The sequence below is a fragment of the Triticum urartu genome, chromosome 3 (genome assembly GCF_003073215.2).
Source record: "Triticum urartu cultivar G1812 chromosome 3, Tu2.1, whole genome shotgun sequence".
Taxonomy (NCBI): Eukaryota; Viridiplantae; Streptophyta; class Magnoliopsida; order Poales; family Poaceae; genus Triticum; species Triticum urartu.
The window spans coordinates 41515725-41587813 of record NC_053024.1 but is presented as its reverse complement, the minus strand read 5'-3'; the positions used below and the strand labels follow the sequence as shown (position 1 = coordinate 41587813).

The 72089-nt window shown below is 44.9% G+C and overlaps 1 protein-coding gene across 4 annotated transcripts; it reads right to left on the bottom strand.

Moving 5' to 3' along the window:
- Positions 1 to 60375: 60375 nt before the first annotated feature.
- Positions 60376 to 71724, bottom strand: LOC125542650 (E3 ubiquitin-protein ligase PRT6-like). Of its 4 annotated transcripts, none has more exons than XM_048705770.1 (19): positions 71246 to 71724; positions 69749 to 70846; positions 67998 to 69232; positions 67780 to 67920; positions 66944 to 67187; positions 66097 to 66858; positions 65769 to 65963; positions 64982 to 65607; positions 64633 to 64684; positions 63928 to 64555; positions 63460 to 63668; positions 62843 to 63378; positions 62630 to 62734; positions 62470 to 62536; positions 62282 to 62359; positions 61510 to 61578; positions 61316 to 61420; positions 60670 to 60772; positions 60376 to 60582 (listed from the first exon to the last, which is right to left on the bottom strand). In XM_048705770.1, exons 1-17 carry the CDS (start codon positions 71321 to 71323, stop codon positions 61346 to 61348), a joined length of 6198 nt encoding a protein of 2065 aa, XP_048561727.1. In that variant the 5' UTR covers positions 71324 to 71724; the 3' UTR covers positions 60376 to 60582; positions 60670 to 60772; positions 61316 to 61345. The 4 variants fall into 4 exon arrangements, with proteins under 4 accessions (XP_048561727.1, XP_048561729.1, XP_048561726.1 ...); XM_048705772.1 differs by having other exon boundaries at positions 60376 to 60573; XM_048705769.1 differs by having other exon boundaries at positions 60670 to 60757.
- Between the last annotated feature and the right edge of the window lie 365 nt (positions 71725 to 72089).

The following is a 72089-nucleotide window of genomic DNA, read 5'->3' as shown; positions in this document are numbered from 1 at the left end:
GGTGACGAAAAAGAGGTGACTGGATTGCAAACATGCATCCAGTCCCTGGTGAACAAGCCAGTCCGGCTTGTTAATGTAATCCAGGTTATGCTCGTCCGCCGGATCCTCCCGTGCCAACAACGGGATTTTAATCTGTGGGAGTTCGACCCGGCGCAGCATCAAACCCTTAGCAGGCTCTTTGACACGACGTACGAAGACGCCTGGAAGATGCTTTTCAAGGGCGCCAAGGCTCCCGCATCCGCTTCCGAGGACCGCGGATACAGCTCACAGCGTCATGCTAGCGAGGCAAGCCATCTATACCTTTTACAGGATGTTAAGCTTTTTTCATAGTTTGACTCTATGCGAGATCTGAACTCCCTTACCTTTGACAGGCTTGGCGGGCGATATCCGGACCAATTAACTGTCCGGCTCCGCTGCCCGAAGATCCAGCCCCAGCTCTACTAGTGAAGCTGCTGGTTCCGGCGCCTTATGTGGTGCCGGAGAAGAAGGCCAAGAAGAAGAAGGCCACGGGGACTCAAAAGAGTTCCCGTAATATGGTGGTGTCGGACTCGTCATCCGACGAGTCCGAGACGCTCTCCTCCCGTGAAAACGAGGAGGAGGAAGAAGAAACCTCTTGTTGGGGAACGTAGTAGAAATTCAAAATTTTCCTACATGTCACCAAGATCTATCTATGGAGAAACCAGCAATGAGGGGAAGGAGAGTGCATCTACATACCCTTGTAGATCGCTAAGCGGAAGCGTTCAAGAGAACGGGGTTGAAGGAGTCGTACTCGTCGTGATCCAAATCACCGGAGATCCTAGTGCCGAACGGACAGCACCTCCGTGTTCAACACACGTACATCCCGGTGACGTCTCCCATGCCTTGATCCAGCAAGGAGAGAGGGAGAGGTTGAGGAAGACTCCATCCAGCAGCAGCACAACTGCATGGTGGTGGTGGATGAGCGTGGTGATCCAGCAGGGCTTCGCCAAGCACTGCGAGATATGAGGAGAAAGAGAGGGGTAGGGCTGCGCCAAGAAGGAGAGGAACTCGTGTGTCTTGGGCAGCCCAAACCTCAAGTATATATAGGGGGAGGGGAGGGGCTGCGCCCCCACCTAGGGTTCCCTCCCTAGGGGTGGCGGCAGCCCCTAGATCCCATCTGGGTGGCGGCCAGGTGGAGGGGAGAGGGAGGCGCACCAGGCATGGGCCATAAGGCCCATCTGCCCTTAGGGTTTGCCCCCCTCCTCCCCTTAGGCACCTTGGGCCCTTGTGGGGGGCGCACCAGCCCACCTGGGGCTGGTCCCCTCCCACACTTGGCTCATGCAGCCCTACGGGGCTTGTAGCCCCACTTGGTGGACCCCCGGAACCCTCCCGGTGGTCCCGGTACATTACCGATAAAACCTGAAACTTTTCCGGTGACCAAAACAGGACTTCCCATATATAAATCTTTACCTCCGGACCATTCCGGAACTCCTCGTGACGTCCGGGATCTCATCCGGGACTCCGAACAACATTCGGTAACCATGTATATCTATTCCCTATAACCCTAGCGTCATCGAACCTTAAGTGTGTAGACCCTACGGGTTCGGGAACCATGCAGACATGACCGAGACGTTCTCCGGTCAATAACCAACAGCGGGATCTGGATACCCATGTTGGCTCCCACATGCTCCACGATGATCTCATGTCAAGGACTTAATCAATCCCGTATACAATTCCCTTTGTCTAGCAGTACGATACTTGCCCGAGATTCGATCGTCGGTATCCCGATACCTTGTTCAATCTCGTTACCGGCAAGTCTCTTTACTCGTTCCGTAACACATCATCCCGTGATCAACTCCTTGATCACATTGTGCACATTATGATGATGTCCTACTGAGTGGGCCCAGAGATACCTCTCCGTTTACACGGAGTGACAAATCCCAGTCTCGATTCGTGCCAACCCAACAGACACTTTCAGAGATACCTGTAGTGTACCTTTATAGCCACCCAGTTACGTTGTGATGTTTGGCACACCCAAAGCACTCCTACGGTATCCGGGAGTTGCACAATCTCATGGTCTAAGGAAATGATACTTGACATTAGAAAAGCTTTAGCATACGAACTACATGATCTTGTGCTAGGCTTAGGATTGGGTCTTGTCCATCACATCATTCTCCTAATGATGTGATCCCGTTATCAACGACATCCAATTTCCATGCTCAGGAAACCGTAACCATCTATTGATCAACGAGCTAGTCAACTAGAGGCTTACTAGGGACATGGTGTTGTCTATGTATCCACACATGTATCTGAGTTTCCTATCAATACAATTCTAGCATGGATAATAAACGATTACCGTGAACAAGGAAATATAATAATAAACAATTTATTATTGCCTCTAGGGCATATTTCCAACACCTCTCCCCCTCCAGCGGGGGAAGGAAAGAAAAGGAAGGCCGCCCCAACGGGGGAGGCCGAAGGGTCCAGGAAGAGGAAGACCCCTCCGCTGGACTACTCCCCCGACGCCAAAGAGGACGAAGAGGAGTGGCCAGATAGGGCCAAGCGTCCGGAGAAATCGTAAGTTCGGATATCAGAGTAACTCATGACGTTCCTTTGTTGCACAGCTTTCCCTAATGTCGAATGTAATTATGCAGCCCGCCCCAGGCCGGACTCGACGAGTCATCGAGCGGCTCCCTGAATTCATCGGACGTGAACTCAGTTCCGCCTGCTGCCTCCCCCCGCACCGTGGACGACGCCGAAGTGGCGTCGCGACGAGCTCCGGGGCAGGAGGAGGTGGTCCTGAAGGAGCCGCAAGGCGATCTCCCGGACCCCAGGAGTAAAGGGGACAAGACCCCCTAGGGCTCCAAGTCCGGCTTTGAGCCGGACACCGCACCGGAATTTACAACAGTTCCGGACCGCGGTAGGAGAACTCCTTCCACGAGGAGTAAGCCTTCTGAGCCGGCAGTCTCCGTCCAACCGGAGGTGCCGGACAATCTGCTGGAGGTGCTTGACGGCGCCTCCATCGACGAGGAGCACCGTACTATTATGAGTATGGTGATCCAGAAGGTTCAGTCCGCCAAGAGCAGACTGAGTGAAGCTTGCGCTAGCCTTCTAATAGGCTTCGAGGTAAGTAAAAAATATGTAAAAATATTACCGCATAGACAGTAGCCCGTGATGCTCTGTTTGGCGTTCGGAAAGAAAAGCCGAATAGAGGATCTATTAAATTTCGCAGGAGTCTAACAACAAAGAGTCAATATGCGTATGCAGGCTTCGCTGCTAGCCACCGTCACACTGACTGCAGAGGTGGGTGCCCTGAAACAGGGCCTCGAGCGGAACGAGCAAGAGCTCGGCCTTGCCAAATGGCAGCTCGAGGAGAAAGAAGGTAAGAAATACCTTACAGAAAAAGTGCCTATAAAAAGACGTGATTGCAAAAAATAACAGGATTGTACTGCTTATTGTAGGGGCCACGACTGAGGTGGCGACCCTCAAGCAGGCACTGTCCGAGGACGAAAAGAAAACGGCCGCGGAGTGCACCGAGCGAGAGAAACTTGAGGCCCAGGTCGGCGAGGTGCAGCAGGAGCTTCAGGCTCTCATGAAAAAACATGAGAGTTTGGAGCTTGAGTCCAAGACGCAAGCATCCGAGCTCGCAGCAGCCCTTGAGACTGCCAGGTCTGCCAAGGCCGAAGCCCAAAAGGCCCTCCAAGAGTTGGAGGAGATGAAAAAGATAGCGGCGGGTAAGGCTTTCTTTATGAAAAGAAGAAGTATAAAAGTAAAGTACTTGTTACTTACCCGAATCCGGAGCTCTCCAGGGGCATTCGCAGATCTTCCCCGCAGCATATCCGACGCCGCCGCATTCTACCGAGCCGAAGAGGGCAGCTCGACGGAGAAGGTGTTCTGGTCTCAGTATGCTGAGGCCGGACACCCTGTGCCCTTGAGCGACCAGCTGAAACAGCTGGTCGAGCTCCACAAGGCGGCCGAACAGGCCATGAAGGGCTTCATAGTTCAGCTGTGGCCCGGAGAGGCCCTGCCTGGGAGCTATTTCGGGCTGGTGCGGCGACTGGTGGAGGCCTGTCCAAGGCTCGAGGTCATCAAGCGCTCCTTCTGCATCGAAGGTGCCCGTAGGGCCCTTGCCCGTGCAAAGGTGCACTGGGGTAAGCTGGACGGTGAGAAGCTTGTGAGGGACGGGCCGCCGCCGGGGAAGGAGCATCGCAAGCCCGAGAACTACTATAAGGATGTTCTTGCGGGTGCCCGCCTTGTGGCGGATGAATGTACCAAGGATGTAATTTTTGAATGAACTCGCTCGTGTTTATCCTGTGCGCTGAAAACTTGTTCATATGCGCCAAGCAATGCTTATTGAATTTAAAATATTACTTTCTGTGCGGCCGTTTATCAAAAATTGAGAGATGGCCAGTCGTCGGCTTCTGCCCCCATGCCACTAGTGCTGGGGTGTTCGGGATAAACCTGAGCGCTCTTTTTCCCATAGTTGGGTCCTTCGAGGGAGGCGCTCAGCACAACGAACCAGGCAATCGGACTATAATGCTTGAACACTCTCACTTAGCCATAGAACTCTATAATTTTAAATTTCGGCGAAGCCCCTAGTTCGGAAGACCGAGTTCGGGGCGCTATCCACGCCTTGGCCGGACAAAGCCAGCTCCTCGCTCGAAGCGGCATAAGCCTTTAGGGACTCGAAAAACCTCTCGAACAGCGACCGGTCTCTCGCCACATCATGACAGTCAGTTTTAGCTTTCTCCACTGAGGTGCTTAACCCAGCTCAACCGGGGCACAATCGCAGTGGTTCTCCTAGTGCTACCTTAGCCGACATAGCGGAACGTAAGGCACCAAAACATAGGAGCCGGGCAAACCCAACTATTGACCCAAATCATGATTCGGAACCGATGCATATAGTGCTATAAGTTCGGGGTGCCACACTTGTGAAAGTGTACAGACTTCTCACGCCATATTTATGGGTACTAAAACCCTGGCGTATTTTGCCGTACCATAGTGTACGGGTGCAACATGTCATAAACATATATATGAAAAGATGATAATGCAAAAAATAGACAGAAAGCTATGCATTGTTTATAGAAAGGCTGTTTATCAAAGCCGAACGATACAAATAGTGCGGTAAGCAAAAGATATTGGACTATTTAGTATGTCCTGACCAGGGGCAGGCCGTGGAATTGTATTTAAAACAGGTATACCGCTCGTAATAGAGACCACCTGGGAGTTCCATAATGCGGCATGGCTTGTCTGCCTCCCTGGATCTTGCATCGTTTGTGCGGCAGTCGAATTGCCGAACAGGTCGTCCGAAGTATGGTGTCCTGAAAGTAAGAAAAAAATAAAAAAAGAATCCGGCAGCCCCTAGTACGTTTTAAGCCGTATTTTGGGCATGCCGTTATTGTGCCCCTTCCCCTGTGCCCATGGTATTTCAAGGGCGTAGTTATGTATGCGAGGTACTGGTTTCGCTATGTCGCGAGAGCTCGGGTTGGGGCCGCATTGCTACGCTTGCTCAGAGTGTGCCAGGCGGTCTTGCTGTGGGTTACTCCGGGCGCGCTTTGCAGTGTCTGGCTTTTTAATGGCCGGACTGGAGAATTGCCTGAGAAGGCTACTTTGTACCTCCGCTGCGAGGGCCGCCGTGTGCTCCTCCGTACGGAGGGAGCGTTCGGTGTTTCCGTTGACCGTGATTACTCCTCGAGGGCCTGGCATCTTGAGCTTGAGATATGCGTAGTGCGGCACCGCATTGAACTTTGCAAATGCGGTTCGTCCGAGCAGGGCGTGATAGCCACTGCGAAACGGGACTATATCAAAGATTAACTATTCGCTTCGGAAATTGTCCGGGGATCCGAAGACCACGTCAAGTGTTACTGAGCCTGTACAATTGGCTTGTACACCTGGTATAACGCCTTTAAAGGTCATTTTTGTGGGCTTAATCCTTGAGGGAGCTATGCCCATTTTCCGCACTGTATCCTGATAAAGCAGGTTCAGGCTACTGCCGCCGTCCATGAGGACTCTTCTGAGATGAAATCCGTCGATGATTGGGTCGAGAACCAATGCGGCGAAGCCGCCATGACGGATGCTAGTGGGATGGTCCCTTCGATCAAAAGTGAACGGGCAGGAGGACCATGGGTTGAACTTTGGGGCGACTGGCTCCATCGCGTATACGTCTCGTAGCGCACGCTTCCACTCCCTCTTGGGAATGTGGGTTGTGTATATCATGTTCACTGTCCGCACTTGTGGGGGAAAGCCCTTATGTCCATTGTTGTTCGGTGGCTTGGGCTCCTCCTCGTCGTCGCTGTGCAGCCCCTTGTCTTTGTTTTCGGCTCTTAACTTGCCTGCCTGCTTGAACACCCAACAATCTCTGTTAGTGTGATTGGCTGGCCTTTCGGGGGTGCCATGTATCTGGCACAAGCGGTCGAGTATTCGGTCCAAACTGGACGGGCCCTGAGTATTCTTTTTGAATGGCTTTTTCCGCTGACCGGATTTATAGCCTTTGAATCCGGCATTGACTGCCGTGTCTTCATTGCTGTCGCTGCTAACGCGGCGTTTTTGCTTATTCCGACGTGTCCTGCCACTTTTGTCCTTGGTATCCGAATTACCAGGGTTCTTTGATGAGTTGTTACTGCGAGCTAGCCAGCTGTCTTCTCCCGCGCAAAAGCGGGTCATGAGTGTCGTAAGGGCTGCCATAGATTTTGGCTTTTCCTGTCCCAGGTGCCGGGCAAGCCATTCGTCGCGGATGTTATGCTTGAAGGCTGCTAGGGCCTCTGCGTCCGGACAGTCGACTATCTGGTTTTTCTTTGTTAGGAACCATGTCCAGAATTGTCTGGCCGATTCTTCTGGCTGCTGAATTATGTGGCTTAAGTCGTCGGCATCCGGTGGTTGCACGTAAGTGCCCTGGAAGTTGTCGAGGAATGCGGCTTCCAGGTCCTCCCAAGAACCGATTGAGTCTGCTGGCAAGCTGTTCAGCCAATGCCGGGCCGGTCCTTTAAGTTTGAGCGGGAGGTATTTGATGGCGTGTAGATCATCGCCGCGTGCCATGTGGATGTGAAGGAGATAATCCTCGATCCATACCGCCGGATCTGTTGTGCCATCGTATGATTTGATGTTTACGGGTTTGAAACCCTCTGGGATTTTATGATCCATTACTTCATTCGTGAAGCATAGCGGGTGTGCGGCGCCTCTGTACTGGGCTATATCACGGCGTAGCTCGGAAGAGCTATGTCTGTTGTGTTCGGCCCGGCCGGATTTGTTGTATCCGGAGTGAAGATCATTGTCACGTGCTGTAGGGCGCCTGCGCGATCCGTAGATCGATCTTGTTTGTCTTGCCTTATCCTCCAGTATGTCTCGCAGGTCTGGCGCATTTTCCCGTTCCTTAGTTGAGCGGCGTCGGGGCATGGCTTGGGTGGAGGACCGAGAGGCCTCTCTGTCGCGGCCGCGAGGTGGCCGGTCTGCCATGTCGTGCGCTGGTGATGTAGGTGCTTCCTCCTCTGATCGGGGTAGCGGCCTGCGCTTTGTGTAACTCTTGGAGGGGCGTTCGAGTTCATACTCTTCGGCCGCAAGGACTTCAGTCCATCTGTCAGCTAGCAAATCTTGGGCAGCTCTAAGCTGCTGCTGCTTTTTCTTGAGGCTGCTTGCCGTGGCTAAAAGCCTGCGTCTAAAACGCTCTTGTTCGGCGGGGTCTGATGGTATGACGAATTCGTCGTCATCGAGGCTTGCCTCGTCTTCGGAGGGAGGCATATAGTTATCATCCTCGACCTCTCGGTCTGCCGCTCTCTCATGAGGGCTGGCTTCTCCATCTTCCTATGCCGAATCTTGCTGAGGTGGGTGTTCTTCGGCGCTATCCGGGGTAGTATTATCTCCCATGCCGGAATCACCGTTTTTGCTTTGGCGGGATTTAGAGCGGCGCCGCTGACGCCGGCGCTTTGGCTGTTTCTTGGGGGTGTCATCCCCCACTGTTCCATCGCCATCTCCATCTTTTGGAGTATCCACCATATATATGTCATATGACGAGGTGGCCTTCCAGCGCCCTACAGGTGCTGGTTCCTGTTCGTCTCCTACATCGTCGTCCATACCGTCGATGTCTTCGGAGCCGAAGTCAAGCATGTCGGTTAAATAGTCGACAATGGCTACAAAGTGGGTGGTGGGTGGGCTTTGAATTTCTTCATCGTCTGTATCCCATCCTCGCTGACCATAATCCGGTCAGGGCTCTCCTGATAAAGAGAGAGACTTAAGAGAATTCAGGATGACGCCAAAAGGCGAGTGCTGAAAGATGTCTGCGGCGGTGAACTCCATTATCGGCGCCCAATCGGATTCGATCGGCAGGGGCGCGGGGGGTTCGGAGTCCGGGGAGGAGTCCGGATCCTTGGAGTCACGGGTCATGCAGAGTGCGGGGCTAACGTTCGGCTCGATCACCTTTGAGATCGAAACCCCTGAGGTGACGTCCAACCGCTCATCCTCGATTGGCGCAATAGGCTCCGAGTTAGGGGTCGGAACCGATGCGTGTACGGCCTCCAGGACACTATCCGGAGGCAGAGCTAGATCATGCCCCTCGAGATAGTGCGGCGCGCTTGGCCGTGGCTCGAACCCATCAAAGATCAAGTCTCCACGGATGTCAGTCGTGTAGTTTAAGCTTCCAAACCTGACTTGATGGCCAGGGGCGTAGCTTTCGATCTGCTCCAGGTGGCCAAGCGAATTGGCCCGCAGAGCGAAGCCGCCGAAGACGAAGATCTGTCTGGTGAGAAAAGTCTCACCCTGGACCACATCGTTGTTGTTGATCAAAGGAGCCATCGGGCCTAAAGGCGACGACACAGAGGAACTCTCAATGAAAGCACCAATGTCGGTGTCAAAACCGGTGGATCTCGGGTAGGGGGTCCCGAACTGTGCGTCTAGGCCGGATGGTAACAGGAGGCAGGGAACACGATGTTTTACCCAGGTTCGGGCCCTCTCGATGGAGGTAAAACCCTACGTCCTGCTTGATTAATATTGATGATATGGGTAGTACAAGAGTAGATCTACCACGAGATCAAGGAGGCTAAACCCTAGAAGCTAGCCTATGGTATGATTGTCGTATATGGAGTTGATGATGTTGTCCTACGAACTAAAACCCTCCGGTTTATATAGACACCAGATAGGGTTAGGGTTACATAGAGTCGGTTACAATGGTAGGAGATCTTGAATATCCGCATCGCCAAGCTTGCCTTCCACGCCAAGGAAAGTCCCATTTGGACACGAGACGAAGTCTTCAATCTTGTATCTTCATAGTCCAGGAGTCCGGCTGAAGGTATAGTCCGGCTACCCGAACACCCCCTAATCCAGGACTCCCTCAATCTTCGTAGAATCTGTAGGAGCCAATATGAGCATCCAGGTTCCGCTATTGGTTATTGACCGGAGACGTGTCTCGGTCATGTCTACATTGTTCTCGAACCCGTAGGGTCCGCATGCTTAACGTTACGACGACAGTTTCATTATGAGTTTATATATTTTGATATACTGAAGGTTGTTCGGAGTCCCGGATGTGATCACGGACTTGACGAGGAGTCTCGAAATGGTCGAGACATAAAGATCGATATATTGGACGACTATATTTGGACACCGGAAAGGTTCCGGGTAAGATTGGGACAATACCGGATCATCGGGAGGTTATCGGAACCCCCCGGGAGGTATATGGGCCTTATTGGGCCTTAGTGGAAAGGAGGGGAAAGGAGCAAGGGAGGGGGCGGCCCCCCAAGCCCAATCCAAATTGGGAGGGGGGCCGCCCCCCCCCCCTTTCCTTCCTCCCTCCTTCCTCTTCCTTCCCTCTCCTACTCCTAATAGGAAAAAGGGGAGTCCTACTCCCGGTGGGAGTTGGACTCCCCCCCTTGGGCGCGCCACCCTCCTTGCCCGGCCCCCTCCTCCACTCCTTTAAATACGGGGGCAGGGGGCACCCCAGAGACACAACAATTGATCATTGATCTCTTAGCCGTGTGCGGTGCCCTCCTCCACCATAATCCTCGATAATATTGTAGCGGTGCTTAGGCAAAGCCCTGAGACAGTAGAACATCAAGATCGTCACCACGCCGTCGTGCTGATGGAACTCATCCCCGACACTTTGCTGGATCGGAGTCCGGGGATCGTCATCGAGTTGAACATGTGCAAAAACTCGGAGGTGTCGTAGTTTCGGTGCTTGATCGGTCGGGCCGTGAAGACGTACGACTACATCAACTGCGTTGTTATAACGCTTCCGCTTCCGGTCTACGAGGGTACGTAGACAACACTCTCCCCTCTCGTTGCTGTGCATCACCATGATCTTGCATGTGCGTAGGAATTTTTTTGAAATTACTACGTTCCCCAATAGATGGCACATGCAAATTTGCTTAGAACGGCAAAAGAATACCGCATATAGGTAGATATAGTGGAATCATGTGGCAAAACTAGTTTAAAGGTTTTTGGATGCACAAGTATTGATCATACTTAGTGCAAAATGAAGGCTAGCAAAAGATTGGGAAGCGACCAACCAAGAAACGAATAATCTTGTAAGCGAGCATTAAGCATAACTAACACCGAATAATGCACCATAAGTAGGATATAATTTCATTGCATAATTATTGACTTTCGTGCTTGCATAGGGAATCACAAACATTAACACCAATATTCTTACTAAAGCATAATTAATCATCAAGATGACTCACATATCACATCATCATATCTCAAAACTATTACTAAGAATCAAGTTTATTTTGTCCAATGATCTTCATGAAATTTTTTATTATATCCTTCTTGGATATATATCACTTTGGGACTAATTTTCATGTGTTGCTTTTGACAAGCTCAAAAAAATATAAGTGAAGATCATGAGCATAATATTTCTTTCTCTCAAATTAATTTAAGTGAAGGAAGAGAGAACTTCTTGAAAATTTTACTAACTCTCAAATAAATCTAGGTGAAGCAAGAGAGCATTTCTTCAAAAATACTAAAGCACACCATGCTCAAAAAGATATAAGTGAGGCACTAGAGCAAGTCCATAGCTCATAAAAAATTTAAGTGAAGCATAGAGAGCAATTCTAACAAGTCATGACATAATTTTGGCTCTCTCAAATAGGTGTGTCCAGCAAGGGATCAAGACTTAAAACACAAAATAAAACAAGCAAAGAATCATATCATACAAAACTCTCCAAGAAAAACACATAGTATGTGATGAATAAAAATATAGTTTCGAGTAAAATACCGATGGTCGTTAGAAGAAAGAGGGGATGCCACTCGAGGGCATCCCCAAGCTTAGTTGGTTGGTCATTTTTGGATAAAATCTTGGGATGCCGGGGCATCCCCAATCTTAGGCTCTTCTACTCTTTATTCATTCATCCATACTAAGATAACCCAAAACTTGAAAACTTCAATCACACAAAACTCAACAAAACCTTCATGAGATCCGTTAGTATAAGAATAATAAACCAGTACTATAAGTGTTGTATCAAACCAATTCATATTGTGTTCTTGTATTATATCTACTGTATTCCAACTTTTCTATGGAAAAAACTCATCGAAGAAAACCATAGAGCCATCAAAATAAGCACACAACACAAAGAAAACAGAATCTGTCAAAACAGAACAGTCTGTAGCAATCTGACTATTTAGAATACTTCTATAACTCCAAAAATTCTGAGAAAATAGGACGACCTGAGAAATTTCTATATAGATCTACTGCAAGTGGAATGGTTATTTTGTCGCTCTCTGGTAAAAAATGATAATTACTTTGGTGAGCGCAAAAGTTTCTATTTTTTCAGCAAGATCAAACAACTATCACCCAAGAAGATCCTAAAGGCTTTACTTGGCACAAACACTAATTTAAACATAAAAACACAATCATAACAGTAGCATAATTGTGATAACACTCTATAATAGGAAGCAAAAATAATTTTTTATTCATTGGGTTGTCTCCCAACAAGCGCTATAGTTTTACGCCCTTAGCTAGGCATAAAGTAAGGATCTAAGTTTTGTCATCTTTGTCCAACTCTTCAATCAAACACTTAGAATCCTTCAAAGATTTAGCATTAAGATCTTCAATAACAACACTTCTAGGAATAAATCCAAAGATTTCATTCTTGCAAAAAGGATCTCTTATCACGTCAACAAAATCTGGGTGAATACCAATCATCTTAAGATCTTCCTTATTATTATAACTAGAGGTTGCACCCTTGTTCTTGGAAGCTCTACCAATTTTAAAGGGAGTTTTTTCGATAGTTTTAGCGGAAGCGAAAGCCGAACTTAGATTACTAAAAATTTCTTCTAATTTATCAATCCGAGAAGGGCTTTCTTCTATTCCTTCATGAATTGTGGTACCCTTTTCCCTTAGCAACTTAAGAATATATCCCGCTTTTGACCTCATATTGGTGGCAAAATTATGTATCTTTTTATCTATAATTCCCATATGATCTTCAGTGAGCATTTTCTTTTCCATGGCATCTAGTCTTTCCATAACATGCTCCAGAGTTAAAGTTGTTTCATTAATCATAAGGGGTGGTGAGCCCACTAAATTTCCCATAGCATTAAAGGCATCAAGAGAAGGACACATCAAGAAATTTTCACCAGTAATCGTATCAAGGACGAATCTATACCAAGTGGTGATGCCGACATAAAAACGACGAAGAAGAAACAACAGTGGATTGCTTACGGGTTGATCTATTATGAGCATTGCAAATCCTATACCAAGCATCTTTTAAGTTTTCTCCTCCCCTTTGTTTTAAGTTGAGAACCTCGTTCTCGGGAGTGCAAGTAATAGAGGAGGAACTATCCATAATGATAATAACGGCAAACAAGGCAGCACATAAAAATATATCCGGCAAGAAAACGGGGAACAAAAAAAGAGAGGCAAATAAAATGGCAATTTTTGTGAAGTGGGGGAGAGGAAAACAAGAGGCAAATGGCAAATAATGTAAATTGCAAGGAGATGAGATTTGTGATTAGGAACCTGGTATATGTTGAAGATCCTCCCCGGCAACGGCGCCAGAAATTCTTTTTGATGTCGCTTGAAGCTACGTCGGTATTTCCCCAAAGAGAAAGGGATGATGCAGCACAGCGGCGGTGGGTATTTCCCTCAAATATGAAACCAAGGTTATCGAACCAGTAGGAGAACCAAGCAACACAACATAAACAGCCCCTGCACACAGATAACAAATCCTCGCAACCCGACGTGTTAAAGGGGTTGTCAATCCCTTTCGGGTAACGGTGCCAGAAATTGGTGCATGACGGGAAAAAGGTTGTAATAGATTGGATAAATAGATCACAAATAAAAGAATGTGCAGCAAAGTATTTTTGGCTTTTTGGATTAATAGATCTGAAAATAAATGCAAATAAAAGTAGATTGCAAAAGCAAATAATATGAGAAAGAGAACCAGGTGCCGTAGGTTTCACTAGTGGCTTCTCTCGAGAAAAATAGCAATGCGGTGGGTGAATAAATTACTGTTGGGCAATTGATAGAACTTCAAATACTCATGACGATATCTAGGAAATGATCATTATATAGGCATCACGTCCAAGATTAGTAGACGACTCCTGTCTGCATCTACTACTATTACTCCACACATCGACCGCTATCCAGCATGCATCTAGTGTATTAAGTTCATGGAGAAACGGAGTAATGCAATAAGAATGATGACATGATGTATACAATATCTATCTATGTAGAGATAGACCCCATCGTTTTATCCTTAGTAGCAACGATACATACGTGTCGGTTCCCTTTCTTTCACTGGGATCAGGCACCGTAAGATCGAACCCACTACAAAGCACCTCTTCCCATTGCAAGATAAATAGATCAAGTTGGCCAAATAGAACCCAAATATCGGAGAACAAATAAGAGGCTATAAGAGATCATGCATAAAAGAGATCAAAGAAACTCAAATACTTTCATGGATATAAAAAGATAGATCTGATCTTAAACTCAAAGTTCATCGATCCCAACAAACAGACCGCAAAAGAGTTACATCATATGGATCTCCAAGAGACCATTGTATTGATAATCAAGAGAGAGAGAGGAAGATGAAGCCATCTAGCTACTAACTACGGACCCGAAGGTCTACAAAGAACTACTCACGCATCATCGGAGAGGCACCAATGGAGGTGGTGAACCCCATCTGAGATGGTGTCTGGATTGGATCTGGTGGTTCTGGACTCTACGGCGGTTGGATCAATATTTGGTCGACTCCCCTAGGGTTTTGGGAATATTGGGGTATTTATAGAGCAAAGAGGCGGTCCGTGGGGGCACCCGAGGTGGGCACAACCCACCAGGGCGCGCCTGGGCCTCCTGGCGCGCCCTGGTGGGTTGTGCCACCCTTGGGGCACCCCCCCCCCCAGGCGCAGCCAGGGCCTGTTGTGTTCCTTCTGGCCCATAAAAATTCTCCGTAAAGTTTCATGGCATTTGGACTCCGTTTGATATTGATTTTCTGCGATGTAAAAAACATGGAAAAAAACAGCAACTGGCACTTGGCACTATGTCAATAGGTTAGTACCAAAAATGATGTAAAATGATTATAAAACATCCTAGATTGATAATATAGCAGCATGGAACAATCAAAAATTATAGATACGTTGGAGACGTATCAACCACCTTTAGTCCCGGTTGGTGGCTAGAACTGAGACGAAAGGATGTCCTTTAGTCCCGGTTTTAGCCACAAACTGGGACTAAAGAGTGGCCTATATATACCCCCACCCCTGCCCGCGAGCAGAGCCACTACTCTGTTTTTTGGCCGGCCGTGGAAGAGCATTATGGTGCTCTATCTCACCTCCTATACACATGAGATGTTCGATGAAATGCCCGAGCCACACTTAAGCTTTCTCCTCTCAAAGCTCCTTGTCCAAGCTCCATTTTCCTCAATATTTGTCTAGGTTTGATGGTCCATCATGTCCCGTCCCCGTCCTCACAGCCGTCGATCGCCCGCGCCGATATCGTCGCCAGCACCACCGTGGTGAGCCTCTTGTTCTTATCTTCTTTTTAAAAGAAAAGGTTCTTACTTGTATGATTTAGATAGATACTTGTGTAATTTTTTTACTTTTATTATTGTTTGTTATTATATAGTGCGATGGTTTTGGTATCCGCCTCCATCGGCCCTTGTCCTGTCTATGATTCGGATGTGGTATATATTATATTTTATAACTATTTGGTTCATTTAGTGTTTATGACAATTATGCCGACCAACGTGACATAGATGTTTTTATCTAGGAAGTATGTGAACTGGAAATTCCAACCGACCCTATTGTCGAGAGGTTAAATTTAGTTGAAGAAGAAAACAATTGCCTGAAGAAAAATTGGAAAGAATTGAGGAGGATAAGATGAGATTGGAGTTGCATGTTGCGTATGTTGTTGATGATCACAAGATCAAGATGGATGCAATGCGCTTGAAGTTTAGAAAGGTTAGAAAATATACCATTCATACCAAGGCTTGGTATCATCATGTCATTGGATCAATTGTTACCTTAGTTGCGATTATGATCGCATTTGTTGTTGCATTGAAATGTTTTACATAGTTTCAATGTATGGTTTAATTAGATGCTCTAGAGAGCTATATGTTGTTCAATGAGAACTATATATTTTTCAGTAATAACATTTGATCACTACTGTACTTTGGTTTTAATGTGATGATTAACTTCTATTAATTTGGTCACTTCTGTATTTATGATCTTCTGTAATGGTTTTTGACACACTTAATTATATATAATGCACGCAGATGAATTGACAATGGATGTACGGTAACAGACGCACCTCCGAGTACATTAAGGGCGTGCATAATTTTCTCGAAGTGGCTAAGGCAAACAAGCAGAATGGTTTTATGTGTTGTCCATGCCCTATATGTGGGAATACAAAGTCTTACTCTGACAGGAAAATCCTTCACACCCACCTTCTTCATAAGGGTTTCATGCCACACTATAATGTTTGGACCAAGCACGGAGAAAGAGGGGTTATGATGGAAGGCAATGAAGAAGAATAGGATGATGACAACTATGTGCCCCCTGAATACGGTGATGCTGCAACGGTGGAAGCTGAAGATCAAGAGGAACCAGACGATGTGCCCGATGATGATCTTCGCCAGGTCATTGTTGATGCAAAGAGACAATGCCAAAGTGAAAAGGAGAAGTTGAAGTTCGATCGCATATTCGCATGTTAGAGGATCACAAAAAAGGGTTGTACCCAAATTGTGAAGATGGCAACACAAAGCTCGATACCACACTAGAATTGCTGCAGTGGAAGGTAGACAATGGTGTATCGAACAACGGATTTGAGAAGCTACTGAAAATATTGAAGAAGAAGCTTCCAAAGGATAACGAATTGCCCGACAGTACGTACGGAGCAAAGAAGGTTCTATGCCCTCTAGGATTGGAGGTGTAGAAGATACATGCATGCCCTAATGACTGCATCCTCTACCACAGTGCGTATGAGGATTTGAACGCATGCCCGGTATGCGGTGCATTGCGGTATAAGATCGGACGAGATGACCCTGGTGATGTTGAGGGCGAGCGGCCCAGGAAGAGGGTTCCTTCCAAGGTGATGTGGTATACTCCTATAATACCACGGTTGAAACATCTATTCAGAAACAAAGAGCATGTCAAGTTTATGCAATGGCACAAAGAGGACCGTAAGAAAGACGGAAAGTTGAGAGCACCCGCTGATGGGTCGCAGTGGAGAAAAATCGAGAGGAAGTGGGGGGACTTTGCAGGTGACACAAGGAACGTATGGTTTGGTTTAACTGTGGATGGCATTAATCCTTTTAGGGAGCAGAGCAACAATCATAGCACCTGGCCCGTGACTATGTATCTATAACCTTCCTCCTTGTCTGTGCATGAAGCGGAAGTTCATTATGATGCCAGTTCTCATCCAAGGTCCTAAGCAACCCGGCAACGACATTGATGTGTAACTAAGGCCATTAGTTGAAGAACTTTTACGGTTGTGGAATGGAAAAGGTGTACGTGTGTGGGATGAGCAAGACCAGCAGGAATTTGACCTACATGCTTTGTTGTTTGTAACCATCAATGATTGGCCTTCTCTTAGTAACCTTTCAGGATAGACAAACAAAGGATACCTCGCATGCACGCACTGTTTAGATGACACCAAAAGTATATATTTGGACAAATGCAGGAAGAATGTGTACCTGGGGCATCATCGATTTCTTCCGACCAACCATCAATGTCGAAAGAAAGGCAAGCATTTCAAAGGTGAGGCAGATCACCGGAAGAAGCCCGCCATCCGTACTAGTGATCACATACTTGCTATGGTCAATGATTTACAAGTACTCTTTGGAAAGGGTCCCGGCGGACTATTTGTTCCGAATGACGCTGAGGGACGCGCACCCATGTGGAAGAAGACATCTATATTTTGGGAACTACCCTATTGGAAAGACCTAGAGGTCCGCTCTGCAATCGATGTGATGCACGTGATGAAGAATCTTTGTGTGAACCTGTTAGGCTTCTTGGGCATGTATGGGAAGAAAAAAGATACACCGGAAGCACGGGAGGACCAGCAACGTGTGCATGAAAAAGACGGCATGTCTCCAAAGCAGTATGAAGGTCCTGCCAGCTACGCTCTTACCAAAGAAGAGAAGGAAATCTTCTTTGAATGCGTGCTCAGTATGAAGGTCCGGTCTGGCTTCTCATCGAATATAAAGGAATAATAAATATGGTAGAGAAAAAGTTCGAGAACCTAAAGTCTCATGACTGCCACGTGATTATGACGCAACTGCTTCCGGTTGCATTGAGGGGGCTTCTACCGGAAAACGTTCAATTAGACATTGTAAAGTTATGTGCATTCCTCAATGCAATCTCTCAGAACATGATCGATCCAGAAATCCTACCAAGGTTAAGGAGTGATTTGGCGCAATGTCTTGTCAGTTTCGAGCTGGTGTTCCCACCATCCTTCTTCAATATCATGACGCACGTCCTAGTTCATCTAGTCGATGAGATTGTCATTCTGGGCTCTGTATTTCTACACAATATGTTCCCCTTTGAGAGGTTCATGGGAGTCTTAAAGAAATATGTTCGTAACCATGCTAGGCCAGAAGGAAGCATTCTCCATGGGCCATCAAACAGAGGAGGTCATTGAGTTTTGTGTTGACTTCATTCCTGACCTTAAGAAGATTGGTCTCCCTCAATCGCGGTATGAGGGGAGACTGACTGGAAAAGGCACGCTAGGAGCGGACTCAGTAATATGTAGGGGCGGGCATTCTTGGTCTCAAGCACACTACACAGTTCTACAGAATTCTACCTTGGTGACCACGTATGTCAATGAACACAAAAATATTCTGCGCTCCAAACACCCGGAGCAGTGTGATGACTGGATTACATGTGAACACATCAGGACTTTTGGCAGTTGGTTGCAAACACGTCTCATGGGTGACAACACTGTTTCTGATGAGCTGTACTCGTTGTCCAGGGGACCATCTTCGACTGTATTGACTTACAAAGGGTACGGGATAAATGGGAATACATTTTACACGATCGCCCAAGATCAAAAGGGCACCAACCAAAACAATGGTGTCTGCTTTGATGCAGCAACCAAGAGGGGAAAGGACACATATTATGGTTACATAGTGGACATATGGGAACTTGACTATGGACATGATTTTAAAGTCCCTTTGTTTCAGTGCAAATGGGTCAATCTTTCATGAGGCGGGGTACATGTAGCTAGACCCACAGTACGGAATGACAATAGTGGATCTGAACAATCTTGGGTACACGGACGAACCATTCGTCCTAGCCAATGATGTGGCGCAGGTTTTCTATGTGAAGGACATGTCTACCAAACCGAGAAAAAGAAAAGATAAGGAAGCAAACACATCATACGGTGAGCCAAAGCGCCACATAGTTCTTTTAGGGAAAAGGGACATCATGGGAGTGGAGGGCAAGACAGACATGTCTGAAGATTATGAAAAGTTTCATGAAATTCCTCCCTTCAAAGTCAAGGCTGACCCAAGCACTCTATTAAATGATGAAGATTATCCATGGTTACGGCGCAAAAAGCAAAGGACACAAGCGAAGAAAAAGTGAAGACTTTCTCTCCACAACTATTATGACGATGCCTTTGATCTAGAATATCACTGCAGTTACATGTGAAGAAATGAAATGCCTTTTGTAACAGATATGTTTTCGTATGGAACCCTGATACTTCGAAAGAGATTGTCCATTTTGTACACGAAGTGCATCCAGCTTTTGCCGTAACCCTCTCAACTTTTTATCACATGCTATGTGGGTGAAATGATGATACCATGCCAACTTTCAACCTTTTCAGAGTTCATTTGCAGTGCTTTTCAATTTCAGGGTCATTTAGCTTTTAAAAAATCAGTAAATGCATAAAGAAATACCCAATGAAGTCAGAAAGGGTTGAAAATTGATGATGTGGCTTTGAATGGTGCATTTTGAACACACAAAAAGTCTGGAGTTCAAATAAGTTCAAAAAAAATGAAATCCCTTTGTAACAAATGAGTTTTCGTCTGAAACCCTGATACTTCGAAAGAGATTGTCCGTTTTGTATACGAAGTGCATCCAGCTTTTGTCGTAACCCTCTCAACTTTTTTGCACATGCTATGTGGGTGAAATGATGATACCATGCCAACTTTCAACATTTTCAGAGTTCATTTGTAGTGCTTTTCAATTTCAGGGTAATTTAGCTCAAAAAATCAGTAAATGCATGAAAAATACCAAATGAAGTCAGAAAGGGTTGAAAATTGATGATGTGGCTTTGAATGGCGCATTTTGAACACACACAAAGTCCGGAGTTCAAATAAGTTCAACAATGAAATCCCTTTGTAACAGATGAGTTTTTGTTTGAAACCTTGATACTTCGAAAGAGATTGTCCATTTTGTACACGAAGTGTGTCCCGCTTTTGCCGTAACCCTCTCAACGTTTTAGCACATGCTATGTGGGTGAATGATGATACCATGCCAACTTTCAACCGTTTTAGAGTTCATTTGAAGTTTTTTTCAGTTTCAAGGTCATTTAGCTCAAAGAATGAACTAATAGCAAAAAGAATGAACTAAAAAATCATTAAAATATTATGTTATGATCAACTAAAACAAAACTATAATATTCTTCAATAGAAAAAAGAATCAACTAAAAAGCTTTTATAAAACACTAATAGCAAAAGGGATCAACTAAAAAGATTTTATAAACTTCTAATATTTTTTAAACTAAAATTATAAAAAAAATATGCAACTAAAATTATCAAAGTATTTTTTGTTCAAAACATTAATAGCAAAAAGAATTTTCATCAAGAATTTTTTTGTTATAAACTTTAATAGCAAACTAAAATAAAAAAATCTGTTTTTGAATATAATGATAAAACACAGTAATATTAAATAGCAAGAAAAAGAATCACTCAAAAATCTATTTTTATAGTAAAGTTATTCACAAACTAGTTATTTACACAAATTTCAAAGAATTCAAAATTAAACTATTCAAATTTGAAAACTAATGGCACTAACAGAAAGTTTATAATTTTTGTGACCTAACAGCAAAAGGAATTAAAAAATAAAGCAAAAAACAAAAGAAAGTAAATAATGCAAAATAGAAAACAAAAAAACTGGAAAAAAATAAAAAATGCCGCCTACTAGGCCACCACGGCCTGAATACGACTAGAAACCCAACCAGCCTGTTGGGCCAGGATTCAGGCCCGCGGAAGACTGAGTAGGCCCATAGGCAGATACAGAGTGGTTAGCCCCGTAAGCCTGCTTTAGAGTGGAGCTCGAAGGCTCAGGCGCACCGCGCCTTATAAACAAGTGCGACACTCTCTCAACTAGCGAGGTGGGACTAAGCTCCCACCATGCTGTTGTGCAAGGCCATTGGTCCCGGTTGGTGGCACGAACTGGGGCCAATGCTCCCATTTGGTCCTGGTTCCTGGCACCAACCAGGACCAATGCCACCCTTTGGTTCCGGTTCGTGCCATCAACCAGGACGAAAGGGTTGTGCTTCCCGCCCTTTCAGCTGGCCAAAACAGACCTTTGGTCCCGGTTGGTTTCACGAACCAGGACGAAAGGGGGGCATTGGTCCCAGTTCTAGCCACCAACCAGGACCAGTGCTCTGTCTATATAAGCGGCACTTAGCAGTTTTTGTCTCAGTTTCTTCGATCTCTCCTCCGACGATGCTGTTAGGCTGCCCCTGCCCCATCGTCGCCGTCGCTGCCCCCGACGCCGTCGTCACCCCTGCCCCATAGTTGGCGTCGCCGTCGCCACACCAGACGCTGTCGTCGTGCCCCTGCCCACGACGACTTCGTCGCGTCCCTGCCCCGAGTCCTCGCCGACGCGCCCGACGCCGTCGTCGCACCCCTGCCCCCTACGCCATCACCGCGCCCCTGCCTCGAGCCCACGCCGACGGTCCGTGCCACCCCGCGCTATGGTCCGACCGACCCCCTTTCCTCCCTGTCCTCCTCCCTTGTTCATATACATTTTTCATATGATTGTTAGATGATGTTGATGATAGATATGATGATGTTGATGATAGATGATGTATGCTTTTTTTGTTCATATAATTTTTTTGTTCGTATGATGATTTTTTTTGCATTTTTAGAAAAATGTATGTATGTATGTTCTCTGTATATGTTCATATATGCAAAAGTTACATTTTTAGAAAAGTTTTGCGTATGTATGTTCTCTGTATATGTTCATGTGCATTTTTAGAAAAAAAATGTGTATGTATGTTCACATATACAAAAGTTATATTTAAGAAAAAAAGAAAATGTATTTATGTTCATATGCAAAGAATATGCAAAAGTTAGATTTTTTTATGTGCATAGAATTTTTTTGGTGATATTGTAGAATATGAATATTTTGAATATAGATGGATGGATGGATGAACATTTTGAATATGGATGGATGGATGAAGATTATGTCCATGTATGTATGTATGGATATCGTTGTCGATCTACCCCCTCCTCGATATGGGGGGGAGACGTCGGACATGCATGAGGAGGGAGAAAGAGAGACGGATGTTAATAGAAAGTTTTCTCTCGAAACGTTACTAAGTTAAAATGTTACTAAGTTACTAAGTTTTCTCTCGAGACATTACTAAGTTACTAACTTACAATGATTTTAATAGAAAGTTTTCTCTCGAAACGTTAATAAGTTACTAAGTTAAAATGTTGATGTATTTGAAACATATCAAGTGTTGTATTTTCTCTCAAAACGTATCCCCGATAACTTCGACATGAGGGGGGACATCGATCAACCCCCTCTTGCTCGACCAACTCTCGAGGACACCCAAACCCTAGAAAAAAGCGTTGTCGATGTCCTACCCCCTCCCGCGCCTACCGGACAAACTCTCAAGGCCACCCAAACCCCTAACAGAAAACTTCGGTAACTTTGACATGAAGGGGGACGTCGATCAACCCCCTCTCGCCCGACCAACTCTCGAGTCCACCCAAACCCTAGAAAAAAGCGTTGTCGATCTCCTACCCCCTCCCGCCCCTACCCGACAAACTCTTGAGGCCACCCAAACCCCTAGAAGAAAACTCTGGTAACTTCGACATGAAGGGGGGCGTCGATCAACCCCCTCTCGCCCGACCAACTCTCGTGTCCACCCAAACTGGGACTGAAAAAGCGTTGTCTAGGCCACCCCAAACCCTAGAAGAGTTGTCGATCTAACCCCTCCCACCCCAACCCGTGAATTCTGCTAAGTCTGAATCTGTTATATTATGATGACATGTTTACTTGATGCTACCATCAAATCTATGCATGTTTTGAAGACCATGTTATGCTCTATCCATCCATGCCCTTGTTTGCAATTTTGGCCTACTGTAGTTTGTTATTTTCATGCTCTCAAATTGCTTAAAAATATATCTGTCAGCCTGTTAGTAGTAAGTTCAATTTTCCAAAGTGCATAGTTAGTGTTTTGTGCATCCTATGGCCATATTCTTGACATGAGTAGATGAACAAACATGCCATATTACTGTTGCTTGTATTTGCATGCCATGATATGTTGTGTGTTGAGTTAAAAAAGCATGCAAACATGCCTACTAAATTATGTTTCTGCCATGTGCAGTAAATTCCACTAAGTATGAGAACTTGTTATCATTTGCAATCTTGCCATGATGTTTTAAACATGTTCAAGTGGTTTATAGCAGTAGCTCAGTGATCATGTTTTGTAGTGCTTGACGTGTACTTCAATGCCATGCCCTTGGTTTTCATTTACCTTATCATCGTCATAACTTTCTTATCTATTTGCAGAAACTATGGATCAAAGAGACTTGCAACAACAATAGTTGTTGGGGGATATAATTCTCGGCGGAGGTGATCCCTTTTCGTTTCTCAACGACACCGATGGTCAGGAAGGAGAGGATGACAGCTCTGGTGATTGAACAATGGAGGAGGAAGGACATGATCATGACGGCTTCGGTGACCGAATGACGGAGGAAGAAGGAGACCATGATGATGGCTCCGGTGACCGAACGGAGGAGGGAGCTGTTGCAAAGTTCGGCGAGGTATATATGTATATTAATTAAGCATGTGCTGACTAATTGATGGATTAATTGTTTTGGTATGTGCATATATTAATGCTTCTTTCTTCTTTTATAGCCCTCTGGATCGAGCCAAACTTCCGTAACGAGACGTGGCCCAAAGAAAAGGTTGCGCCAGGATGAAAGGTTCACGATCACAGAACTCGCACACGATGGCCAACTGATTGAACCCAGGCGGACCAAGGGCGCATTTGTTACTCAGTGCAGAGCTATTGTTAGGCACGGCATCTCGATCAACATCCAGAAATGGAATAAGCCTAAGGATGACCCTGAAGTTTCTTATGTCACCGATGGACAGAAAGATGATCTTTGGACCTCGCTGAAGGCAAATTTCACCCTACTGCCAGAGGAGGATCCGAATAAGCCAGTTATAGAGCCAAAGGTCAAGGCGTGTACTCTTAAGAAGATGGCAGATCTATTCAGGAGGTGGAAGAAAGAGTTGAACGCAACGTTTGTCGACAAAGGGAAGACTCTAGAATTCACCGGACGATATGAGAAGATGAGAGATCACTGGCCTGCATTTGTGGCCTACAAGACATCAGAGAAGGGTAAGAAAATGTCAGAGACAAACAAGAAAAATGCTGCAAAGAAGCAGTATCACCATCACACGAGGTTGGGTGGCTACCTCAAAGCCCGGCCGTTGTGGGACAAAGCTGAGCAAGACCTTCTTGCTAAAGGGGTCCAACCAGCGACATTGAACTGGCCAGACCGTTCAAGGACTTGGTTCTTCGGGGTTGGGGGAACTTTGGACCCTAAAATAGGGGAGTGCCATTGGATGGATGAGCAACTTGCAATACCCATCAAGAAGCTTCAGGATTATATCACCGCAACGCAGGAAGGGGCGTTCATTCCCGATAGAGAGAAGGACGAGCCGACTGAGGCCCTCGGGAATCCTGAGCACCCTGGACGAACACGAGGCACACCAGGCTCCATTTCGTGGGTGGTTGGGTTTCCCGGTGCAGGCGGTTACAGAAGCCGAGAGAGAAAGAGGAAAGCAGAGCTGAGCGAAATGCAGAAGCTCAATGCAAGACTAGTAAAGCTAGAGGAACTTGCAGCTGCCGGCCAACCATCTCAGTGGCCAGAAGCTACCCCGCCATCTCAGCGGAGAAGCAGCGTGGCTTCCGCGGAGCTCGTTCAGCCTGATTTCACGGCTCCTAGCTACCCTGTGGATACTATCACGGAGGCTCAACATTGCCAGCTTATGACAAAATGCCAGAAACTCACTTTGAAGGCGGCTGTCGGCTCTGTTGCACCTCCTCAACCTGACGGAACTTTTCACTATTGTCCGATTCCACATGGCTATGTTGTTGTGACGGTGGATGAAATAATGGTCGGATTTGAGGAGCTCGAGATTGACCACCCTACATGTGAAGGGGAGAATCAGTTGGTTTATGCTTTGAGGAGTACATGTCTATGGGGGAAGGAGTACATCAAGCTTCCAAACTGGACGCCTCCTCCTCCTCCACCAGCGAGTTAGGGCACTCCTCCTCCTCCTCCTCCTCCTCCGACGAGTGATCAAGGCACTCCGCCTCCTTCTCTGGCTCCTCCAGTGCATGAGGGCACTCTGCCTCCTCCATCGCCTCCTCCGGCGCATCGGAGCAGTCCGCCTCGTCCTCCGCCTCGTCAGCAATGGTGGAATACAGACGCCGCCGCTCCGGCTCCTTCGGCGCGTCGGAGCACTCCACCTCCTTCTCCGCCTCGTCAGAAACAATAGAAGAGAGATGCCGCGGCTCCGACGGCTAGCAATACAAGCAGAGGCGGGAGGCAATTCAGATATGGTCCATCTCTCAAGGCTTCGGAGAAGTTACCATATGAGAGGACCGAGAAGGAAAACGAGGAGATCTGTGCTGCCGAAGTGAGGGACTATTTTGCAAAGAAACCTCCACCTCCGAAGGAGATGATAGATCCGGTGAAAGCGAAGTGCACTATCGATGCCCTGAAACGACCACCACCGCCTCCGTCGGATTCCAACTATGTCCTCTGTCTTAAAAAGACATATCAAGATGCATGACGGTCGCGAAGTACTCCCACTGATGCCAGGTTAGCAAAACAAAGAAGTGGGAAAAATTCCCCAGCTCGGCGAACAGGCAAACCAATCGTGCCCCCCGCTCAAGGTGTCTAGTGATATCGTCGCTAATCATCCGGCGATGGTGCCCGCTACCAATCCTACTGATTACCTGAGCGATGATGTAGAGTTTGAAACAATGGAGGTGGACGAATTCAGATACCAGTACGGCAGCCACTCGTCAAACCTGATCATCCTCCTCTAACAACGATGATGCGAAGATTCCATGAATGGTACATGAAAACCTGCAACGAGTCTGGGAAGGATACTTTGACGCTGAGAATTAAAGAGGAGCATGTCCTCGTTGGAACTGATCTGTTGTCTGTTGAATTTGACGAGTTATTCTAGTTATACAATCAAAAGGCCCTTGACAAAACACGCGTGACTTGCTACTGTCTGTAAGTACTACTTCTGTAATTAAGTCTCTATATATAGCTCAGCTCTTTCATTGCATGTATATATAATTATCCTCACTATATTATGCAGATTGAAGATTGTCGAATGCAGAAAAGCACAAATCTATGACATTGGGTTCATTAACCCAAATATCATACATGAATGGACGGTTAAAAATAGAGTCACGGATACCGAGGACAACTTGCTACAATCATTGCTTAAAAATCAAAACAAAGAGAAAATACTCTTTCCTTGCAACTTCAAGTGAGTGTTACTGTCTTGTGCATATTCGGTTTCCCTTACTTGAGGTTATACTAATGTAATTGATGAGTTATGCATGCGTGCGCAGCTTCCACTTTATTCTGCTAGAGATTAAGCTTGAGCAAGGAGTAGTTATTGTCTTAGACACGAGACGAAAAGATCCCCAGGACTATGCGGACATGACTGAAATGCTCCAGAAGTAAGTTCAACCAATCATTATCGCACCATATCGGCAACTTTGTTCATTTCCTGATATCAAGTAATTATTTTCTTTGTCTGGTAGGGTTTGGAAAGAGTTCACCGGAATTGTTCCGGGACTGCCGAGGGAGCTGTGATTTACACACCCGAAAGTAAGTACTACTAGCTAGTTCTGCGCATCTCTCATTGATTCTAGTTTCATCAATACCATTTGTCATGCTTGATTATCAGTTTGATTGAACTCTATTTCTCGTAAAGTGCTTGTGGCAGGAAGCCGGGAATAATTTTTGTGGATACTACGTTTGCGAGTTCATCTACAACGGGACGGCCTCTAAGCAGGGCTACTCTGCAAAAAAATATGAAGTGCTTAAGCAATAATATTCACAATTTTATTTTATTACCATCATTTTTGTTGAGTTTAATTCATATATATGTATTGACCCCCTTCTTCAAATTAGATCTGGCAGATGCAACAACTTTATATCATTTTTCGGGACTAACCTATTGACCCAATGCCCAGTGCCAGTTGCTGTTTTTTGCTTGTTTTTTACATCGCGGGAAATCAATATCAAACGGAGTCCAAACACCATGAAACTTTTTGTGCATTTTTATGGACCAAAAGACATCCAATGGGCCAGTGCAGCACCTGGGGGTGCCCCGAGGGGGGCACAACCCACCAGGGCGCGCGTGGGGGCCCAGGCGCGCCCAGGTGGGTTGTGCCCACCTCAGTGGCCTCCCGTCCCCCCTCTTCGCCCAATAAATCGTCAAATATTCCAAAAACCCTTGGGGTAACCCTAGATCAGAAGTTCCACCGCCGCAAGGCTCTGTAGCCGTGAGAAACCAATCTAGACCCTGTTCTGGCACTCCGCTGGAGATGGAAATCATCACCGGTGGCCATCTTCATCATCCCGGCGGTTACCACAATGAGGAGGGAGTAGTCCACCCTCGGGGCTAGGGGGTTTGTTCCAGTAGTTATGTGTTTAATGTCTCTCTCTCTCTCTTGTGTTCTTGAGATATCATGATCTTGATGTATTGCGGGCTTTGTTAATATAGTTGGATCATATGGTGTTTTTCCCCTCTCTATCTTACTGTGATGAATTGAGTTTCCCTTTGAGATTTCGTTTTATCGGATTGAATACTTTTATGGGTTTGAGAGCACTTGATATATGTCTTGCATACGAATACCTGTGGTGACAATGGGGCATTATTTTGATTTACTTGATATATGTTTTGGCACTCGACTCGTGAATTCCCGAGGTGACACTGGGGTAATCTACGCATAGGGGTTGATGCATGTTCTTGTCTTTGTTTCTCTAGTAGAAATCTTAGGACACTCTTTGAGGTTCTTTGTGTTGGATTGAGTATTATGAATCTGAAATTATTTTGTGTTATTTTAGTACGAACTCTTGGATAGATCGATCGGAAAGAATAGCTTCGAGGTGGTCTCGTACCCTACAAATGATTTCTTCTTATGTTCTCCGCTAGATAGGAACTTTGGAGTGATTCTTCATCGCATGTTGAGGGATGGTTATATGATCCAATTATATTAGCATTGTTGGGAGATTGCATTAGTGAAAGTACGGACCCTAGGCCTCATTTTCAAGCATTGCAATACCGTTTGTGCTCACTTTTGTTACTTGCTACCTTGCTGTTTTTTTATTGTTACTATTACAAAAATCAATATCTACTATCATTACTACACTTTTATTACCATCTATTCGCCGAACTAGTGCACCTATACAAATTACCATTGTATTTGGTGTGTTGGGGACACAAGAGACTCTTTGTTATTTGGTTGAAGGGTTGTTTGAGAGAGACTATCTTCATCCTAAGCCTCCCACGGATTGATAAACCTTAGCTCATCCACTTGAGGGAAAATTACTACTGTCCTACAAAACTCTGCGCTTGGAGGCCCAACACGTGTCTACAATAATAAAGTTGCGTAGTAGACATCAACCACCTGCTTGCCCTTGTCCATGGGAGGCACCACCTCCTTGCCCTTGTCATTGTTCACTGTCTCAATCTGTGTTATGAATAGCACAAAGTTCATGGCATTATGAAAAGCACATAGATAAAAAGTTGATCGGTATTAAAACCTATCATCCAAAGCCTCTATATTTACCCAAACTGACGATTAGGGGTGGGAATATAAACCGATGACCAAGTATCGACCCGAACTAACCGCGACCGAACCCGAATGCACCGAAACTGAGTCCTTTGGTCATAAATTCAGTCAGCCGATCTGAAAAACTAAACTTTGTTTGGTCAATTCAGTTGTATGCATCGAACAATTGAACACACCAAAGTAGCGAACCATTGGTCAACTCCGGAGAAATCTACGTAGCCCATGACCCACAGCCCAACTACTCAACCTGGATAGAGTGGTGAAATCGCTGTCCCAATCCTAGACGCATGACCGCACCCTTAGCCGTTGCTCGCTAGTCTCTTGACCGCCGCCCCGCCTTTGACTTCTATCCATCCCCATGGCCGACGGCGACGGTGCTCCACTTCCACCTCTCGGCCGGGGTGGCAACGGTAGTGCTGTTGTTTGTGGAGACAGAAGATAACCGGCGAGGCAGCGACCATCTCTTCCACCTGCCGGGCTTAGAACCAAGTTGCAAATCTTGGTATGTGATGTGAGAGGATGAGGTGGTGGACACGCCTAATGGACTACAACTTGTAATTAACGTTTTTGCCACTGTTGATCTTTGTTGTTCTCATATTTTCTGGATCTTCATTGCCTACTCAGTTTCATTTTCTTCGGTTGTTCGGTCTTAATCGAGACCCAAATCGAAGCATCGATGCACCGATCTCTCGGCTAGCGTTTTAATAGGAAACTGATCGGTTAGCCAAATCTGGAAGCCAAAATTCTTTAAAACCCAAAGCACCGAACCGATCGGTCCAGGGGAACCGAACTCCCAGGGCTACTGACGATCACTACTTACCCACAACCGCACTTAGTTAACCCTCTCTCCTCTCTGTCTCTCATTCTTCCTCCTATCCATCGCCATGAACTCCAACTCCAACCCCAACCCCTTCCCTTGGGGTGGTGGATGGAGGGCTTTCTTCCTCAGGTGCTCTCTCGGTAATCGCACCAAGTTCGAGAACACCATGGAAATGTGCTCGAACTTTAGTAGCATCGAATACATGCACAAGAAGGCAGACGATGTGGTGAAGGAGGTGGAGGTGAAGGAAATATGCCCTAGAGGCAATAATAAAGTTATTATCTATTTCCTTATAATCATGATAAATGTTTATTATTCATGCTAGAATTGTATTAACCGGAAACATAATACATGTGTGAATACATAGACAAACAAAGTGTCACTAGTATGCCTCTACTTGACTAGCTCGTTAATCAAAGATGGTTATGTTTCCTAACCATGAACAATGAGTTGTTATTTGATTAACGGGATCACATCAATAAGAGAATGATCTGATTGACATGACCCATTCCATTAGCTTAGCACCCGATCGTTTAGTATGTTGCTATTGCTTTCTTCATGACTTATACATGTTCCTATAACTATGAGATTATGCAACTCCCGTTTACCGGAGGAACACTTTGGGTACTACCAAACGTCACAACGTAACTGGGTGATTATAAAGGAGTACTACAGGTGTCTCCAAAGGTACATGTTGGGTTGGCGTATTTCGAGATTAGGTTTTGTCACTCCGATTGTCGGAGAGGTATCTCTGGGCCCTCTCGGTAATGCACATCACATAAGCCTTGCAAGCATTGCAACTAATGAGTTAGTTGCGGGATGATGTATTACAGAACGAGTAAAGAGACTTGCCGGTAACGAGATACTAGGTATTGGATACCGACGATCGAATCTCGGGCAAGTAACATACCGATGACAAAGGGAACAACGTATGTTGTTATGCGGTCTGACCGATAAAGATCTTCGTAGAATATGTAGGAGCCAATATGGGCATCCAGGTCCCGCTATTGGTTATTGACCGGAGACATGTCTTGGTCATGTCTACATTGTTCTCGAACCTGTAGGGTCCGCACGCTTAAGGTTACGATGACAGTTATATTATGAGTTTATGCATTTTGATGTACCGAAGGTTGTTCGGAGTCCCGGATGTGATCACGGATATGACGAGGAGTCTCGAAATGGTCGAGACGTAAAGATTGATATATTGGAAGCCTATGTTTGGATATCGGAAGTGTTCCGGGTGAAATCGGGATTTTACCGGAGTACCGGGAAGGTTACCGGAACCCCCCAGGGAGCTAAATGGGCCATGATGGGCCTTAGTGGAAAAGAGAAGAGGCAGCCCTACATGGGCTGCGCGCCTCCCCCTTCCCCTAGTCCTATTAGGACTAGGAGAGGTGGCCGGCCCCCTCTCTCTCTTTCCCCCTCCGCGAATCCTATTCCAACTAGGATTGGGGGGGGGGGGAATCCTACTCCCAGAGGGAGTAGGACTCTCCTGGCGCGCCATCCTTGGCGGCCAGCCTCCCCCCTCTAGTCCTTTATATACTGAGGCAGAGGCACCCTAGAACACACAAGTTGATCCACGTGATCTATTCCTTAGCCGTGTGCGGCCCCAGCCACCATAGTCCTCGATAATACTGTAGCGGAGTTTAGGCGAAGCCCTGCTGCTGTAGTACATCAAGATCGTCACCCGCCGTCGTGCTGACTGGAACTCTTCCCAACACTTTGCTGGATCGGTCCGGGGATCGTTCATCGAGCTGAACGTTGTGCTCGAAACTCGGAGGTGCCGTAGTTTCGGTGCTTGATCGGTTGATCGTGAAGACCGTACGACTACTTCCTCTACATTGCGTCAATGCTTTCCGCAGTCGGTCTGCGTGTACGTAGACAGCACTCTCCCCTCTCGTTGCTATGCATCACATGATCTTGCATGTGCGTAGGGAAATTTTTGAAATTACTACGTAACTACGTAACCCAACAGGAGGAGGAGGAGGAGTTGAAGACGTTGATTCTTGAGCCGGTGAAGGGCACTATGTCAGTCGACATCCTTCGTTGGGTAATGAGTCAGGCCGACTCCAACGATGTTGGATAGAGGATAAGGTGGAACAAGTACAGGGTGCAGAGGGCTCCTCATGACCAGTGTGCCGCAACATACTAGATTAGGACTTTAGTGGTGTCAGTGGTCATCGGTTTGGAGTCAAAGAAGGAAGAAGAAGCGGTGGAAATGGTGGCCAGAGTGCTGGAGGCAGGCCGTCGTACTTTCCCAATCGATCTAGACTCCGACGAGACAGTGGTCCAGCCGGAGGACAAGAACAAGGTCGCGGGTCCCCGCCGCTCTAACCGCCTCCAGGGTCGTAGGGGCTAAGATTAGAATCTATTATGTAATATTAACCTCCAATCCCCATTCCCCTTGTACTTGATACAGATCGGAACCCTAAAAATCCATGGCTACTTAGTTATCATCATCAAGTTATGGTCAGTCCTATGGCTATTTACCCTGATTCCCCATTCCCCTAGAACGCGGATCGAATGCGAAATAGTAGGTTACAAGATCAAAATACGGCTTACCGCCATTGCCGAAGTGTAGCGAGTGATGTTGCTGACGTCGGTGAAGTCCGGCTGGTGGTTGCCTTACTGATCTCCGATCCGCTGATCGCTGCCACCGCTGGTGTGAAAGTGGAAGAGTGGAGAGAGGGGGAGAGCGGTGAGGGTAATTATTGTGTGCGCTTCACAAAACAACGTTGCTTCTTGAGTGTGGCTCTGATACGTCTCCAACGTATCTAATTTTCCAAACACTTTTTCCCTTGTTTTGGACTCTAACTTGCATGATTTGAATGGAACTAACCCGGACTGACGTTGTTTTCAGCAGAATTACCATGGTATTATTTATGTGCAGGAGCAAACGTTCTCGGAATGACCTAAAACTTCACGGAGCCACTTTTCAGAAAATAAGAAAAATACCTGCAAAAGATGAAGGCCAGGGGGCCCACCACCTCTCCACAAGGGTGGGGGGCGCGCCCCCTACCTCGTGGGCCCCCCATTGCCTCTCCGACTCCAACTAGACCTCCATATATTGAGTTTCGGGGAGAAAAAAATCAGAGAGAAGAATTCATCGCGTTTTACGATACAGAGCCGCCGCCAAGCCCTAAAACCTCTCGGGAGGGCTGATCTGGAGTCCGTTCGAGGCTCCGGAGAGGGGAATTTGTCTCCATCGTCATCATCAACCATCCTCCATCACCAATTTCATGATGCTCATCGCCATGCATGAGTAATTTCATCGTTGGCTTGCTGGACGGTGATGGGTTGGATGGGATCTATCATGTAATCGAGTTAGTTTTGTTAGGGTTCGATCCCTAGTGTCCACTATGTTCTGAGATTGATGTTGCTATGACTTTGCTATGCTTAATGCTTGTCACTAGGGCCCGAGTGCCATGATTTCAGATCTGAACCTATTATGTTTTCATCAATATATGAGTATTCTTGATCCTATCTTGCAAGTCTATAGTCACCTATTATGTGTTATGATCCATTAACCCCGAAGTGACAATAATCGGGATACTTACCTGTGATGACCGTAGTTTGAGGAGTTCATGTATTCACTATGTGTTAATGCTTTGTTATGGTTCTCTATTAAAAGGAGGCCTTAATATCCCTTAGTTTCCGTAAGGACCCCGCTGCCACGGGAGGGTAGGACAAAAGATGACATGCAAGTTCTTTTCCATAAGCACATATGACTATATTTGGAATACATGCCTACATTATATCAATGAACTGGAGCTAGTTCTGTGTCACCCTCGGTTATGACTATTACATGATGAACCGCATCCAGCATAATTCTCCATCACTGATCCATTTCCTACGAGCTTTCCATATATTGTTCTTCGCTCATTTACTTTCCCGTTGCTATTGCTATCATCACTACAAAATACGAAAAACATTGCTTTTACTACCATTACCTTTTGTTACCGTTATCACTACTATCATATTACTTTTCTACTAAACACTTTGCTGCAGATATTAAGTTTTCAGGTGTGGTTGAATTGACAACTCAGCTGCTAATACTTGAGAGTATTCTTTGGCTCCCCTTGTGTCGAATCAATAAATCTGGGTTGAATACTTTAGCCTCGAAAACTGTTGCGATCCCCTATACTTGTGGGTTATCAAGACTATTTTCTGGCGCCATTGCCGGGGAGCATAGCTCTATTCTTTGAGTCACTTGGGATTTATATCTGCTTGTCATTATGAAGAACTTGAGAGATCCAATAACCAAGATCTATCCCTCAACTACGAGGGGAGGTAAGGAACTGCCATCTAGCTCTGCACTTGATTCACCTTCTGTTATGAGTAAGTTTGCGACACCTACACCTGCTTCTGCTATTCTTTCTGATATGTCGCATGTTATTGATGATGTCACTTCTGCTATGCATGATACTTATGATGAAACTACCTCTATGCCTGATACTACTATGTCCCTTAGTGATTTTATTGATGAACAACTTGCTAGGGCTAGAGAAATTGAAAATATTGAATCTGATGATACTGATGAAAGTGATGATGAAGAATCACTTGTTATTCCTAAGGGTTATGTTTTTGATCAAGAAGCTTCTTTAGCTATTTTAGCTTGCCAAAATAGAAATGAACTCAAAAGGTTATTAGCTAAATGGAGTAAGCAATCTCTAAATGCTAGAATGAAACCTGACCCTGCTTTTGCTACTTCACATATCTTTGTTACTAATAAGGATTATGAATTCTCTGTTGATCCTGATATAATTACTTTGGTTGAATCTGATCCTTTTCATGGTTATGAATCTGAAATTGTTGTGGCACATCTTACTAAATTAAATGATATAGCTACCCTGTTCACTAAAGATGAGAGAACTCGTTACTTTTACATCCTTAAAATATTTCCTTTCTCATTAAAGGGTGATGCTAAGATATGGTTTAATTCTCTTGGTCCTGGTTGTGTGCGTAGTCCCCAGGATATGATTTATTACTTCTCTGCTAAATATTTCCCTGCTCATAAGAAACAAGCTGCTTTAAGGGATATATATAATTTTGTGCAAATTGAAGAAGAGAGTCTCCCACAAGCTTGGGGGAGGCTTCTCCAATTACTTAATGCTTTGTCTGATCATCCTCTTAAGAAAAATGAAATACTTGATATCTTTTATAATGGACTAACCGATGCCTCCAAAGATTACCTGGACGGTTGTGATGGTTCTATTTTCAGGGAAAGAACACCGGATGAAGCTGAAATTCTATTGGATAATATGTTGACAAATGAAAATAATTGGACACCTCCGGAGCCAATTCCTGAGCCTATTCCTAAACCAACTCCGAAGAAGAGGGGTATTCTATTTCTCAGTCCTGAAGATATGCAAGAGGCAAAGAAATCTATGAAAGAAAAAGGTATTAAAGCTGAAGATGTCAAGAATTTACCTCCTATTGAAGAAATACATGGTCTTAATTTACCGCCTGTTGAAGAAACATATAATCTTAATCCTTCACCTATTGAAGAAACTCATGGTCTTGATAACCCGACACAGGTAGTAAAGGTAAATTCTCTCTATAGATATGATAAAGCTGAAATCCCATTTACTAAGTTTGCTAGCCCATGCTTAGATGAGTTTGATAAATTTATGGCTAAGCAAGAAGACTTTAATGCTTATTTTGGTAGACAATTGAAATACAATTCAAATATGCTTGAACACTTGGGTGATTATATGGCTAATGTTAAAGGTGAACTTAAACTTATTAGTAAACATGCTTCTATGGTTACCACTCAAGTAGAACAAGTTCTTAAATCTCAAAATGATTTGCTCAATGAATTGAATAGTAAAGATGATGATAATGTTGTTAGAGTTATGACTAGAGGTGGTAAGATGACTCAGGAACCTTTGTATCCTGAAGGCCATCCTAAGAGAATTGAGCAATATTCTCAGAGAAATAATATAGATGCACCTAGTTCTTCTAAAAAGAAGAAAAAGGAAAAATGATAAGACTTTGCATGCTTCTAGTGATCCTATTGTTGAAACACCTGAGAATCCAAATGATATTTCTATTTCTGATGCTGAAACTCAATCTGGTAATGAACCGGAAACCAGTGGTAATGTTAATGATAATGTTCATAATGATGCTCAACCTAGTAATGATAATGACATAGAAATTGAACCTGCTGTTGATCTTGATAACCCACAATCAAAGAATCAACGTTATGATAACAAAGACTTTGTTGCTAGGAAACATGGTAAAGAAAGAGAGCCTTGGGTTCAGAAACCCATGCCCTTTCCTCCCAAACAATCCAAGAAAAAGGATGATGAGGATTTTGAGCGCTTTGCTGAAATGATTAGACCTATCTTTTTGCGTATGCGATTAACTGATATGCTCAAAACCAATCCTTATGCTAAGTACATGAAAGATATAATTACAAATAACAGAAAGATACCGGAAGCTGAAATTTCCACCATGCTTGCTAATTATACTTTCAAGGGTGGAATACCAAAGAAACTTGGAGATCCAGGAGTACCAACTATACCATGCTCCATTAAAAGAAACTATGTTAAAACTGCTTTATGTGATCTTGGAGCCGGTGTTAGTGTTATGCCTCTCTCTTTATATCATAGACTTGATTTGAATAAGTTGACACCTACTGAAATATCTTTGCAAATGGCTCATAAATCAACTGCTATACCTGTCGGTATTTGTGAGGATGTGCCTGTTGTAGTTTAACGTTACTATTTTAACGGACTTTGTTATTCTTGATATTCCCGAGGACGATAGTATGTCTATTATTCTTGGAAGACCTCTTTTGAACACTGCAGGGGCTGTTATTGATTGCACTAAAGGCAATGTCACTTTTCATGTTAATGGTAATGAGCATACGGTACACTTTCCAAGGAAACAACCTCAAGTTCATAGTATCAATTCTATTGGAAAAATTCCATCGATTATATTTGGAGGTTTTGAATTTCCTCTTCCTACTGCCAAGAAGAAATATGATATTCTTATTATTGGGGATGTGCATATCCCCGTTGAGGTAACGTAGTGTTATTCGAAATTTCTCTGGTTCCATGTTATTCGAAATGAGTTTGTTAACAAGACTTGATCAACCTTGTTAATGGATTCCTTTTGATGATCATGAGATGGATGAAACTAGAAGGCACAACCTTCTGTACCCCACTTTTACTTTCTGTTATTTATATTAAATAAAATAAAAATAAATATGTTTCTGTCTGTTATCTGATTATCCGTGCAATATAAAAATACCTCGAAAATAAAAGTTTTCCAAATGCCTTGAAATTTAAATATGATTTTTTCCAGAATATTTGAGAATATTTGGCACAAAGAACACAGCAGGCGGGTCAACCACCTGCCCATGAGGGTGGAGGGCACGCCCTACCCCCTGGGCGCGCCCCCTGCCTCGTGGGCCCACGGTGGCCCTCCTCCACTTATTCCTGCACCCATACACTTCATCTTCCTCCCACAAACACGAATATCCAGCTCAAGCACGAGTTCTATCTCATCTTGCTGCCATTTTCGATCTCCTTGCTCAAAGCACCTCTCACAAAACTGCTTGCGGAGATTGTTCCTTGGTATGTGACTCCTCCATTGGTCCAATTAGTTTTTGTTCTAGTGCTTTATTCATTGCAAATTTTTGCTGCTTAGGTGACCCTGTTCTTGAGCTTGCATGTCAAATTTATATGGTTCCAAGTAGTTTTGATGTATGATATAGGCTCTAGGCACTTGTAGGAGTAGTTGCTATCAATATTATTGAGTTTGGTTTACTTTTATTTTGAAGTTACTAAAAAATTTCATAATTTTTCAGAGAAGGAAAAATGCTTAGGAAAATGTTCCAAGGTGGTTCTTCAAGGAAGCAAGGACCCAGGCTCGCAATGCGTGATGCTGATGAAGAGCCACCAAGAGACGCTCCAGTGCGTCCTTGTGAATGGCCTTCTGAGAACTTTATAGATCGAGCGGGAATTAAGGAAGAATTCAATGCATATTTGCATAACACTGATCTTGTGAGCTTCGAGGAAGAGAAGTGCAGCCAGTATCACAACCTCACCAGTACCTTTGTGAGGAGGTTTGAATTTTCAACTTCACGTAATTCTCCAACTGTCCTGTTTGATCTTTATGATAAATCTTACACTATGGACTTAGAGGATTTTACCACTGCATGCAAACTTCCACAATGGGGTAGTATAAGGGATCCTCGCAAATCTGAATTTAGAGATTTTCTTGCTAGCATAACTGTGGGGGAATCTAGAGATATTACACAAGCTACCATAGGGAGCATCCACTTTCCTGCTATACATTATTTTGCTCTCTTCATAGGTAGATGCATAAATGGTAAAGATGAGGCATGTCACATGTGTGTCCCCGATCTCAGTATTCTTAGGAGTGCTGTGTCAGGAGACAAATCATATAATTTGGGAGCCATTGTTGCACGTAGGTTGCATCTTAATAGACTTAATGGAGATTTCTTTGGTGGAATTTATGCAACCCGCATAGCTAATTTTCTTGGTATGGCCATACGCGAAGATGATATTGAATTACCTCCTGCTTATCTAGATTTTAATGCTATGGTTCACCACCAGTTTGTTGAGAGAAACGAATCACCTCTCCAGTATCGACTAATCTTTGACAGACGCCGTGCTGTCTGTATTACTCTCCCTGCCCCTGCCTTCTTTGATTATCAGGCAAGAGGATGATATACTATTACCAGAGAGGAGGCAGATGAGTACGAGAGGAGAGAGGAGGCCGCTCGTCGCCACGCTGCAGCTCAGCAGGCGATAGCCGCTGCATCGCAGTACGACCCCAACTACTATTATGGATATCCGCGAGGCCAGCCGTGGACATAGACCAACTTAGGCCAAAAGCCTAAGCTTGGGGGAGTATGTATTTCTCACCGACATTACATTTATGTTCACACACTCATTGCTAGATGTCGGTGCTCATACTTTTTCATTGTATCATCCATGCTAGTTTACTTTCCTTTTCATGTTTTCTTCTTGTGTGCTTAATAAACCTTAAGAAAAACCAAAAAAATTAGTTGTAGCTTTTAATTAATTTACTTTCCATGCTTGTAGTAGTAATTAAAAAGAAAACCCAAAAAGATTTCATGTTCTTCTTTTTGCTTGTTGGGAGCTTTCCCGTGTAAATAGTTTTATTTCTTTTCTTTTCTTTGGGGGTTGTCGGTGTCAAAACCGGCGGATCTCGGGTAGGGGGTCCCGAACTGTGCGTCTAAGGCGGATGGTAACAGGAGGCAGGGGACACGATGTTTTACCCAGGTTCAGGCCCTCTTGATGGAGGTAAAACCCTACGTCTTGCTTGATTTATTCTTGATGATATGAGTATTAAAAGAGTTGATCTACCACGAGATCGGAGAGGCTAAACCCTAGAAGCTAGCCTATGGTATGATTGTATGTTGTCCTACGGACTAAAACCCTCCGGTTTATATAGACACCGGATGGGGCTAGGGTCACACAAGGTTGGTTACAAAGGAGGAGATATACATATCCGTATTGCCTAGCTTGCCTTCCACGCCAAGTAAAGTCCCATCCGGACACGAGACGAAGTCTTCAATCTTGTATCTTCATAGTCTAGTAGTCCGGCCAAAGGATATAGTCTGGCTGTCCGACCCGAATACACCACGGAAGAATTTGAATACAAGGATAGTGTCCGACCCTGCAAAATAAGTTCCACATACCACCGTAGAGAGAATAATATTTCCACCGATCTAATCTGCTGACTTGTCTTGGCAACATGACATTATGCCATGGCCTGGTGATTATTGGAACCATTTCCTTTAACTAGCCCCGCACATAACGTGAGGCAGTTTTTTGACACGTCTTGTCAAAGCAGAGATCGTGCCCCCCTTATTACGGGATTCTCATCAATACGGGCATGGGTAACCCAACCGCGCCTAGGACTCCTAGATTTTAGGCAAGTCCCAAACGGCCACGAGGAGGACGCTTGATATTCACCCTCTTTATAAAGGGTCAAGGTTTTTGCTTTTTTCCTCCCGTGCTCAATCGACTCCTTCCCCCGCCTCGAATTCTAACACCCAAAGCCCAGGTCAGGTACTTCGGACCTTCAATCATGTCTGGATCCATCCTCCAGGGCTGATGGATGCCCTCCTCCATGACAGAGGAGGATATCAAGAAGTCGAGGGAGGCAATATACTTGACCGCCGAAGTCTCGCATCGGCTGCCCGCCCGAGGGCAGGTCGTCCCTACTCCCGAACCCAACGAAGACGTCATGTTCATCTCCCACTTCCTCCGAGGACTAGGCCTCACTCTGGATCCCTTCGTAAGGGGTTTGATGTTCTATTACGGGCTTGATTTCCACGATCTAGCCCCGGATTCATTTCTCCACATCTCGGCATTTATTGTCGTATGTGAGGCCTTCCTCTGCATTACCCCTCACTTCGGCCTATGGCTCAAGACCTTTGATGTGAAGCTGAAGACGGTCGAGGGGCAGTATGCAGCGTGCGGAGGTGCATTAATAAGCAAGATTGCTGGAGCTTCGTGGCCAAAAGGTTCCTTTCCAGAGGTGTCTGGATTATGGCAAAGGGAGTGGTTCTACATCACCGCTCCCAAAAGTGCCAAGTGGGTAGCTCCCCCCGCCTTTCGCTCGGGCCCTGCACCCTAGCTGATGTCATGGATCAGTAGGGGGCTGAGCTGGGGTCCAGCCAAGGATGTGCCCGTACTGCAGAGCCGCATCCGGGATCTCTTCGAGGGATATTTTAGTTTGGTTATGGTAGTGCAAGTCATGCTGGTTCGTCAAGTCCAGCCTTGCAAATGCCGGCCCCTCCGTTTATCGGAATTCAACCCAGAAGGACCGCGCGCTATTCAGAATTTCCTCGGCATGACGCGCAAGGAGATGTACAAGTCATTCTTCGGACCCCAGATAGAGTGTCCGGACACCTCCGAGGACATGGGCGTGAGCAGCAACCGCACCGCGGTCGAAGTAAGTAACCCTCTAGCCGAACACACTGTCTTTCTTTCATCATGACATCATTCTGAAGGATCGCTCTTTGACCAGGACTGGATAGCAAAGGCGAAGATGATCCTGTGTTTGGCTCCCCTTCCCGAAGGTTTGGACAATCCGGTGCTGGAAAACATGCTCGAGCCAGCATCTTGCCTGGTGCCCGCAAAGGAAGATGAAGGGGGGAATAAAGAGGGTCGGAGCGGGCCTCCACCGCTATCTGTTCCAGCCGAGGGAACGAGCGCCTCCGTGAGGGAGGATAGCCAAGAGAAGGAGTCTGACATTCCTTCACCCCGAGGGAGGAAGAGGACTACCTCTGATGATCCGGAAACCAAGGTTTCAAAACGGGAGAAGAAAACTCCACCAGAGGGTCCCGTCTCGGAGGGTGCTTTTGCCGCACAAAGTTCGTGCGGGGATCAGCCCTCTAACGAGTCGTAAGTGATCAAAATTTACTTAATAGTAGAGATATTCTACCTTACTTCCGAGGAAAATAACCGAAGCGTTTATCTTGTAGTTTGGATCTTAGCCCTTCTCAACAGAGCTCGTCTTCAGGGGACCTTCTTCCGGAGATGATGGACAGCGAAACGCCTCCCCCGGACTCCCCCGCTCAAGAAGCAGGCGACCTTGAAGTGTCGTCATGGAGGGCCTCTCTGGATCCGGTGAGGCCAGAAGATAATCCCATAATCACCCGAAGTCCCCAGCATCCGGCTCTTGAAGAGGGCAGACAAAAGAGTCCGGCTCCGTCTGGTATGTGGTCGAACGTACTGAGGGATCTGCTGAAGCGAGCGACCATCTCAGAAGAACACCGTGTGTTGATGGGTACGGTGATGGAAAGGATTTCGTCCGCCGAAAGCGGGTTGCATGACGCCTTTATGAGTCTACTAACGGGCTTTGAGGTACGTAAAATGATATACCTTTCTGATAGTACCGCACATTTTTAGGTGTGCCCTGTGTAGATAGTAGCCCCTGAGACTCTGGTTGTCATCGAGAACGGCGGCAAACAGAGGATCGTAGTCTCAGGTAATAACTATACCGCCTTTATGTGCAAGTAGTGGAAGCTCTGGCGGCTAGCCGGACTCATGAGTTTGCCGAACTAAAGCGGCAACTGGATGCGACGGATGCCGACATCGAGCTTGTTAACAAGCGGCTCGACGAGTCACAGGGTAAGTGATATTTTCCGGTGAATGTCACGTAGTAAGAGCAGCGTGATGCTAGTATGTTTAATAATTTGTGACTGCAGATGAAGCTGCCACCGTAGAGACCCTTCGGGCGGAACTTGCCGGAGCCAAAGAACAAGCAAGGAGTAGTGATGCGACTGCTTTGACGGTAGCCGAAGAGTTAAGAGCCTAGAAGGACGTGCATTGCGAGAGCAAAGAGAAAATGGCCAAGATGGCTGTAAAGTTAAAAGACACTGCCAACCGTTGCCAGTTCCTTGAGGAAGAAAACCAAGCGAAGGCGACGGACATGTATTCCCATTGTAAAAACAATGTTTTATTAATTTTATCAAGGCTGTATTTATACTTTTGCCCGAAAGTATTGTGATGCCTCCTGTGCGGCCGTTTTATGTATACATGTATATAACCTGAAAGATTGCAGTCGTCGGCTTTAGCCGCCACGCATATAATGCGGGGGTGTTCGCAGAAGATGTGTATTCACACTTAATCCAACGTCTTGGTCCTAATAAGGAGGTGATAGCGCAGCGAACTAGGCAACCGGACTATAATGCTTTAACACTTTCACTTAGCCATAGGAGTTTGACAGTGGGGCTACTATATAACCCCTGGTGGCTCCGCACTCACCCGAGTTCGGGGTGCGTACATGCCCGGCCGGGAAAGGGCCCTTCGTTAAGGCGGAGGAATTCTAGGATTCTGATAGGTCATCGAGTGGTTGACCAGTCTCGCGCTATATCATGACAGTCAATTTTTGGCTTTCTCTACTGAGGTGCTCGTCCGGATGAACCAGGGCACAATCGCAGTAGTTCTCCTGGTGCCACCTTAGCCGATAGAGCGGAACATAAGGCAGCAAAACACAGGAGCCGGGCAAACCCAACATTTGACCCAAGACATGATTCGGAGCTGATGCATATAAGGCCAAACTCGCGACGCCGAACACTCCCTAAGGTATTCGGTCTTTATGGTGTAAACCAGGCCTAAACAGTGCCCTTTGTAAGAAGCCCCTAGTGTCCAGTTACGTGCATTGTTCTGACGTGGCCACATGCCAAGACGTCAGCATCCTTATCAATTGTACTGAGAATCCGAGGGATGTGTATCAACAAGAGACAGTAAGAAAGGTTGACGCAGGGTCTTAATCTAAAAAGAATCCTTGGAACGGGTCCCTGCTGCACGTCTGCGCCTGTGTCTCCGTTGTGCTGTATCCTGGACGGGTGTAGCACGATTGTCATCCGTAAAAGAGAGGATCTTAGGTGAAAAGTTGTCGTGCAAAAAGGCGGTTTTAAAAAAACCATTTACAGTTCAAGATGAGTAAAAATTGCCACTTGTCTGCGTGCGTTGAGCCCCTTGTATTTGTAATAGGGGTGTGGCCATCAAACCTGTAAGAATTTCATATAGCTGCGCCGGACTCGTCTAACCGTGTCAGTGGTCTTGACGACCTATCGAATGCTTTAGTTGGTGAGACCGTTTTAGTGTGCGGCTACCAAGGCAGCCGCACTCTCTTCGGCGCGCAGGGATCGCTCAACATTTCCATTTACTATAATGATGCCACGTGGACCGGGCATCTTAAGTGTGAGGGAAGCGTAATGCGGTATTGCATTAAAGCGAGCGAAAGCTTCGCGCCCAAGTAGTGCTTGATAGCCACTTTGGAACAGAGCAATGTGGAAGGTTAAATTTTCGCTACGGAAGTTATCGGGGAAGCCGAATAGAACCTCTAGTAGGAGGGGGCCCGTGCAATGAGCCCCTGGGCCTGGCGTTACTCCTCTAAAGGTAGTATTGTTGTGGCAAATTTTCGTTGGGTCTATCCCCATTTCGCGGATTGTGTCCTGATATATCAGGTTTAAGTTGTTGCCGCCGTCCATCAGGACTCGTGTGAAGTGGTATCCGTCAATTATTGGATCTAATACCAAGGCAGCCCACCCTGCGTTCCGGATACTTGCTGAGTAATCCTGATGGTCGAAGGTGATCGGTTGAGACGGCCAGTGGAAGAACTCCGCGGTGATAGGCCCTTGGGCATGTTTGTCTAGGAGTGCCGCTTTGCTTCTCCCCTTTATCACGTGTAACACGTTTACTGTTTTGACTTCTGGTGGAAATTTCTTCTGTTCCCCAGTGTTTTGCTTGCGAGGCTCATCCTCGTCTTCGCTTGGTGTATCCTGCCCCTTATGTTCGGCGTTAAGCTTGCCGGACTGCTTGAAGGCCCAACATTCTCTGTGGGTAAGATTTTCAGGTTTATCGGGGGTGCTATGGATCTGACATATTTGGTCCAGAATTTTGTTTAAGCTGGACAGTTCATCTCTGGCGCCTTTAGAGGGCGGCTTTTGCTGACCTAGCCGAGAGCTTCTGAACCCGGCATTTACCGTCGTGCTCTTCGGGCTGTCTTCTTTATTCTGGCGCTTATTATTTTTGTTGCGTCGTGATTTCCCGTTTCCATCTCTAACTTCGGATGTACTTGGGTCGCTGGTGTTGCATCGGGCTAGCCAGCTGTCCTCGCCCGCGCAAAAGCGGGTCACGAGGCTTGTTAGTGCTGCCATTGTTCCTGGCTTTTCTTGGCCGAGGTGCCTGGCAAGCCATTCGTCTCGGACGCTGTGCTTAAAGGCTGCCAAGGCTTCGGCGTCCGGACAGTCGACTATTTGGTTCTTTTTAGTAAGAAACATGTTCCAAAGCTTTCAGGCTGACTCTCCGGGCTGTTGAGTTATATGACTTAAATTGTCTGCATCCGGTGGTCGGACATATGTCCCTTGAAAATTTGCCCGAAAGGCGTTTTCGAGCTCTTCCCAGCTTCCAATGGAGCTTTCGGGGAGGCTTTTAAGCCAGTGCCTAGCTGGCCCTTTGAGCTTGAGGGCTAAGTACTTGATGGCATGGAGATCATCTCCTCGATCCATATGGATATGGAGGATATAGTCCTCAATCCATACCCCAGGGTCTGTTGTTCCGTCGTATGCCTCTATGTTTATGGGTTTGAATCCCTCTGGAAATTCATGGTCCAGCACCTCATCGGTGAAACATAGGGGGTGTGCGGCACCCCTATATCTGGGTGTATCGTGGTGTTCGGATGTTTGTTGAGTTGCATCGTATGCTGGAGCGCGCTTGCGTGGTCCATAAATGGATCTAGTTGCGCCGTCCTTTTGATGCGAGACCTCACGTGGATCGCGTATTGGCTTATGTGCGGCGTTGTTTGCCGCTTTATGTTGGCCGTGAGGTCGTCTATCCGGTCGGATGGCCATTTTATTTTTTAATTGTGGAGGATCTAAGGCCTCCTCGTTGAATTCAGGTAGCAACTTTCGCTTCGGGTAGCTCTTGGTGTGGCGATTACTGCCGTACTTCGCTGCTGTGTCGAGTACTTCACTCCATTTGATTTTGAGTGTGTCTTGTGCAGCCTTGAGCCTTTGCTTTTGTTTTTCAGACTCCTCGCCGTGGCAACAAGCCTTTGGTGGGCATTATGTTGCTCCTGGCGCCTGTCCGGTGTGATGTCGTCCGGACTATTATCTTCGACGGGGTTGGGTTGTTTGGCTTGATTTTCCGTGTTGCCGTGGTCGGGCAATGGTTCACCCTGCTCTAACGCTGGGTCTATGTGGTCGTTATTTCTGCCGAGGCGGGATTTGGAGCGGCGTTTACGCCGCCGCTTTGACTGCTGCTCGAGGGAACCACCCTTTGCTGCGTCCTTCCGTTCCTCATCGTTGTTTTGTTTGGGTGCGTCCACCATGAATACGTCATGTGATGAAATGGGCGTCCAGTGCCCTGTGGGCAGTGGTTCCTCTTCGGCTGCCGCATCGTCGTCCATACCGTCGATGTCTTCGGAGTCGAAGTCGAGCATGTCGGTTAAGTCATCGACAGTGGCTACTAAGTGGGTGGTGGGTGGGCGGCGAATTTCTTCGTCATCCGCATCCCAATCCTGCCGGATGTAGTTCGGCCAAGATCCTTCTGAAAAGGAAAGAGACCTTAGTGAGTTCAGTATGTCGCCGAAGGGCGAGTGCTGAAAAATATCCGCGGAGGTAAACTCCATGATCGGCGCCCAATCGGATTTGATAGGAACGAGCGCAGGCGGTTCGGAGTCCGTGGCCGGAGAAGAATCCGGCAGTTTGGCAACACAGCTCTCGTGAAGGGTAAGGTCGATATTCGGCTCGATCGCCGCAGGGGATACGGCCTTCGTGACGGGGTCTATTCACCCGTCCACGGATGGCGAAACTGGCTCCGAATTGAGGGTCGGAGCGGCCTCCGGTGCAATCTCCTGAATACGGTCCGATGGTAGAGCTAAATCGTACTCATCGTGACCGCATGGCGCACAAGGCATGGGCTCAAATCCATCGAAGATCAAGTCTCCGCGGATATCGGCCGTGTAGTTTAAGCTTCCAAACCTGACCTGGTGGCCAAGGGCGTAACTTTCAATCTGCTCCAGATGGCCAAGCGAGTCGGCCCGCGGTGCGGAGCCGCCGAACACAAAGATCTGTCCGGGGAGAAAAGTCTCACCCTGGACTGCATCGCTATCGATGATCGCAGGAGCCATGAAGCCTAACGGCGACGACACAGAGGAACCCTCAATGAAAGCACCAATGTCGGTGTCAAAACCGGCGGATCTCGGGTAGGGGGTCCCGAAATGTGCGTCTAAGGCGGATGGTAACAGGAGGCAGGGGACACGATGTTTTACCCAGGTTCGAGCCCTCTTGATGGAGGTAAAACCCTACGTCCTGCTTGATTTATTCTTGATGATATGAGTATTACAAGAGTTAATCTACCACGAGGTCGGAGAGGCTAAACCCTAGAAGCTAGCCTATGGTATGATTGTATGTTGTCCTACGGACTAAAACCCTCCGGTTTATATAGACACCGGAGGGGGCTAGGGTTACACAAGGTCGGTTACAAAGGAGGAGATATACATATCCGTATTGCCTAGCTTGCCTTCCACGCCAAGTAAAGTCCCATCCGGACACGAGACGAAGTCTTCAATCTTGTATCTTCATAGTCTAACAGTCCGGCCAAAGGATATAGTCCGGCTGTCCAGAGACCCTCTAATCCAGGACTCCCTCAGGCGTCGATAGGAGAAGACCATAATTAAATTGTTGAAGTGGCTCTTATATGTATTATTGTTTATCTGACAAAAGAGCCCATATTGCCTTGTCTTCTCCTGTTTATTGAATGCCTGCAGATTCCAGCTTAGTCCAATGCATGTGCACTATTATTATTATTCACCTCATTCGATCGTGCAAGTGAAAGGCAATTATGATGATATATGATGGACTGGCTGAGATGAGAAAAGATGGTATGAACTCGACCTCTTTTGTTTTTGTAAATATGATTAGTTCATCGTTCCTGATTCAGCCTATTATGAATAAACATGTTTGCAATGACAACTAGAGATTATAGTTTCTTATGACATGCTTGATTAGCTATGAGTTATAATGGTTTACCTTGCGTGCCAACATGCTATTAAAATGGTTATGATGTGGTATGATAGAGTGGTATCCTCCTCTTAATGATTTAAGTGACTTGACTTGGCGCATGTTCACGCATGTAGTTGAAACAAAATCAACATAGCCTTCACGATACTTATGTTCATGGTGGATTATATCCTACTCATGCTTGCATTCGGTGTTGATTAATTTTAATGCATGTTCATGACTGTTGTCGCTCTCTAGCTGGTCGTTTCCCAGTCTTTTGCTAGCCTTCACCTGTACTAAGCGGGAATAATGCTTGTGCATCCAAATCCCTTAAACCCCAAAGTTATTCCACATGAGTCCACTATACCTACCTATATACGGTATCTACATGCCGTTCCAAGTAAATTTGTATGTGCCAAACTCTAAACCTTCAAATAAATATCCTATTTTGTATGCTCGAATAGCTCATGTATCAACTAGGGATGTCTGTATCTTCCATGTTACGCGGGTTATTCTCAAGAGGAGTGGACTCTGCTCCTCACTCACGAGATAAATGGTTGGTCACCGGGATGCCCAGTCCCATGCTTTATGCAAACTAAATCAAAATAATTGCAAACAAAACTCCCCCTGGGACTCTTGTTAGTTGGAGGCACTCGTTGTTTTGATCAAGCCATGGATTGATGCTTGTTGGTGGAAGGGGGAGTATAAATTTTACCATTATGTTTGGGAACCGCCTATAATGTGTATAGCATGGAAGATATCGCCATCTCTTGGTTGTTATGTTGACAATGAAAGTATACCGCTCAAAATATTATTCACCTCTGTTTCAAAACCAAGCTCTGGCACCTCTACAAATCCCTGCTTCCCTCTGTGAAGGGCCTATCTATTTACTTTTATGCTAAGTCATCATCCTCTTATTAAAAAGCACCAGTTGGAGAGCACCGCTGTCATTTGCATTCATTACTGTTAGTTTACATTGAGTATGACTTGACTGGATCTCTTTTACCATGAATTACAATGTCTAGTCAGTCCTTGGTCTTTAAAGGTGCTCTGCATTTATGTTTTGCGGTCTCAGAAAGGGCTAGCGAGATACCATCTTGTTATATCATATTATGATTGTTTTGAGAAAGTGTTGTCATCCGAGATTTATTATTATGGCTCGCTAGTTGATTATGCTATTGATATGAGTAAACTTGAGATCTATGCGTTATTGTGAATGTGGTTAGTTATAATCTTTGCTGAAAACTTGAATGCTGGCTTTACATATTTACAACAACAAGAGCAAACAGAGTTTGTAAAAGTTTTTCTTTTAACACTTTCAGTTTGTCAACTGAATTGCTTGAGGACAAGCAAAGGTTTAAGCTTGGGGGAGTTCATACGTCTCCAACGTATCTACTTTTTCAAACACTTTTGCCCTTGTTTTGGACTCTAACTTGCATGATTTGAATGGAACTAACCCGGACTGACGCTGTTTTCAGCAGAATTACCATGGTGTTATTTATGTGCAGGAGCAAACGTTCTCCGAATGACCCGAAACTTCACGGAGCCACTTTTCAAAAAATAAGAAAAATACCTGCAAAAGATGAAGGCCAGGGGGCCCACCACCTCTCCACGAGGGTGGGGGGCGCGCCTGCCCCCCTAGGGTGCGCTCCCCTACCTCGTGGGCCCCCTGTTGCCTCTCCGACTCCAACTCGACCTCCATATATTGAGTTTCGGGGAGAGAAAAATCAGAGACAATAATTCATCGCGTTTTACGATACGGAGCCACCGCCAAGCCCTAAAACCTCTCGGGAGGGCTGATCTGGAGTCCGTTCGGGGCTCCGGAGAGGGGAATCTGTCGCCATCGTCATCATCAACCATCCTCCATCACCAATTTCATGATGCTCACCGCCGTGCGTGGGTAATTCCATCATAGGCTTGCTAGACGGTGATGGGTTGGATGGGATCTATCATGTAATCGAGTTAGTTTTGTTAGGGTTTGATCCCTAGTGTCCACTATGTTCTGAGATTGATGTTGCTATGACTTTGCTATGCTTAATGCTTGTCACTAGGGCCCGAGAGCCATGATTTCAGATCTGAACCTATTATGTTTTCATCAATATATGAGTGTTCTTGATCCTATCTTGCAAGTCTATAGTCACCCATTATGTGTTATGATCCGTTAACCCCGAAGTGACAATAATCGGGATACTTACCGGTGATGACCGTAGTTTGAGGAGTTCATGTATTCACTATGTGTTAATGCTTTGTTCCGGTTCTCTATTAAAAGGAGGCCTTAATATCCCTTAGTTTCCGTAAGGACCCCGCTGCCACGGGAGGGTAGGACAAAAGATGCCATGCAAGTTCTTTTCCATAAGCACGTATGACTATATTCGGAATACATGCCTACATTATATCAATGAACTGGAGCTAGTTCTGTGTCACCCTAGGTTATGACTGTTACATGATGAACCGCATCCGGCATAATTCTCCATTACTGATCCATTGTCTACGAGCTTTCCCAATATTGTTCTTCGCTCATTTACTTTCCCGTTGTTATTGCTATCATCACTACAAAATACGAAAAACACTGCTTTTACTACCATTACCTTTTGTTACCGTTATCACTACTATCATATTACTTTGCTACTAAACACTTTGCTGCAGATATTAAGTTTTCAGGTGTGGTTGAATTGACAACTCACCTGCTAATACTTGAGAGTATTCTTTGACTCCCCTTGTGTCGAATCAATAAATCTGGGTTGAATACTTTACCCTCAAAAACTGTTACGATCCCCTATACTTGTGGGTTATCAGACTCCTCGTGTGCAGCCGCCGCCGCCCACGTTCATCCCGCGAGCCTGGCTCCGGAAAAAAAAATGTCAATTTGGACGTTCCTAGTCGGCCTGGCTGGGGGTTACTTTAAGATCTGTGCGATGCAGGCCCAACAGTGAACGTAGGCAAGCAAACAGCCCATTTGCTTCCCACCCGGGCCTGGTTGGCCTCTATGCGGGCTACCAAACACGCCCAATATATCACTTGTTGTGATCTAGAACATAGCTCCTCAGCACACCTCAAGCGAGCATATGGTGAGCGGGCCCATGTAGTGGTTGGTTCTTTTTTTCTCTTTTCCTTTTTTTACTTTTCTTCACATTTCGAATATTATAAAATTATGTTGTATGTTTCAAAAATTATTTTACTTAAAATGTTCATCAATGTTAAAGAAAGTTAACACATTGTATAAAATATGTTCACACAACTTTTGGAAACAAATGCACGCAACATTTTTAAATAATGTTGATGCATTTCAGAAACTAGAGAATACCCCACGCGTTGCAGTGAGAATTGGTTGGTAAAAAATTGGGTTGATAACATGACCGCAAAAATGAAAAAGACATGATTATTATATTTGATTGTGTAGAGTTTCAAAATATTTATTGAATATAAATGTATAATAATTTAATGGAAAACAATTTCCCATGCATGGTTGAATATTGTGGTGGGATTTATCCCAAGCATGATTGCATGTTTGTGTGGGCCCATTCTCATTCATAATTGTATGATTAGGTGGCATACTTGCATGTTCAGATAAATAACTTAGTGAGGAGGAATCTCTTAGCTATATAAGATATGTTTTGTGACATTTAAAAAAAGTTCATACAATATAAAAAAAATTGTTTAGTTTTAAAAATGTTTTTTACCATTCAAAAGATGTATGTAACATGTATTTCAAAAAATGTTTAAAACATGTATTTCAAAAAATGTACATCATCCATTTGAAAATATTCAATGCATATAAATAAAATTCCACAGATATATGAAAATTGGACAATGTGTATTGAAAATAATATACATGTATTGTAAAAGGGAAAAGGAAAAATAAAAATAAAGAAAAGCAGTGAAGTAACGTAAAAAAACGACAAAACGAACCAAAGAAACAAACGGAAACCAAAAGACAACAGGAGGAAAACCGGAATAATACTTTGTGATTGGGTCGGCCATTAAGGGCACTCCTTGGGGCGACGCTATGTTACAGATCGCAGTAGGCAATGTGAGAGCAACTAACCTAACTGGACGTTACCCCTTGCGGGGAACCTCCAATGGTCACTTTTGGTGCCCTTACAGCACACCAAATAGTGCATCCAGTGGCCACCACATGTCGTGTGCTGGGAGCTCCCTCTAAATTTTAATTTTTTTCATTTTTACGTGTTTCTGGGTTTTAGATGGGGTTTTTTCTGTTTTTGGCTTTTTGGTTTTTGCCCGGTTTTCCCTAGGATTTGGAGAAGAAGAAAATTTGCGTGATTTTTCTTTTGCGCGGAAAAAAACTTTGCTTCCATGAAAAGCACAGATTTTCCTCTCATGGAGGCACAGATTTTCTTCTGCGAGACCACAGTTGTCCTTCTTGGAAAAAAAAAGTCACGAATTTTGTTTAGTGCGAAAAAAAATTCTTCGATGAGAAGCAAAGATTTGCTTCGCGAGAAGCATAGCAGAAAGGGATAAAAAACATGGTTTTTTGCGTAGTTTTCTTTTTTGCTTCAATGAGAAGCACACATTTGACTTCACGAGAAGCACAGTTGTGCTTCCACGAGAAGCACATATTTTCTTCTCGTGGAGTATATCTGGCCATGGCAAATCCCGCCCAACCCGACCTGACCGAAATAGTCTGACCCGGCCCGATCCGGTTTGCCCACGGGCTGGTCATGGGCTTAGATTTGAACCTGAATGCCAGGACAGGCCAGGCTTGGGCTTGACATATGTGCATTTTAGAGAAGGGGCTTGGCCTGAGGCCCGACGGGCTTTTCACAGATGGGTCGGGCTTGGGCGTGAAATCTGGGCCCCAAGGCTGGGCCGGGCCCAGGCCTGGGTTTTCTGTTGTGGGCTTTGTTAGGCCCAGCCCGAGTTATGGCCAGGTATATCGTCGAGGCACAGATTTCCTTCCACGAAAAGCACAGTTATGCTTCTCGGAAAGGGAAAAATATGTGCTTCCACAAGAAGCATAGACTTGCTTCTCGTGGAGGCACAGATTTGGCTGTGCGAGAAGCACAGAAAGGGAAAAAAGTGAGAGAGCGAAAAAACCATGCCTCTGGCTTTGGTTTATTTCGGTTTTTTCATATAAAAGTCTCTCGAAACCTATTAAGATAGGATCTAGTTTCAAAGATCTCGACGCGAGAAATCTAATGGTGAAAACGGTTCATAATTTGAACGCGTGGTTCAAGAGATAAAATGATAATGTACAAAAAAAAAGATAAAACTCTTAGGTTATGACAAGTGACGCACATATAATGTGCCACTTGCGAGAAGATGGGAATGACCTTTGCAAGGGATAACCGTTAACTAGTGATTTCAAGGCAACATATAGCTTGGAGGTAGAGATCCTTTGGTGTCACCTATGGCGGTTGGTGGGGTTAGTAGGTCAGCCCAGTACTGTAGCTGCCACGAGCAATTTTGGTAAGATTCTATGAACCGGCTCGGTCTGGTTACGGAAGATTTCGCGTGGTTGCTCTTTCTCTCTCTGTGTGTGTGTGTGTGTGTGTTGGTTTTCATGGGTTTTTCAGTTACCTTCGAGTTTCTTTGATTTTCTTTTGTTCTTTTGTTTTCTCTTTTTTCCAATACATGTCGATTTTTTTCAATAAACATTGTAATAAAAAAATACACGTCGAACATGGAGGTAGAGATCCTTCGGTGTCACCTGTGGCGGTTGGCGGAGTTAGTAGGTCAGCCCAGTACTGTAGCTGCCACGAGCAATTTTGGTAAGATTCTATGAACCGGCTTGGTCTGGTTACGGAAGATTCCGCGTGGTTGCTCTGTGTGTGTGTGTGTGTTTGTGTGTGTGTGTGTGTGTGTGTGTGTGTGTGTGTGTGTGTGTGTGTGTTGGTTTTCATGGGTTTTTCAGGTACCTTCGAGTTTCTTTGATTTTCTTTTGTTCTTTTGTTTTCTCTTTTTTCCAATACATGTCGACTTTTTTCAATAAACATTGTAATAAAGAAATACACGTCGAACATTTCCCAAAGACATGATGAACATTTTTAGAAGTACAGATTAAATTATTTTCTCAAAAATGCTAATTCAAATAAGCATTTAACACGTTTTCAATAGTATGAATCATTTTTTAAATATGTAAACATTTATTTACACTGTAAAAATATATTTAATGTCAAGAACATATTCTTCACATGCGTGACATTTTTTTTTGAATTAGACGAAACACGTCTTTCAAACTACACCAATATGTTTTTACATAACATAATCAATTTTTCAAATGTGATGAACTCATGTGTTAAGGGCCAGCCCAGTATTGTGCCTGCTAGGAGTAGTTTTGGTAAGATTCCATGAACCAGTTCAGTCCGGTTACGAAAGATTCCACGTGGTTGCTTTTTGTGTGTGTGTGTGTGTGTGTGTGTGTGTGTGTGTGTGTGTGTGTTTCGATTTTGATGGGTTTTTTCAATTATCTTCCAATTTATTTTATTCGTTTTCTTTTCTATTTTTTCCAATACATGTCATCTTTTCCGATAAACGTTATAAATCTTTCTTATACACGTTTAACATTTTTAATACACGTTGAACATTTCTCAAATACATGATGAACATTTCTCCAAGTACAGATTAAATTGTTTTTCTCAAAAATTCTAGAAAGTTCAAATACACAATTTAAAATTAACAGTATGAAACATTTTGAACTATGTGAACATTTATTTACACTGTATAAATATTTTTGATGTCAAGAACATATTCTACGTGTGAACATTTTTTTTGAAGATGAAACATTTATTTTAGATACCAATATATTTTTTACATTACATAAGTGGTTTTTAAAAATGTCATGAAATCGTGCGAACGGTTTTTTTAATGGCACAAAAAACATTATTACGCACATATTTTTTAACACTTTTCGAAAAAAATATTGAAATGTAACATTTTTTAACACATCCACATTTTTAAAATGTCAGGAAGCATTTTTTTTTCATGTTATCTATCTTTTCTAAAAGTTGCGTAAAAAAACATTTGACACTTCATGAACATTCTGTAAATTCACGATGGATATTTTCAAAACTGGCTAATGTAATGTTTGAAATATATGTATTTCGGAAAATAAACAAAATAGAAAAAGAAAAAGAAAAAATAAACTGACAAACAAAGAAATGAAGGAGCGCGCGGCTCCTCCCTCCCACGGCAGATCGAGCGTGCTACCGGCGATCACCGCCGTCCGTTCCATTAACCCAGCATCTCGCTCGCTTCTACGCCCTGGAATTAATAGCCGTAGGAAATGGCCGTGCCGTCCGGTGATCCAGACATCGTCACTTGGACTGCCTCCCAATCCCAACAAAACAAAGATTGGTTGCTCCTAAGATCGGATATGCATGCCTGCATGCAAGTACTGTATATGTTGGGGCTACATTCGCCCGGTGCGGCACAAGTAGTCAGTTAACGATCCAAGCCATGGCGGCAATCCAGCAGCAGCAGCAGCACATGCCCCTTCTTCTCCTCACCTTCCTCCTCGCGGCGTCCACGGCGGCGGCCCGGCCTTCGTACCTCATCAAGTCGACGTGCGTAGCGATCACCAACGCCACCGTGGGCACCCCCTACCGCTACTGCGTGCGCACGCTCGCCGCCGACCCGGCGGCCGCGCCCGCAAGGGACGCCCGCGGGCTCGCCATCGCCGTCGCCAAGCTCACCGCCACCAACGTCTCGTCGACGTTGCACGTGCTCAACCTGCTCGTGGACGCCCTCCAAAACTGCATCGCCACGTACCAATGCATGCAAGGGGACGTCGCCGGCGCGCTCGACGACCTCAGCGCCGGCCGCCTCGACGTGGCGTCGCAAAAGCTCAAGCGCGCCTCGTTCCAGCCGGATTTCTGCGAACTGGCCATGATGGAGAGTGACACCGACAAGGATCCCGTGTCGGAGGAGAACGATGCTAACCAGTTGCTCTCCGGCATGGCGTACAACATCGCGGAACTCATCGCCAACAGGCGACCGCCGCCGCCAAGATGAAGAAGTAATGGCCGCTATAACCATGTAAATTTTTAGGAGATTCGTACGATTTTTCTTGGTTCTTTTGTTTTTTATATGTTTCTTGGCTCATCTTTTTGTGTTTTTTTCCTAGATTCCTATTTTTTTTCGTGTCCAACTACAATTGTATAGCCCGTCAGCCACACAACGATCCCTTGTCGATCGCATGCTACTACAGCTGCACACGTGCCGGCCATGCAACAACAGTTGCACATCCTCTGTTGACCATGCAACTGCAGTTGCACATCTCTCATCAGACGCGAAAAAAAATAGCGACAATAAAAGGCAAAATTAAGAAAAAAATTGATAAACATGAAGAAGAAGAAAAAAAGGCAAAACGTCCTATGTTGGTGTCAACTGAAGTGAGATTTAGTTAAACTCACTCGATCAACATCAACTTTGTTTCAATAGAAGCTCGAAAAAAAAACTTTGTTTCAATATTGCAGACTGGAGAGGACAACTATGTATGAATTATAAAATCAAGCAATAAGAAATTAATGAAGGACATCATGATTACAAACCGATGCCACCTAGATTGTAGTCACTTAGAGCATCTGCGCTAGATAAGCCGCGCGTTGTCGAAAGTAGCGCTCCAACAACCGCTTTATAATCCGAGGCGCCGGGAAAAGTTGCATTGTATGCTGGGTTTTGGTGGGTCCACTCACGCGCGCTGGTGAAAGTACATATAGTCCCCATGCATAGTTTTGGTAATTAAACGACAATCCTAATGGACTAATGTTTGCATTGAGATATACATTTGAAGGAAAGTTCCATTTGCAATGCATGAAGAATATTGAATGGATTGATGGATGTAATCCATCAACATAACTATATGCATTGAGACTTGATAATGAATGACAATTCCTATGAAGAAACTATGGCATCAAGTTAATTATATAGGAAGGTTTGTTCCATGGGTGATGCAAGAAGGAGATTGAATGGATTCGGAATGAATGCCATATACATATAGTTGTGCATCAAGATTAATCATGGAGCAAAGATAAATGTTGACCAAGATGAAGATCGAAGATTGTCAACACACAAGCGCCAATCATATGTGCCACATGAGGTATTGTGGTACAGTTAGAATTTGTCAATTGCGCTTTGTGTACTAACCCATTCTATGTGTTTTCTATGTCTGTGTGGGCTAGGTGATTCTCATGGACTTACATAAAGAGAAAGATTTCAAGTGCCCATGAGAGGATGACATCCAGTGATGATGATCATGGTTTACAAGGGCAAGTTCAAGATAGGCAGTCTGGAGAATTGCATGCTTGAAGCTTGCAGATGATCATGTGATGGACACGTGAAGATGAATGCAAAGCAAAGCTTCCCACATTGTGTATGGGGGAGCTACTTGAAGACTTCACCAATGTCTTGCCTTCAGCTTGAGCCAAGAAGAAACATCAACATCAAGCTCAAGTGAAAGGCTCGAGTCAAAGGTATTAGTTCCTTTGACGTTGGTGTTGTGGAATGATGACCACCGAAGAAACACATACACTCAAGAATGGATTCTCGATAGCTATGTAGTATAGCTCTTTTATGATTCTTGACTTATAGGGATCCCGCACTATTAAGAGGGGATCAAAGGGGTTCGTGATGGATTTGCTCAAGTCAACATCTTCTCTACACAATTCCACTCCTATCCTATATACCAAAGAAAATCAAAGCCAAATAGGTTTCCCAAATTTAGGATAACACCTTTGCATATTTGGCATCCTCCATTTTGGTTGATCTTGGATGGTTCTCTATGTGAGGACCTGGGGTTTTTCCATAGCTTCAAAACGAGCCCAAGATCATCGAAATCGGAGTTCGTATGAAAACGTTGTGCATGTTTTACTTTCGGTATGCTGGCTGTTTTCTGCGGGGACGGAAGTTCCGGGCAGCCCGGAAGTTCCGGGAAAGTTCCGGGTTAACCAGAGAGTTTGCACATATCTGGTCCAAAGGGAGCCCGGAAGTTCCGGGCCTCCCGAAAGTTCCGGGGGGCAGAAGTTCCGGGCAGATTCCAGGCCAAGTTCTTGGCTAACCAGAAAGTTTGCACATATGTGTCCAATAGCTGGCCCGGAAGTTCCGGGCCTGCCCGAAAGTTCCGGGCTGCGTTTTTCTGTGCGTAATGGGCAAATTTGGTGGGGCACTATATAAGTTACGCTTCTTCCCCATCGAGATAGAGCTTTTTGGATCTGAGATTTCCCCATTCTTTTGAGATCTATCCTCCTCCCCCAAGCCTCAAAACTCCAATCCATTTGGGGGAAAACTATCCCATGGATCTAGGGTTCATTTGTTGACCTCCTCCATTGTTCCTCTCCTCTCCCATCCCTCCATATCATTAGTTGCTTTTGGTGGGATTTGAGAGAGAGGGATTTGAGCCTTCTCGTGCTAGACCCCGAAGAGATTTGTGAGAGTTCTTGAGAGAGATTTCATCCAAGCATACACCCACTCCTCCTCCTCTCTCTCTCTTTTTACCAAAGCAATTTGTGATTTGAGCAAGTCTTGAGCATTCTGCCTTTATCTTGTTACTCTTGGAGGTTGGAGACTCCTAGGCGCTAGGAGTGCTCCGGTGAGGAATCAACTTGTGATTTGTCCCCTGGAAAGTTTGTGAAGGTTTGTAGGCCGCCTCAAGGTCTACCACTAGTGGTTGGGAATCACCTTTGTGGTGATATCTCAAGGAGAATAGGGTGAGCCTTCGTGGCATTGGTGTGCCTTCGTGGTAACATCCACCTCTCTAACGGTGACTAGCTTCCCTCCAAGGAAGTGAACATCGGGATACATCCTCGTCTCCGTGACTTTGGTTATCCCTAATCCTAACTCCTTACTTGTGGTTTAGTTTGGTCATTTGACTGTGCATTCACTATATCTTGTTGTCCTCATTATATTGTGGTGGTTCATTATATTGTGTTGGCCATTTCCTTGTAGAGATTATTTAGGCCTACATTTCATATTCCACAATTCATACTTGCTACTATTTATATACTTTGTGATTAGTGTGAATTACTAACTTGTGTCATACACTTCCATATATTGTGATATTGCTCAAGTAAATTTGTGTAACTTACTTGAGTTTGCTTGTATCATTCAATTCCATATATTGTGATACAATTTATGAAAGCTTGTATTGCTTGCTGGTGGTTGTGTGTATTATTCATTTCCATATCTCGTGATATACATTGAGTAAGTTTGTGTGACTTACTTGTGCTTACTCATATCCTCGTTATTCTCATCTTGTTTATGCTAAGTTGTTGGTGCACTTAGTGAGCCTAGTATATTTAGGATTTGTGCTTGAAAAGTATCCGCTTAGTTTATTTCCGCATTAGGATATAGCGAAATCCATAAATGATTTTAAAACGCCTATTCACCCCGCTCTAGGCGACATCGTGGTCCTTTCAGCTGGACAAGCAAATCGTGCACGAGAATCTCACCAACCGCCGGATCTGAAACCTCCTGGCGGTGGCGCCTCCACCCGCACCTTTCGCCACTCGCTCCGGCGACCCGTCGGCACTTCCTCCGCCTATCCTTAGCACGCCACCGCTTTCCCTGCTTCTCCCGGTGGCCGCTGCTGCTTCCTCCACCTTCTCTCCTCACCGCCGCCCCTCGAGCGCACCGTCCCTCCGAGAACAGTAACCGGCGGCCGTTTGCAGCTCGGCACCCACAAGGTGTTTGACAAAATACTTGCAAGGTATATATTGCTTCTAACTGCCATGACATTCGATGTGCCGAAACGCATGATGGGCTTCAAAAGGATCTAGTCGAGGAGCAGTTGTCATGGAATGGGCAACAAAACTAGTTTGATGTTGTATGTTTGTTGTATTGTTGACTATTTGTTGTATTGTTTATGAGCTATTTGTTGTATTAAAGATAAACTATTTGTTTGAGTTGTAATAATAATTGAACTATTTATTGTTGATTTATTTTTTGTGTGTTTGATCTTCTTGGTTCTATGTTTGAGTGGGAAATGTTGGTTGTGCTGGACGCGCGCTGGAATTTAATGCGCCTGCTGGAGCGCTACCTGTGGTGCACAATATTATAGCGCTTCTAGTAAAGCAAAACACTAGCCCAGCGCGTTAAAACACTATTTCGGTGCTACAAAAAAATTAGCGCCCCGCTCTACCGCGCGTCTGTTGGAGATGTTCTTAGTTAGCAGGTTGATTAATGGGTTGCCAACTCCAATACTCCATGACATGATTTGTAAAGTATTCTCTTCATTCCATAATATAAGACGTTTTTACAAGCTAGTATTATGGTAGCCGTAAACTATTGTAGTAACACATGAACACTCACTTTATAGAGCCTACATAACACTCACTTTAGGGCCTCTAAATAACATCGTAAACTATTATGGTAACGCGTGAACATTCACTTTATAGAGCCTTTACATAACATTGTAAACTATACTAACATGAAAACCAGTGACATAACCTAGCAAATAGTGATGATGGGAAGAAAAAAAATGTACATGACAACATGGGTTCTTATTTTCCCGGCAAGGCAAACTCACCACCAAAAACAGGACGCTAATCAAATTAAAAGTCTGTGAGTAAATAAATCATTTAAATCACTTAGGAAGGTGTCGCGTGGGAGAGCAAAATCTCACTCTCTTGTCCGGCTATCCTCGTAAGGGTAACAAACTCGGGCGTTCAATCATGTGACAATGACACACCATTTTTGTCAATGGCCGCCAGTGATGGCATGTGCTTGGATACATTACCGGCATGGCTTGACCACACGAATGGTGTACCACAATGCAGAAATTGTTAGCGTAGCACAACAGTTCAAAGTGCAGATCATAAGACACTGGCGGAGCCTCGAGGAGTCCAAAGGGGCACATAACCCGCCTTCCAAAATTACATTCTTTTTACTATGTATACTACGTGTTTTGGCCTAACCCATCATAGATAATTCCCTTCCAGTCCAATTAATTATTATGTATGTTGGGTTTAAAGAAAAATTGACTGCCTCCATGACCATTGGATGGACCCGCTAATGACCGTCGGATGTGCCCATGCAAGCAGCTCCCTTTGCAACAAGAGTGATGTTGCAGTATTTTCTGTAGCCTTACATTCTAGAGAGAGATTATGGCAAGGAGCAGTGGCAGAGCTTCACCCAAATTGTTGGGCGGGCCAGTGGGCCATAGCCCAGTAGCAGGTCTATATTACAGAAATCTGCATGGCATGGGCGGGCCAGTGGGCCGTAGAAGGAAGAGTAGGCAAATCCTAGAGATTATTATGGCAAGGAGCCCGAGAAGGAAGAGTAGGGGTGCGACGGGGCTGACCTCAAGGGCGCCGACCAACGGCAGCCACCGGATGACACAAGGACATGAGGCTGCTTGAGGTCTCCGTAGGGTGAACACAAGCATTTCCCATTCTATATGCTTTTGGTTGACACCTGCCTACAATTTTTGAAGAATTGCGGTTTTATAAGATCACTAGGGTTACTGCCTTTTGACTGGATCACATACACATACTATTCCCAGATTTATCTACTTTGGTTCAAGTTTGTTCTTTTTGTGCGTGAGCGGGGGGTTTTCAAGCAAAAAAATAAAAAGGGATGCATACTGCATGACACTACAAATGACGGCAGTTACCAGTTTAAAGCCTACATTTCTTGCAGATAGTTTCGCACGGCGAATTTGTACAATGTCAACAGTTCAACCAACCATCCGGTCACATGCTAACAGAACGAACAAGGAAAGAAAAAAGGGGCACCATAGGCACCGCTGTACATTGTGCGCGAACGAGGTCTGAAACACCGACGCATGGCTTGATAGTCTGATAGAATCTGCGCCACCTAAGATGAGACAAGTTTCAGAAAGGGGAAATCAAAGAGAAAACATGTGTGGCCATGCTGTGCACAACAAAATGCTGTGGTTATCACCTTGGGAATGGATGCAATTCGCTATCACTGGAAAGCATGAATATGAAGCTAGATGACAGTTCCCAGAAAATATGCACATCACATGATCCTGTCAATAAAACAGCTACACAAAGATCAACATGGTTACCATGGTTCGTACCGCAGCAAGAAATGCAGACATAAATGGTGGGGATATATAATATGAGCATGAAATATAACATTGCAAACTACTCCCTCCGTAAAGAAATATAAGAGCGTTTAGATCACTAAGTAGTGATCGAAACACTCTTATATTTCTTTACAGAGGGAGTACCTGACTATGTCAAACCATATTCTTTCTTGTCATGTAGTACTGTATGAGCTCTGTTGTAAAAAAAAATAGTTTCTGAACCCATATGCTTTGACTAGAACAGTCAGTAGAGGAATGTTACATCCGTCCCAAAAAGCCTGTCTTAGATTTGTCTAATACACATGTATCTAACACTAAAAAGTATCTAGATACATCTGTATCTAGACAAATTTAAGAATAGCTTTTTGGGAGGGAGGTAATAGTAACAGCAGGGCTACTATGGGATGGGTGATATGCCAGTTATCTTAATCCTGGAAAACATACAATGCTTCACAGCACTTCCAAGTATTCCATGATAAAAACAAACATTATCCAAACCTTTGGGCATTGTTCCTCAAAACGATGCACTTAATCAGATGTATAAAAGCTGATGGTTGTTTGCCGCAGAACTTCAGAAGTCCGGTCAAGGCTATGAGATGCCACCTATCAAATCAAAAGAGAACATGTTATCCCATCTTGAACATAGAATAGATCCTTGAAAAATATAGAGGATAAGCAAAGGAGACTGTTACCAGATATGTGAGGGCTGCGTATCTTTCTTGGCTAAGATACAAGGGCTTTCCTCTGTGCATTTCATGATCCTGCATCCAAAAGGTACATACATGCATAAGCAGGGGGTACAAGATAGCTCAAAAAACAAAAGAAAAAATCCCGACAGCCTTTGGTCATATCATTTGTTTGGTGCACCACTTGGCAGCGCATACTATCACGAGGTGTTGCATACTTCATAGCTTTGTATCATGAGGTAACCATCAAAAAGAACCATTTCTCTTTTTGTAGGCAGGAAATGGAACACCATGATATGCTTCAAAAGATTTACGGCTAAGTCTGTGGCAGTTCACGCAATTCACTCTACATGCAATGCTCAAACCCTCAATCTCAACTATTGTATGATTAGGTTAAATCATATTTGCATCATATCATGGTGCATATTCTAGGATGGTGGTGGTGCAGCAGACTGCAGTCTAAGTGTCGCCAGATTCTTTGATAGCGTCCCTCATGGACCCGGCAGCTATATTGGTTGGTCAGTTTTCAGTCAAAAAAAATATCGGTTGGTCAGTTTTCAGTCGAAAAAAATATTGGTTGGTCAGTTCACTCGATTATTTGGTGGAGACGGTTCCTCACATTAATTCAGTAACAGATATACTACATTGCCTATGTTCTTCAGTTGATTTGGCAGCAGGTACTGATATGGAATCATACATGGATGAAATACAGTATATCCGGAGTGGCTGAAAAAAGGCTCAAGTATTAAATGAAAAAGTTCATTAGTAAGTCCAATACCTCCTCACCGAAAGCATCAAGGTACAGAGATGGCCAAAATGCAAGACGAGCCGATCGTTGCAACAGGATTGTTGTTTTCTGCAAAGAGCAACTATCAAAACCGACAAGATCTTTTCATATCACAAAAAAAATAGCAGAAAAATTTGACAGCAACTTCATCGGATGAAGTGGGATGATGTGACACATACCCTCACCAAAAGAAATATGCCAACACCAGCACCACACTGAGACGCATGATTTAGGCATTTACCAGCCCTAAACATTAGAAAAAGAACAGGTTTAACATTTCATAAATTACAGAAGAACAAACATTGGTGGAGTGGGGAGTACAAAAGCTGAAACACTCACCTGCAGCATGGTTTCCAACTAGGTGAACATAGTTTGCCACAAAGCAAACATAACGCTGGCTCATCAGGCACTGAACCACAATCAGGGCATTGCATCTTGACATATCTGGTGGACAAAAGAGTAAGATGTTAAGTTGCAAACCAAAGTCAAGCTCCTGAAGCCACTGAACACACACGTACACAGACCAGAAAACTTAGAAGATTCAAACTAAACCTTTCTAGGAGAACTTGGTAGACAGGTGGTAACTGCATCAGCCTGAATGGGACTGCGGGGGTAGAAAAGAGGATGCCTCTATACTTGCGAGATCTGTAGTCTTCACAGAAATGTTGAGACCATCTTAAGGCAAGCATGTGTACACACTCATCTTTGAGAATCAGGTCCAGTGGCTGAATTTGAAAGAGGTGTTCCAGTTCTCGTATTCCATCCAGCTCAATTGCCAGTGAAGAATTGCCTTCCGCTGTGCTACTATCTAAGTGAAGATGTGACCCTTCCCAAATATTGGAACTGTCATATAAGGGTGCTGAGGAAGAGGATTTTAGCAGCTCCCAAAGCAATGCACACCTCCGAAGATAAGGATGTGTTAATCTCCGTACCATATCTTTTGGATCACAAGAGGGATCGATGTGCTTAGATACAAAATATTCTCTAGCAATATCATATCCTGACATCTCCTGGCAAACATCGTTGAGAAGGCAGTTACGGAAGTTTGATCTGTCAAAGGCTTCTTCCCGATAGCATGTTATTAGTGCCTACAGCACAATGCATATGTTAACAGAGAAATACACCATAACAGAAATATGTAGGTGGTGGGAGATTGCAGAACAGTATACCTGAATGACACAAACAATGTAGAATAGATGAACAATAGGGATGAAGAATTCTGTGGATGTCAAAACTTCAACAGGTAGACAGAAAAGTGCTGACATCAATGAAGAAAATGGATCTTGAGCAAGGATTGGATCAGCACATTGCTTCCAAAATTGAATATCAGGAAATATTTCACCCTCACTTTCCGGGTCAACCATAGGTAGCGAAGTGCCTATCAAAAATGGAAATGTGAGGAAGAGGATACACAAATATGGTATATTCCTGCACATGCAAGTTATAGTGATTTGAATTTCCAGTAAACAAGATCCAAAAACACGAAATTAGGTACATCATACAAGTTAACCATCTGATCTTTTTAGTAACTATATAATTTACCGTGATAGCTATAGTAGGTGAGTACTAAGAAACAACACTGGAAAAAATCTTGCGGTATGAAGATTGTACAAAGGGGGCCAAGGTGCCCTAAATACCTTTTCGCTTGGTAGCATCCAAAAGATCTTTATCACCAGAAATACCCGAGCAAATAGACCCTGCTAACAGTTGGATACCTTCAAATCTCAGAAGAACCTCACGGCGGTTCAGAACACGTGCAGAGTGAGAAACACGAAACAATAGAGACAATATGAATCCACTCGATGAATTCAATTCACTGCGCAGAGATTCTAAGCAAGACTTCGATTGAGTAGAATAGCTTGACATTCTATCACGAGAAGCAATCTCTGTTGAAATGACAGAGTACCGAAGTGTTTCCCAGAGAAACAAGGATGGGCTTAACCTTTCAGATGCTGAAAAGCTGCTTTTGCTGCGAGGATAGTAAAGCATAGTGAGTCTTCGAAGGGAAGGATCTAAAGCTGGCTCCGCAGTGTCATTCACATTCCCAGGAAAAGCTTTTAGAAATGTGCTTTGTCCAACAATTTTTCTGGCACTTTCAAGGAGGGCCAGTGCGCGAGGGAATTGTAAATTATGTATAGTTGCAGCAGCTTCAGTAGGCATGGTTTGAGCAGTTGGCATCGCCTTCCTAGTTATACCAGAGAAATCCGGTGATGCTGGAAGAATGGAATTTGCAAATCTGCGACACACTGGACACAGCAACTCTCCCTGTACAAAGCTAGGTGTAAGTACAGAATTAGCAAAAGAAAGAAGACAAAAGTGTCTAATGCATCAGTAGAAAATACCAGATCAGGATCAACAATCTGACCTCCTTCGAAACCTAGTCTCCTGATATATCTGTCAAGAAACAAAAAAGTAAAGTTGCTGCACTGAAATTGTAGATTCAATCAAGAGAAGTGTGAGAAGCCATCATAAGACAACCACTAATGGAGGCTCCATTGGATTAATAATGCTTTTCGGATGGTCTGAATTGGTTGGATCAAAGACAACTCATGCTTATTATATTTGTATGGATAACTGTGAGATGCCAATTCAAACAGAAAACTACTCAAAGGAACAATATGAAATAGTGAATCCTATTTGAACTTTACATGAATGAATTCAAGGGATTTGAATGGAAACCGTGCAGCATACCTTTGTTTCAAGGAAAACAAATATCGATCATGACATTCTTGATGTACAGCATGTCCACAAGAAGAGATGTGGATGCCATCACAATCAACAGGACCAAATCTGTTTCTTATTGTTACTGGGGCAGAAGATTTGGAGGCTACATCACAGAAAGAAGAAAGACGGTATTTTGTTGAAAGACAAGTAACATATGTTCCCAGAACAGAACTTTTAGGGCTTGTGCTTGTCTTGGAGCCAGCTGTGAGATTTGAAGTAGACAAACTCTGCTCACCACCTTGAATGCCAGCCAGATCATTTACGATAGACTTGTATACATCAGCCTCAATTGTCTCAAGGGAGATATTGTCATCTGCATTGCCAGTACAGCGTCCACTTGGGAAACATGATATATATCTTATCAGTGGATGTTGCTCATTTGAGAAATCAAGAAATGCGTCAACTTCCATGCTGTCTAATTCAAAGGAAGGTTCTATCGGTGTATCCCTGACAAGTTCCTCTGAACTAGAAGACCCAGCACCCGAGGAATCAGTTGATTTTTCCCGTCTGATGGACCCAGATGTCTTCTTTGATTGGCTCAAATTATCCCAGGACGGATTGCCCGTTTCAACAAAAGTTGCAAGCCGAGATTTCTAGATTATAGAACAGGTAAGAATACTATACGACCAACATAACATAACAGAAAATTCCAGTCCAATTGCCATGCTTTTGCACATGGGACATAGAAAGGTACTTTATGTTGACAAATTACTACAGAACAGAGAATCACCATTGTCGAGTCAAGGATTATTACCTGAAGAAGAATCAAATAGCAGAGTGGACTTTTGGAATCCGAATCCCGGCATAGAGAGCAAACTGGTCGTGACTCCTCAGAGGCAACGGCGGTTGAACTGGATGCATCTGGCTCAAATGTTGCATCAGGATGCCCTTCATTTTCTGATGCCTTCATACTTTCAGCAAATTTTGACTGCTCTGCTTTCATTTTTGCCTGACATACAGATTAGACACGAAAAATTATATGCCCAGGTTTTGTAAGTCCATCCAAACAATTTATTTGACGAAAGCTGAAACTCAAGATGCCTCGAGAATATATAGATAATTTTTTTTAATTAAGAATTTACCATGATTGCGGCCTGACGTTGGCGCGCTTTTGCCTTCTTGTCCATTAGATCTGGAGATCCAGAATTCTGTTTAGTGCTACCATGATCCGGAATAGATGGAACTACTTGCGGTGCCATTTGTCTTAATGCAGACATGCACTGCTTACTTAACTTGGCGAATCTTTTTAACAAACTCTCAACTAGAGATGGAACATTGCAGTACTTGGATCCAGAAAAGGTGTTGTCATTCTCTTCGTTGTACTTGCGCATTAGTGAAACAAGCAAGGTTAGCATGCTCTCATTCTTTACTTTGTCAGACTCTGGAGAGACTGATTCAGTAGAGTAGGTCAATATAGGAAAAGTCTCTTCTGCATACGATGACAGGACAACCCATGATTCAGCATCATGCTGCACTATGTCCATCCCATATTTGTCCGCATACATTTGACTCTCTGATTCACATATATCAAGTGCCAACGAAAGAAGGTGCAAACCCATCACAAGAACATTGTCCGGGGCACGTGATACCGATGATGCTTCGGTGTAAACAGCATAGAAGAGAACAGCACGAACAATTTGAAGGACAGCTTTGGAGGTGGCTATCTTAGAAATACTGCGCAGAGGGCTAAAAACATGAGTCCATTGAGGTAGTTGAGCGTTAAGAGCAGAAACTTTGCAAAAACGGTAATATCTCTCTTCAGCAATCTGTATTTCTCTGGAATTCCAGCGCGGGTGATACAAGTCCAATTCCTTCCAGAATGCTTTGCGAAGCACATACTTGCCCTGTGATAATTTTTCTTATTAGTCATGCATTCAAATGTAAAGAAGGAATCGCTGAAGCATGTTATACAATTTCAAGGATTAAAACCTGTTTCATTCCAGATGGATTAGAGTAAACTGCGAGTGAATCTAGAACACTTTGAAGTTGGTCACTTGACGAAAGGTCCCTGGGAAGAGACTTCACAATCTGGCTATGGGTGGCATCTCCAACAGCCAATTTATAAATCAATTCTCTCTTCAAGTTGTCTGCTGTCGAACGCCCAATAAATCTGCGTTCTTTGACTAGTTGTATAAGAAAAACTAGCATTTCTTGCATCAGAACTGGCTCATATCTGAAAGACATAAAAAAATCAGCATTTAACAAAACTGACCAGGCAAACTATTATAATCTGGATACGATGAAAACATTGACAGGAAATGCACAGAAGCAACAAGGAGATATTGCCTAAAGCTGTTGTGTCATCATATGATAAACAAAAAAAAAAGTTGACCTGAACATCACTCAAATGCGCAACTAAAAAAAGACATAGTAAACTTAAAAGAGTTCAATATATCACAGCATGACAAGCTGTGTACTTCCCACCGTCACAAAAGAACAATCAAATGGAGTGGTTAACGACAATAGCTTAGTGGTAATGACAGAAATAGATCAATGAAGATAAAACTGAGCATACTCCACAAGACCAGAATATAAAATAGACTAATACATGGTTACACAAGTATGTTGATGAACGCAGGGTTTAAGTCATTTTTAACTTGTGTGATCACTGATCAATGAAAATGTTCATGTGGCAAGTAGTGACAACAAGCAGTTAACTGGATTATCAACACAAAAAGTACATACATGTACCACCGAAAATTGAAGGAAGCAATATGTTAACAGAAATAGAAGTTGATGTCATTATAGAACAACTTGGGGCTTACTCATTCTGTTCCGTGAGAACCAGAGATATATAATTCGACAAACCAAATCTTTCTTGAATGGTCTTCACAAAGAACTCTGGAGAAGATAATGCAGCACAGCATTGCAGCAGAAACAGATCCGACTCCAAGCCCTGTTCAAGCCTGGAAAGATGGGTAACAATATAACTTCAGGACTGTTAGTTGAATAGCAATTTATTTGAGGTGAGCAAAGAAATTACCATTGCACAGAGCGGTACCACTCAGCACTCAGTATAGCTGCATCTCCGTTCTTACGCCACATTCCAGCACGCACTTGTGCGCAAAATACTCTCACTCTTAATGGATGCTCCATTACAATTGAAGCAAACCCATAAGGCTTGAAACCTCCAAGTACCTGAGAGAAAAACTCCTTGGACTGCACAACTGAACATTCCTCTGGTTTGGCATCCTCTCCGAAACATTTCTTCATTGCTTTACGCAATAGTAAAGAAAGCATACGGTGTAATGGGATATGAAAAGATGTTTCTTGTGAACCGACATCAAAGACAACACGAGGCCAGCTTGTCATGTTCAGTATTCCTAGTTCATCAATTCTTGAATCTGGGTGAGCGTATAGAAGGCTGCCATCGGTCAGAGCAACAGAAATGGCATTTTCAGAGTGTAATTGTACATCTAATCCATTGCTACTTCCGTTCATCTTTCCCTTGCCCGCGTCATTTCCAGCCTGAGGCGATCCTACTTGATCTATCAGCATCATGTCGTCGGATTCTTGGGCAGGAGAACCGACCACTTCATGATAATCTGCAGCATCGTCTATTTGGGATCCTTCATTCACCTTCATGCCCACATCACCAATCTGTTTACTTGATCCACCTTTGTTAATAGTCAAAGTGTCTTCAAGCAAGGCCAGAAAATTGCGAGCATCAGTGCTGCTAGCATCGAGGGACGACAACTTTCTCCTCCGAGGACCAGGTTCCAGCCAGCTCTCAATAGCTTTCAAGCACTGACGAATTAAACAGGTAGCAGGTTCTGGTAATTCACTGCTCGAAGAACTCTCTCTGGTACTTGAATTGCATACCAAGTTCTCCTGGGAGACCCTTCCAACTTTAGCATGACGCTGATTCTCGGCATTTTCCATGCCTTTTATCGCAGTGGAGCATACAGTAACATCAGTTGACTCTTGTTGCCCAGGAGAAGAAAAGGCTCCCTTCATCAAAAGATTCTGAATGATCCCAAGATAATGTCCTAGCATGAAAGGCGAAGCTAGATTCTCATTCTCATCTTCAACATGAATACTTGTCACTCTCTTCTGAGGATCCATTCCTTGCACAAGTGACAATAGCTTAATCCATGACCTTGTTAGATCAGGCCTCTCATAAGCAACATACTTGGAAACCTCCTCATGGCTCACGACATAGCGTGTATCTTCCAATAATCTAAGAGAAGAATCATACAAATTTCCCCATTTGCTTGTCTGCAAATAACAAAGTGAAAATATTCCTGTGACCATATGAAATCACATTACACTGTACTAATCACAATATATTAAGTAGCTATATACATCGCGGCAGAACACCAAAGTGAAACCAAAATCTTTCTCGGATCTGTAGCATACACACATTTATCAAAAACCAACAAAAATATTGCCCTGAAGTGTTTGAACATATTTCTGTTAAACGTTGATCATCCACCCCCAGTAATCCAAGTATGTTGGCATGCTATTTATCTCTTTACTTATGCAATAATTGGAGAGATGATAGGTGCGCTGATGTTTATGACAAGCCAACATTCAGGGCCTATGCCCTGTTACTGAGTTATAAGTGTTATACAATTAACGGATAACAGAAATATGTTCGGCGCGAATTGTACCAACAGCTTTGAAAAAATATAGCAATTATGCTTGGAAAGTAATAATATCCCATCAGTGTACAGTTACTGGGTAAAGCATAAACATCTAATTTTTTGAGCGACGGAAAGAAGTCAAGCATACCTGTAAATGAGCATCCTCACCAACGCAAGAAAGAAATAGAACTGTCAAACATTCAAGAAGAATACCCAACAAATTGTGCTCCCGCACAAGCCTTGCAGTCAGCGTAGGCACGGTAAATATTTGGACAGAAAAGGTCGGTATCAGTCGATACTCGTCCAGCAGATTATCATTGTTCCCTTTAATAACTTGAGAAAATGTACCAGGATAGTACTGTATGAAAACTTTGGCAAAGTCATACTTAAAAGCTGGTTCAGTGATAAGTTTCAATAGCAGCTCATGCAAATTTTTCAGAACTTCCTTGTCCAGCAACCTTTCCGCCCTCGTCAATGCATCCAAGAGATCTGGTGACTGACGGATCCTTTGGGACACAAAACTAAGAAGACTTTCACTAGAGGTGCAGAAGCGAAGCAGCATGTCAGCAATAGAAGTCGTCAACTCCTCAGCAACACTCTTGCAGGGGGTACCCTCGTCAGCCTTCCGAGTTGGGGCTTCCACCAGACAAATCCTCTCCTTCCAGAAGAGCAAGAGCTCATCCAACACGGGCCCCACAGAGCTCGCAAGCTCCTCGGAAAGAGGCTTAATCTGTTCGGCCCCCTTGTGCCTCGAGCAGAACCCTTCACGCTTCCAGGCAGTAGCATCCCCGCAGTCACAACATCCACCACCTGTATACATGATGGAGTAATCATGATCCTCGTGGTTACCATTCTGGAAGCATGGAACACAGATGGCGCATGTGGAGTCGTTTTCGCAGGTCCGGCAGCGGTAAGCGAGGTCGTTCTGCCCCCAGACAGACCCGCAGACAGCACGCTCTCCCGCACTGCTATGCTCCATGTCATCAAGCACTGCATCCGGCTCGTTGCGGAACATCATCCACTGCAACCACGACAAGCTCTCGCTGTACGCATCACTGTCGCTGCCGCCGCTGCTGTCTTCATCCTTCTTCGAGGACTTGCGGGCCTCCGATATGTCGGTGCCCGCTGACAAGATGGCCGCCGTGACCTCAGAAATCTTATCGGCGTGCTCCTCCAAGTACATGAGCAGGCCTTCCTGATGGTCCTCCCGCAGCTGCTCTTCCGGAACTCCACAGGCGATCAGCTTCTGCAGGGGGGACAACACAATGCCACTACATTAGCAAAGTTGAAGGATTTTGCAAACAGTTGTACTATACCTTACTGAATCATGGAAACTTTCAATAAAAGTCTGCAACAGTTTGGTTATTCGCACACAAAAATTCCCAATGTCCTACTGCATCGGCCAGTAAGCACGGCCATGGACCGATTCCACAGACGCGAATCGCGAGCCGTCCCAGCGATCAGGGAAGGAATCGCGCTGGCTATGTATGGAACCCTCGCGGCTCGGAGAACCACGGGACTGATAACCAACCGACGGCACAAGAGAAAAACAGAGGAGCGCACGAGCAGAGGCACAAACAGGCAGGCAACCGCCGCCAGGGGTGGTTAGATTAGATCAGAGGAGACCAGAGCAGGGGAGACGCACCTGCTCGACGCGCTCCGCGGGCGTCAACTCGGGCAGCCGCGCGGCGGAGGCGTCCCCGGCGCCGTCGATCCCGGCCATGGCCCGCAGCCAGTGGGCGCAGGTCCAGTGGCCCGACCGCCCGCCCCCACGCCCCAGCCTCGCCGAATCGAGCCCCCTCCGGAACCCCGCGCCGCACGCGCAAATCCCCCCTCACCTCACCTCACTCCCCGCACGCCCGGATCGATCCAACCGCTTCCGGCCACCGGCGAGAGGAGCAGACCCCGGCAGCAGCGGCAGCAGGAGAAATCTCGCGAACCCTAGCGAAACCCGGCGCGATTGGGGTCTGCGTATTTATAAATAACTCGGGCGCAGGGATGGGATGCGATGGGAGGAAGGACGAAGAAGTGGCGAGGCGAGACGAGACGGGACGATTCGCCCTCCGCCTCCTCCTGTCCTGTCCTGGGGAGGAAGTAATCTTTTTTTTTATCCTGAACTGCTGCCGTGCGTGCGTGCTTATCCCGCTACTGCTGCTGCGGCAATGGCGGAGCGGCGGGCGGGTGGGCCCGGGGATGTGTGATGGGTGCGGTGCGGGGCCCGGGTGGCGGCGATCGGTGGAGAGGCGGGGGGGCTGTCACGTGCGGCCTCGGGGCTGCTGCTGCTGCGTGGGCCCATCTGTCGGAAGGGATCGCTGGTCGTTCGCTGTTCTGATTTGATCGGGCCAGTTGGCTCTTGGGTCGTCCTCGCAAATCGGTGCCTGATTTTTCCGAACTTTTTTTTAGAGAGAGTCGACTTTTTGGGATTTTAAAAATTGTTAATGTCGATTTTTAAAGTCCGGAAACTTTAAAAATTGTTACTACCCTTCGTT

Excerpts from the sequence above, each read along its gene's own strand:
- LOC125542650 (XM_048705770.1), bottom strand. The coding sequence starts at position 71,323 with ATGGCCGGGATCGACGGCGCCGGGGACGCCTCCGCCGCGCGGCTGCCC. Across the intron at positions 63,669-63,927 it reads GGATGCTACCAAGCGAAAAG|GCACTTCGCTACCTATGGTT; the intron begins GTATTTAGGGCA and ends CATTTTTGATAG. Across the intron at positions 62,360-62,469 it reads GCATATTTCTTTTGGTGAGG|AAAACAACAATCCTGTTGCA; the intron begins GTATGTGTCACA and ends TGCTCTTTGCAG.